General features: G+C 36.1%; 2 protein-coding genes and 1 long non-coding RNA gene across 4 annotated transcripts; 1 reads left to right on the top strand and 2 right to left on the bottom strand.

Moving 5' to 3' along the window:
• The first annotated feature begins 20,873 nt into the window (after positions 1-20,873).
• On the top strand, positions 20,874-23,984 carry LOC115953008. Its single transcript, XR_004083615.1, has 3 exons — positions 20,874-21,204; positions 23,455-23,608; positions 23,729-23,984. It is a non-coding gene; the product is annotated as an uncharacterized LOC115953008 (long non-coding RNA).
• On the bottom strand, positions 23,763-33,154 carry LOC115953006 (protein EMSY-LIKE 2-like). Of its 2 annotated transcripts, none has more exons than XM_031070414.1 (10): positions 32,822-33,153; positions 31,719-31,924; positions 31,514-31,623; positions 31,291-31,411; positions 30,853-31,080; positions 28,449-28,517; positions 25,167-25,412; positions 25,016-25,084; positions 24,879-24,942; positions 23,763-24,287 (listed from the first exon to the last, which is right to left on the bottom strand). In XM_031070414.1, exons 1-10 carry the CDS (start codon positions 32,847-32,849, stop codon positions 24,247-24,249), a joined length of 1,182 nt encoding a protein of 393 aa, XP_030926274.1. In that variant the 5' UTR covers positions 32,850-33,153; the 3' UTR covers positions 23,763-24,246. The 2 variants fall into 2 exon arrangements, with proteins under 2 accessions (XP_030926274.1, XP_030926273.1); XM_031070413.1 differs by having other exon boundaries at positions 23,775-24,290; positions 32,822-33,154.
• Positions 33,155-70,645: 37,491 nt separating this feature from the next.
• Positions 70,646-71,638, bottom strand: LOC115953402. Its single transcript, XM_031071039.1, has one exon. The coding sequence runs from the start codon at positions 71,588-71,590 to the stop codon at positions 71,009-71,011; it is 582 nt and encodes a 193-aa protein (XP_030926899.1). The 5' UTR covers positions 71,591-71,638; the 3' UTR covers positions 70,646-71,008.
• Positions 71,639-72,089: the final 451 nt, after the last annotated feature.

Here is a 72,089-nt window from a genome sequence, read left to right as displayed (position 1 = left end):
TCTTTGGAGGCCAGCTGTCCTTGAATTCATCTATATCCATATAAGATCTTGGATCTTATCAATTGGTATCAGAGCAGGTCTTTCTTGTGATTCCTACGTTCCACCATGTTTGAAACATGAGCTACCACCATTCTCAATGAAACCATAACTTTCCTCAAATCCACCACAAACCACCACACCAAAGACCTACAAGAAATTCATAAGATTACTAGCATTCACACCCGTACCCTGAATGAAATGAGCCAACAATTAGCTACAATATTGCAGAAGCTAAATGCTGCAGAAAATGTAGATCCCAACCATGAGAATTCACACACCCTTGAAGCTCTTAATAACCATAGTCTCGTCCCAAGCATGTCAAGGCCTGTGAAGCTAGATTTTCCCAAATTTTGTGGTGAGGAGCCAACTTCTTAGATTTACAAAGCCAATCAGTACTTCAAGTACTATAGGATATCAGAACATGAGAAGTTGATGATGGCATCCTTTCACATGGATGGAGAAGCCTTGGTTTGGTTTCAAGAAGGTGAAGATGCTGGAGTATTTGGTAATTGGGAGGCATTGGTACAAGCTTTGTTAATCAGATTTGGGTCTATAGCCTATGATGATCCCATGGAGGCTTTAACTAGGTTGAGGCAGACATCAACAGTGGCACTATACAAAGGGGAATTCGAGGTTTTATCCAATAGGATTAAGGGGTTATCTCCATAACACAAATTATGCTGTTTTCTGAGTGGCTTAAAGGATGAGGTGAGGCTGCCTGTGAGGATGTTGAACCCCTTACTCTCATTGTAGCATTTGGGTTGGCAAAAATCCAAGAAGAGTACTTGTTGGGATGCAAGAAGAGTTACAAGGGTTCACCTGAGCAGGTTAGGCCTTCCTTCCTTGGTTTACCAAGAATTACTACCCCAGTTGACACTAGGAACAAAATTCCAATTAAGAGGATTTCTCCTGCTCAAATGGAAGAAAGAAAAAAAAGGGGCCTTTGTTATAATTGTGATGATATTTGGGTACCTGGGCATAAATGTAAGAATGTTACTCTGTTTTTGCTGGAAGGAGTAGAGATGGATCAAGATTCTAGTTGTGGGGTACAACTTACTGAGATTGAAGATGGGGTTACCATTGCTAGGGTACAAGAAGAGGAGGTAGAAGCTGAAATTACTCTTTATGCCTTGGTTGATAGTCCTACTCTAGGAACAATGAGAGTTAAGGGAAGAATCATAACTATTTCCTTGGTAATTCTTGTGGATTCTAGAAGCACTTACAACTTCATTGATGCATCCTTAATTCCTGGTCTTCAAATTCCAGTTGATGTGTCATAGATTCTTGAAGTGAAGGTGGCCAACGTGGAGACCATCGAGACACAAGGATTGTGCAAGGATGTTTCTGTGTTCATACATGGTCAGATTTTCATGGTTCAACTGCATGTGTTGCCATTGGGAGGTTGTGACTTGGTTTTGGGGACTCAGTGGCTTGGTACCTTGGGAGTTATCAATTGGGATTTCAAACACGTTTCTATGGAATTTACTTATGGAGGCAAGCACGTGGTGTTGCAAGGAATTAAAACTCAACCAACAAGTCTTGAGATACAAGATGGGGTTCAATTCTTCAAAGAACCTACTAGGAAGGGATTGATTTTGCAAATAATAGCTCATGGTTCAACAGTAGAGCAATCTTCCCTCCCAGCTGAGATTGCTGCCTTGTTGCAAGAGTTCCATGGAGTTTTTGCTACACCAGTGGGCTTACCTCCTATGAGAGGCCATGAGCATCAAATTAATCTCAAGAAGGGGACTCAACCAATCTGCCAGAGACCATACAGGTACCCATACTACCAGAAAACTGAGATTGAAAAACTAATGAAGGAGTTGTTAGAAGTAGGTTTTATACAAAATAATCAAAGCCCTTTTGCTTCCCCTATCCTTTTAGTAAGAAAATCAGATGGTTCATGTCGTATGTGTATAGATTATAGGGCATTAAATCAGGCTACTAAAAAAGACAAATATACTATTCTTGTTATAAATGAACTCTTGGATGAATTACATGAGGCTTGCATTTTTTCCAAATTAGACTTGAGGTATGGATATCATTAAATCAGAATGAGAGAATAAGATATTCCTAAGACTGCTTTTAGGACTCATGAAGGGCACTATGAGTTTTTGGTTATGCCCTTTGGGTTAACAAATGCACCTTCTACCTTTCAAACCTTAATGAATCAGGTGTTTAAGCCATATCTTAGAAGATTTATTGTAGTTTTCTTTGATGACATTCTGGTGTATAGCAGAAGCATGATTGACCATGTGGAACATCTTAAAGCTATTATGGAAGTGTTGGCTAAGAATCAATTGTATGCTAAGATGTCCAAATGCATGTTTGCTTGTATGGAAGTGGAATATCTTGGACATATCATCTTTGGGGAAGGTGTAAAAACTGACCCTAAGAAGATTCAAGCTATGCAAGAATGGCCTATGCCTAAGGATGTTAAATCTCTGAGGGGATTCCTAGGCCTCACTAGCTATTACAGGAAATTTGTCAGAGGGTATGGTCACATTATAGCCCCCTTAATAGCACTTTTGAAGAAAAACTCTTTTTCTTGGAATCATGAAGCTAAGGAAGCCTTCCATCAACTCAAATTGGCTATGTCCAACCCTCCTGTGTTAGCCTTGCCTGATTTCTCTAAGACATTCACAGTGGAATGTGATGCTTCAGGACATGGCTTAGGTGCTGTTTTGATGCAGGAGCAAAGGCCCATTGCTTTTCACAGTCAAGCATTGAAAGGTTGAGCCCTTGCCTTATCCACTTATGAGAAAGAATTTTTAGCCTTAGTTACTGTAGTGAAGAAGTGAAGGCCCTATTTGGTTGGTAATGCATTTATCATCAAAACAGACTAGCAAAGTCTCAAGTATTTGCTACATTAGAAAATAGGCAAACCAATTCAACGAAAATGGTTGTCTAAGTTGTTAGGCTATGCTTTTGTTGTTGAGTACAAGAAGGGTACTGATAATGTGGAGGCAGATGCTTTGTCAAGGAGAGTGGAAGAGTCTGAGTCAGCTGAATCTTCAACTCAAGGGTGTCATGATTCTGTAGTTGGTAATGTTGTTATTGATTTAACCACTTCAGCTACAACTACCTTGGGAACTTTGTGCATCATTTCCTTCCTTGCTCCAACTTGGGTAGCTGAACTCAAGGTTAGTTATGCATCTGATCTAGCTATTCAATCAATTCTATCCATCTTTCAGGCTGGTGGTATACCCTCTAAGGGATTCTCCTTAGTTAATGGACCTACAAGTATTCTCAAGTCCTCAATCTTACAAAATGTCCATAATGGACCATTGGGGGGGAGGGGGGGGGGGTACTCAGGTTATTTGAAGACCTTACATCAAAGATTTGAAAAAGTACATCAAGGAGTGTGACATTTGTCAAAGGGTCAAGTATGAAAACTGTAAACCAACTGGATTGCTTCAGCCTTTACCTATTCCTTCCAAACCTTGGCTAGCTGTAAGCATGGACTTTATTGAGGGACTACCTAGATCTCAATTGAAGAATGTAATCTTGGTAGTAGTGGACAGGTTCACTAAGTATGTCCATTTCATTGCCTTGTCCCATCCTTATATTGCATTTAAGGTTGCATCTTTATATATGCAATTCATTTTCAAATTACATGGTATGCCTACTTCTGTGGTAAGTGACAGGGATCCAGTTTTCACCTCTCTTTTTTGGAGTGAATTAATGAAACTTCAAGGTGTGGAGTTAGCCATGTCTTCAGCTTACCATCCCCAAACAGATGGTCAAACTAAAATGGTAAACAGGAGTTTAGAGCAGTATTCAAGGGCTTTTGCAGCTGATAAGCCTTCTGCTTGGGTAGAATGGTTACCATTAGTTGAATTTTGGTTTAACACCAACTTTCACACCTTTACCAAGTTAACTCTTTTTGAAGCTTTATATGGTTATTCACCTCCAAGGTTGTTAGATTATATCCCTGGAACAACTCTGGTGGGAGCTGTTGATGAGCATTTAAAGTCTAGGCAGCAAGTTCTGTCATTGCGTAAGCAGAATTTACTGCTCACTCAGGAAGGAATGAAGTCTCAAGCAGATAAGCATAGATCTGAAAGGAGTTTTACAATGGGGGATTGGGTGTATCTGAGGTTGTAGCCCTATAAGCAGAGGTCCCTGAAGCATAACACACTTGGTAAGTTGTCTCCAAAGTTCTATGGTCCTTTCCAAGTCATACAAAAGGTTAGAGCAGTGGCGTACAAACTAGAATTACCCCCAGGTTCTCAAATTCATCCTGTTTTCTATGTTTCCTGTCTCAAGGCTAAGTTGGGACACTAGGTTACTCCTATCTCTTAACTTCATGCCGTTACATTAGAAGGTTCTCTCATTCTGGAAACTATGGCAGTCTTGAAGGATAGGTTTCTCCAGCTCAGGAATAGAGCAGTCACGCAAGTTTTGGTATAGTGGCAGGGGTGCACTCCAGATGATGCTACTTGGGAAGATTTATATCAACTCCAATAGCAATTTCCTCACCTTATGGGCAAGGTGCTTTGAGGAGGGGAGTATTGATACAAGGCCACTGAGTGAGTTGCTAAGTTGTACCAAGGGTGCTGAGTGAGTTAGTTAGTATTGTTGCTAGTCCAAGGGTAGTTAGTCGGTTACTGCACTGTTAATCATTGATTAGTTAGTTGATTGTTAGTAAATCATTGGTTGTAATCATTGATTAGTTGAGTACTCTGACAAGGCTTGTACATATATACTCGAGTATACTCACATGAGAAGACAAGCAATAATATAGAAGTTCTTGATTATCTTCTCTCTCCCTCATCCCCTTTCTTTGGAGGCTAGCTGTCCTTGAATTCAGCTATATTCATATAAGATCTTGGATCTTATCAAGTAATCTTGATTCTGCCCTTTATCCTATTACAAAAAATGGAAAAGAGTGTATCGTGATGTTAAGCCAACTACCACGGCTCCTTCAGATGTTCTGGGTGATCGCCGCCTTACTTTAGACTTGACTAACCTGAGTGGTAACAAAAAAAAAGCGTTTGGTAATCCGAAGTTCAAATGATAAAGAAAACTTTGAGGTGGTAGCTGGTTTCCAGCACCACCGGTCCTCATGAGTTGCCTTAGTTAGAACTATCGTTGGCTTGGGAACCTACAGACAGAAGATGAGCTCGTTGCCCTAGTCAACAACAAATATCCCATGATGGTTTTTTTAATGGAAACCAAGGTTGAAAAATATGTTTTGGAACGCATTGGCAAAAAGATTCAATATACTAATTTATTTGTTGTCCCACATCATAATACAGGTGGTGGTTTAGCTTTGTTTTGGAAAACTGATTTTAATGTGGATGTGCAGTCTTATTCTGATCGTCATATTGATGCTAGGAATGGCAACGGGTTGGGTTTAGGGTAGTTTTTTGATGCCCGAACCCAACCCGCGGGCCTTCCCCTGTTACCTAGACCTGGCCTGTTTAATAAACAGGTTTTTTTTTAGCCCCAAACCTGCCTCGGCGGGTCTCCGTGGGCCCTGCGAACCCTGTCTAGCCACTTTAGTTTTGGGCCTAATTCGTGGCCCAATCCAACCCAATTTTATTAAAAAAAAAAAAAACCCAAAAAGAAACACAAATCAATCAACATTGTGTTATCAGTCTTGCTGAAATGAGATTCTTAGACAGAAAATAAATAATAAATAAACACAAAAAATAGAAGAAACAAAAATCCATTTATGGAACAATTTTTACATTAACATAAACATTACATCAACTCCAATTCACATTCTTTGAAGTTATCTCAGGTGCTATAGTCAACTAAACCAACAAAAAATATACACATGCATTACATTCTATACATATTGAATCATTTGAATCCTCAAATAAATACCCAAAACCAAAAACTACTGAGAGAGGAAATGAACCAAAAAAAAAAAAATGAAGAACTTAGTCCCACTAAAGCTCCATCGGTGGTGGTTTCAGCCATCAATCCCACCCCTGGGCTTCACCTGACCTTAACACGACCAAGAGCTCCTCCGATCATCACATCTCTCTCCGATCTAACAATCCCGTGCTTCGATTTAACAACATGACCACATCTCTCTCTGATCTAACAATCCCATGACAATCCCGCGCTCCTCTGTGACAAATGGTAGCCACCACAAGATCTATGATCTTCCATGAGGGTGAGGGTGGGTTAGTGAGTGAATGAGAGTAAGGGTGAGGATGACTAGGTGAGACCATGAGGGGTGGATGAGATGAGAGTGGGAGTGAGAGTGAGAGTCAGTGATGGTAAGGTGAGAGAGGCGGCTGAGTTGAGAGAGAAATGTGTTTTAGGGTTAGGGTTTCGATATATATATAGGTAGGTTTTTTTGTAATTTTACATTTAGGCTAACCGGGTCAAGTCTGGGTCTGAGTTCGGGCGGGGTTTTGAAAAAACCTGGACCTGCTTCGTTTTTTTTTTTTTTTTTTTTTTTTTTTTTTAAACCCATACTCAACCCTATTCATTATCGGGCTGGGTAAAATCGACCCATTAGGGTCGGGTACTCGTGGGTCGGGTTGTTATTGCCATCCCTAATTGATGCTATTATTGACCATGGAGCTGATGACACCTGGTGGTTCACAAGTTTCTATGGTGACCTTGATAGCGCCAGTAGGGAAAACTCCTGGTCCATGCTCAGATTTCTTCATAATCGGTTTAATCTGCCTTGGTTGTGTATGTGTGACTTTAACAAAATTTTACTAGCTGATGAGAAATAGGGTTGGCTTGATTATTTGGAAAGACAAATGCAAGGTTTCAGGGATGCCTTCGACTTCTGCAGTTTGAGGGACATTGGTTTTAATGGGTATTTGTTTACTTGGTGTCATAGATGACCAGAGGATTAGAATGTATGGATTCGTCTTGATAGGGGAGTGGCATCGGTGGAGTGGATTTTAAAATTCCCTTCATCTTGGATTCATCATCTAGAAGCTTTCCATTCAGACCATTAGCCCATATTGTTGTGCACTGATTCCGAGTTCAAATTGTTAGGGACATATTTATGTAATTGGTTAATCTTTTGACAAAATACACTTTACTTGTAATTGGGTAGATCTAGGATAGGTTTAATACTTCAAGAAACAAGTGTTCAAGTTTACTATTGAAGCCATGTAAGTCTGACCAAGAAACAAGTGAAGGAAGTGCTGTTCATGAAAGCTCGACAGTAGTCTCAATAGAAAGACCTCTATCGAGATTTAATGTTGAAGTCAACAGAAGCTCGACAGAAGCTGTATTTATCGAGAATTACGAAATCAAGTTTTTCAGATCTAATTACACGCATATCCTTGAGTATTTGTGTAGGGTTTCTTTTCTCGCAACCTTAGACATATATCGGGATTATTTTAAGAGCCGTCACAAGGTGATGCAAGGTGTTGCAAAAGAATAATCCATGCATATTGTAACTGGAAGCAAAAATTGCTCTAGTTCATAATATTCTCTGTAGAAGCTAATGCGTGTTTACGCCAAGGGTTTTGTGACCAAGGAGCTTCCTGATCTTCATTGTTGGATGAACTGAAGAACTTTGTAGCCAACATCTTTCTCAAGTTGGTGTGTTAGTCACGTTCTGGGATACATGCATCATTGGTTAGTCACGTACTGGAAGTCGTGCATTGAATGGAGAGATTTCTGCTATAATACAAGTCTAATTGGGTATTAGGATTCCTTTTACTTGTAACCACTTGTTTTGATAATAGTGGATTTTCGGGAGTGGTGACCTTAAATTCACCTGGTGGGGTTTTGCCTCGATGGTTTTACCCATTCGTAAACAAATCACCTATGTCAAACTTATTTTCCGTTGCATTTAATTTAGTTGGTGATTTGTTTGTGCTACCACGCTATTGCATGTTAAATTGACTTAATTAATTAACTAGAATATTTAATTGATTAATTTACCAAAGAGGTCAATACATTTTTGGCCTATCAAGTGGTATCAGAGTGGACACACTTTGATTAGTTTTAATCTTTGCTGTGTGATCCATTGACCCTTGTTTGTCGTGGATAAAAGACAATATCTTATTATACCTCATTTATTTGATAGCACTAACTATGCATACTAGAAAGCACACATGAGAGTTTTCTTGTACCTTTAGATGAGAAGGTGTGGCAAGTTGTGAAGACTCGATGGACTAAGCCAAAGGAAGCACCGGTTGAATGGGATGATGCAAAGATCAAAGTGGCAAACTTCAACAGTAGAGCATTGAACGCTATATTCAGTGCTGTCACGAATGAGGAGTTCAAGAAAATATCCTCGATTGAAACTGTAAAGGAAGCATGGACCATCCTCTAGACAACCTATGAAGGGACTAAGGCTTTCAAGGATTCAAAGCTTCAAAGGCTCACTACTAGCTTTAAGGAGATAAAGGTGGAGGAGGATGAGTTATTTGATAAGTTCTATGCCAAGTTGAAGGACATAGTCAACTTAGCATTTAATCTTAGGGAAACTATTCTCGAATCCAAGGTTGTAAGAAAGGTGCTAAGGTCTTTGCCTGAGAGATTTCATGCCAAGATCACTGCCATTGAAGAATCAAAGGATATTGACTTTATTCCTTTGATAGAGCTGGTTGGCAATTTGCAAACCTATGAATTGGTTTTGACTAGAATTGGGAAAGGAAGCAAAATAAGAGCATGGCATTGAAGGCCAAAAGTAACAAGATTGAAGAGTCTTCAGATGATGAAGATTCCAAGATGAAATCCTATATCACTAGGCAGTTCAAGAAGTTGATGAAGAATGCCAATGCGAAAAGATTTGATAAGGATCGTAAGCAATCCAGTTCTTCTCAATTCAAAAGCCAAGATAGAGCAAAGAAAGATCTAAGGATGGCGGTCAATATACTGTTCCCTTCGAACCAAAGTACTTCAGATGTCAAGGTTTTAGACATATGAAATAAGAATGTCCAACATATCTTAAGTTAATTGGGAAAGGCAAGGCTCTTGCTGCTACCTTGAGTGACACCGAACCTGAGATTGAGTTAGATGACAGTGATGGCGAGAGAATTTTAAGTGCTTTCACCGCTATAGTTGATCCTGCTGAAAGGGTTACAGAATCAGAAGATGAAGAAGAGGACTTGGTGGTATCTAAGTTTGAGAAAATGGACGATCAAGATTACATCCATACAGCCTATGCAAAATTGTATAAGATTTCTGAGAAGTATGAAAAACTGTATAGGCTGGCCACCAAGAAGCTGAGTAATGTGGAGCTAGATTGAGAGGAGCTTTCTATAAAGGTTGATGAAGAAAATCAAACCATTGGAGCCTTGCGGTTTGAGAACAACTTCCTTGCTGAAAGGACAGAGAAGCTTGAAGCAGAACTGTTCTAAGTTAGAGCTCAATTGGAGAGGATTTCCAGTGCAAGGCTTGATGAGATGCTTAGCTTTCAAAAAGCTGCTTTTGATAAAACCGGTTTAGGGTATGATTTCTCTTCTCCTAATATTGCCTCCTCTAGTACAACTGTGTTTGTCTCACCTGCTAATAATATTAATTTTGAGAACAATGAATCTAAAACTGAAATAACTAGTGAGAACTTAGATAAAGGCAAATCTATTCTAGAAGCACCCGCTAAGGTTGAAAAGAAAGAGACTAGAAACTCTAGGACTAAGAAAGTAAATAACAAAAAGTCTCAACCAAAGAAGCCACATTTCTGTCATTACTGTGGAGCTTCTGGGCATACTCGTCCAAATTGTTACAAGTGGTTAGCCACTCAACAAAGCAATAGTATGCTCTCGTCCAGAAACCAGAATCAGTTTCCATCCTCTTTTACTCCTCTTGGAGATCTTCTTAAGGCCCTCATGTTCCTTTCGAACTTGAACAGTTTCAATTCTTCTCCCTCACCTCCGGATCAAAGGTTCGCACAAAGGAAAGGTTCTTTCAAGGTGTGGAAGGAAAACGGATCAAAGTGATTCAGTCAATTTTTTTTTTCTCTCTCCCATATGGTTATGCATTACTTGTTTGTTTTGCTTTCTTGTTTTGAGTTAGTTTAGTTTTATGCTTTGTGTGTTTCTTTATGTTTTTGTTTGGTTGTTTTTCAGTTTTACTTATTTTTGCTTTTCATAAAATTAAAAAAAAAAAATTGAAAAATCAGAAAAATACAAAAACAGTGTGTGTTTATGTATATTGGTACTTGTGTACCTTGGATGGCCATTGAAACAAAGTTTTCTAAACTTTGTATTTTTTGTAACTTAGATGAGCATTTCAATGCACAACAAAGCAAGTGACCTTTGTGGCTCATGTTTGTGATGAGTACGATTAAGTAGTCTTTTATACTTAACACTCATATCACTCTTTTTGACTGGAAGGACTAGAAAATCCTAAGAGAAAGGCATAAATAGCCATCTTACCACTAAAGCCCGCCAATCATGTATAACATCTGTGTGCTTCAGCATAGCAAAATTGTGATGTTTTGGCTTACATAATTGGGTATGTCTTCTCTCTCTGATATGCCCATGCATGCTATGCTTAAAATGAAAAATATGCAAAGAAAAATAAAAGCAAAAAGAATCAAAATGCTTTTAAATATGGTTGCAAGTGTGTTTTTAGGAGATGTGAGAGTTATATGATGTACCTCAAATGTGATAGTCCCCAACAAGCAGTATGATTGTGTGTAAGCGTATTTGATTTTCTCATATCTTATATTGTCATAATATGAGACACTTATGCACTCTTGCTATGTTTCACACACAACACGTAAACTCTTTGGTACTTTTGATATATGTGTAGGTATAATGTGATTTGGTTATCACAAGAAATACACGTGTTAATATATGCTCACTAAACTGTCTTAACTTATTTTTGAAATATAAAATTGGTTAAACTTGTTTAGTGTGTGTGTGTGTGTTTTGGATCTATGAATGCTTTGCATATATGTTGAGAGATGTTTTGAAAGCTTAATATGTTGATTGGATCTATGTTTGAGTAGCTTGCTTGTTGCATTCATCTCTTTGTATTTTTCCCTTCTTTGAAAAACTCATTTTCCTCAAGATCGACAGCTTCTCGACAGATTCTCTTTTATCGAGCCCTTCTTTCTTATTTTCTCGATAGATCTTAATGGAATTTTGATCCATTGAGACTTCTGGGTTTCTTCTCAACAGATTCTGGATAGCTTCTTCGATCCATTGAGCCAAAATTTCTGATCCTTTTGTTTGGACAATAGATTCTTGACAGACTCGATCCATCGAAGTGTTTTTGCCATTGACAAATCCTTGACAGCACCTCGACAGATTCATTTTTGTCAAGATTTAGTGCTCGACAGATACTTTGATCCATCGAGCTGCGATTTCTATTTAAGGGCTGAGCGCGAATCAGATATCATTTCTTACTTCTCTCTCTCGACAGAAACTCTGTTTCTCTCCCTCCAAACACTCTTTTCTCACTCAAATCTCCTACCCACTGCATTTTCGGCCTATATCAAGTTTAGATCACTTGGTAAGCTTCCTAAATCCCTTCATTTTCATGCATTCATGCATTTTTAACCTAGGTTTTAGGGTTTTTGAAATTTTTGGGGTTTTTAAGATTTTTGTGAAATTGTTGGGTTGAGTGTTTTTGTTTTGATATTATATGTTCATGCATTGCATTTTAACAATGTTTCATGCATTTAGATGTGTGTTTGATATTGTTGAATGTGTGTTGGTAGGTTTGGATTGGGTTTTTACCCATGATGCAATTTAAATTTTGCACGTCATATGTTCATGCATACGTCTTTCCTTTCTTTTCTATCTCTTTGTTATTTGGTTGTGATTGTGTTCTCTCTCTCTCTAGGATAGACTGCATATGGCACCCAAAGCGCATAAATCTACTTTGGCTCAGAACCCTCTTGGTTTAGGGTCTTCTTCTTCTGATCCTATTTTCCCTTTTCATGTTCAGTTCCGTGATGAGAAGGCCCGAAAGTACTTCTTGGAGAACTTTTAGAAATGTGGCGTTCATCCGGAGCGCCATGTTATTTTGTTAGACTTTTTCGACACTCCTCTCCTCACCGTCATTTGGACTCGAGGCTGGGAATCTCTACTTGAGAGTCCCTTGAGGTGTCCCATCGTGTTTATATAGGAGTTCTACTCCAATATACACAGTATCGATACCTCTGTACCTCGGTTTGTCACTACATTTCAAGGTACACGTATCGTAGTTACCCCGGATCTTATATCTGAGGTACTACAGGTTTCGAGGGTAGCATATCCTGACTACCCCGGCAGTGAGCAACTTAGGACTATGTCCAGATATGAGCTTTTGTCTCACTTTTGTGAGACACCTTCCATATGGGGTGGGAAGCAAAACACCCTATGCTCAAGATTTACAAAAGGTTTGAGATTCCTTAATATGGTGATGACATTTACTCTTACTCCTTTGTCTTACTATAATTCTATCACAGAGCCATGTGCTCGTTTTCTTTTGTCTCTTCTTGAGGACCTCTCTATAGACTTTCCCTTTCACTTCATCACATTTGTCATCGATGTCTATCAGGATACGGTGACCCGTGATAAGCTCATCTTTTCTTCAGCTATCACACGGACCCTTCGCCATTTCTTCATCCCCATTCCTGATTCTCCTTATTTCACCATTATAGGTGCCATCAGCGCCGGTTCTGTTTGGCGGAGCGAGGCCCAGCTTCGACCGAAGTGGCCATGGATGGAGTCGATCGATCATGTAGATTCTGTAGCTCCTTCTTCTTTGGCAGCTGGTGTGACCTTAGAGGCCATCATGGCACAGCTTCAGCGCATGGATGCTCACCTTGACTCTCTTACCAATGAGATGTGTCAGGTGAACACTTGTGTCGGTCGTATAGCACGATGACAGGGTCACCTTGGTGGTTTCGCTCCCTTTCCATCTCCTTCTCTAGAGGCTTCGGTAGATGAGGATAGTAATGATGGTGATGATGAGGATGCTAGCTCTTCCAGTGATGATGAGATGACGACCTTTTGGTGACTTACCCTTTGTCATTCGTGACAAAAAAGGGGAGTAGTTTTGGCATGAGAGTAGTCTTGTATTTAGGGGGAGAGTTATCATAGGATATTTTTTTGTTAGGGGGAATGTGTATACTTTTTGAGGGATGCAGTGAGGCTCTTATGTATTTTTTCTTTCTTTCTTGTTACATTAGCCTTATGTATACTAGTCTTGTGACCATTCATTGACATACATTGTATTTATCTTTTCACATATATATGATGATGATGTATGTTTCTTCACCTATCTCTTCATGTGTTGTTTATTTTCTATCTTTATACACGTGTTTCTTTATGTATGCAATCCTTATTTTTGTTTCACACATGATGCCTTGATGAGTTTTGTTTAAAATGTTTTAGAAAGACAGGTTGTAAAAGTTTTCCATGCCATGAACTCTCTTCTTGCAAAGTTTTTTAAGAGTTTGTGTTAGGTTTAGATTTGTCTGTAATTCAACAAGTGATTATGAGTTTAGTGATTTAAAACTTCTCTCATGATTCATTTGTTTGTTGTGGTTTTGTCACGGATTGCCAAATGGGGAGATTGTTAGGGACATATTTATGTAATTGGCTAATCCTTTGACAAAATGCAATTTACTTGTAATTGGGTAGATCTATGATGAGTTTAGTACTTCAAGAAACAAGTGTTCAAGTTTAGTATTGAAGCCATGCAAGTTTGACCAAGAAACAAGTGAAGGAAGTGGTGTTCATGAAAGCTCGGCAGCAGTCTCGACAGAAAGACTTCTATCAAGATTTAATGTTGAAGCTCGACATAAGCTGCATTTGTCGAGAATTACGAAATCAGGTTTTCCAAATCTGATTGCACGCATATCCTTGAGTATTTGTGTAGTGTTTCTTTTCTCATAACCCTAGACATATATAAGGATTATTTTAAGAGTCGTCACAAGGTGATGCAAGGTGTTGCAAAAGAATAATCCATGCATATTGTGACTGGAAGCAGAAATTGCTCTAGTTCATCATATTCTCTATAGAAGTTACTGCGTTTTATGCCGAGGGTTTTGTGACCAAAGAGCTTCCTGATCTTCATTGCTGGATGAACTGAAGAATTTTGTGTGAAAGACCTCGAAAGTGTCTCTAAAAAAAAGGAGATTTTTTGAGTGCTTTTTAGGGCACCTCTCTTTTTGGGTAAGTGGCGTGGAGTCGCCACTTATTTATTTATTTATTTTTATATAAAAAAAATAAGAAAAAAAATAAATACATGACTGAATTGTTCTCTTCATTGATTGAATAGAAAATTACCTATTTGAAAAATTAAAAATTACTTAGCTTTGGGTCCTAGTTACAAACTACCAAATAATTACATGGCCTTTTGTCCTATTTACATCCTACCCAAAATAAAATAAAGACAAGGCTAGATCTACTTACCCAAAGACCTAAATTCGGAGGCTAGGTTACGAAATAATAAGGTGTTAGGCACCCATTTCACCAAGACAAAGTCTAGTCTTCTAGACTCTTGTGACTTATGTACCTTTTTATGCATGTCATGAATGATGTGTTGAACATGTGAATCAAAAATTAAATCATACAAATTTATTTATGAATGAAGTCTCTTCTTTTGAAAAGAATCAAATCAGTTTTGGTTGGTAAAAAAAATTGATTTTGATTTGTCAAAATACCAAATCTGTTTTGTAGTATGAAGAAAAAAGTGGTTTTTAGAGATAAAAATTTAGATATGTGTTTATTACATAAAATAAAGTCTTTTGATTTGAAAAGTATTATATCTGTTTTTTAAGAACTAAAAAAAAAGTTTTTTTTGGTTTGTAAAAGATCAGATCTGTTTTATGATAATAAGAAAGATGGTTTTTTTGATAATAGAAAAATCAAATCTGTTTTTATGTTGTAAAAGAATGAAAAAGATTTTTTTAAGAAGAGAGTTTCACTCATAATTTAGAATTAGAGTATTTTATTTATGTGAGTATTTTAAATCAATAGTGAAACTATTTATTTATTTAAGGATTTTAATGATGCAAACGAAGAAAAGTTTAGATTTATATTTCAGTAAATTGGACGCTACAACCTACAGATTTTTCTGTGCTTAGCATCTAAAATTTTTATGTGTATATATATATATATATATACATGCTCCAATGCGATAAGTAGCTGGAAGTTGTGGATTTTAGGCGTGAGGTCTAAGGTCAACTTTCTGCACAGTTGGTTGTTTAAGGAACTGTGCCCGAATTGATAGAATTGGGGGAAAAAAAAAATGAAGAAGAAGGAAACTGTAAAGTAAGAGTAGTACACGTCCATGTCATTCCTTGAGTGACATAGTACTACACTACTCCTAGGTACTAGCTTTATCTTGTAAGGCATAAGTGGTGGCAGAAAAGATATATATATATATATATAATCTTTTCATTTATTTCAAAATCTGCATATGTTAAAAAAAAATTAGATCTGTATCTAAGAAAGATACAAATCAGTTTTTAACTTAAGAAAGAAAAAAAAAAAAATCAGATCTGCATCCAATAAAGATGCAGATCCATTTTTATTGGAAGAAAAACTCAGATCTACATCTAAGAAAGATGCAGATCCCTTTTTTGATTAAGAAAAATTTTAGATCTTCATCTAATAAAGATGCAGATCTATTTTTATTTCAAGAAAAAGAATTATTCACATGTAGATTATTGACATTCAAGAAAGAGATTATAACAATTACATAAAAAAAAAAAATGCTTTAAACAAAACAATGATGAACCATTCATGTTATGGATAAAAACATTCATTAACATAAAAAGAAGCATAAAAAAAGATAGGGTGATTGAAAACAACCTCTTGCATGAGCACTCCTCGTTCTTGAGAGGATGTTTTAGGGTTCAAAGAAACTTATTCAGTTATCTTTGAAACCTAAAAACCCTAATTTTTGCAGCAAATCTCAGATAGGATCAGCAAATATCAGCAATTTGAGAGCCTCAAAATGTATGCCTCTTAGAGAGTAAAGAAAAATGTGTTGAATTATGAGATTCAGTCTTTATTTATAGAGGCCAAAAGACTCTAAAAAATAGCCCCGAAGTGTAGAATGCAAATCGGGACTCATCTTTCTACGAAAAGATCGAAAAGGGTGTGCCTCATCGTCACCTGAAGGCCGTTGGGCCAAAGCCCAAAAGGAGGAAATTTGGCCCTTTTAAAGTGCCGTTCGGCACTCCAAAAGTGCCAAATGATGTCCTTGGATGCCGAACACACTTTCGTGTTCGGGTGCGTTTTGGACTCTCCTTTTAGGGTTTTTTGATCTGGTCCTCGCACCTAGACGTGTTTTCATCCTTAGTCTATGATTTTTATCTCTTTTCTGGATAATTCAGGCTTTTTAAGAACAATTATCTTGTAGATAAATACCCTAAAATAAATCTTGATAAAGTTCAGATTATCCACAATTTTATTGTTATCCAATTATCTCTTTTATTCCTATGCATGTATCCCTATTTTAGACATTAATTATCAACCAATCACAAAATTGTTTAATTAATTTTAATTGTTTAACCAATTAGAATTAATTTAAATTAATCGTGTGTGGTTAACTCTACCTAGACCCAATGCATGCTGACCATGCAAACTTGATCATGCAATATCTTTCGATTCGTTGGTTCGATTTAGAAACTGAACATACCATCGTGATTGTTAGAATCTCAAGATCATTTTTATGATATGCAATAAATGAATTAATGCATGGAATGCAAGAACAAACTGATGCATGTAATGCAATCCTAATTTTTGGGGTACGTTGATGGTCATTCAAGTCATTTTCCTTGATTAAATCATGAGTGCAAAATTGAGTGTTTACACTTTGCAGCCAACATCTTTTTCGAGTTGGTGTGTTAATCATGTATTGGGATCCGTGCATCATTGGTTAGTCACGTACTGAGAGTCGTGCATTGAACGGAGAGATTGCCGTTACAATACAAATCCAATTGGGCATTGGGGTAAGGGTTCAACTGTAGGTTGGTATCAGGTACTGGGATTATTTTTACTTGTAACTGCTTGTTTTGATAATAGTGGATTCTCGGGAGTGGTGACATTAAATTCACCTGGTGGGGTTTTGTCTCTGTAGTTTTCCCCATTTGTAAACAAATCACCTGTGTCAAACTTATTTTTCATTGCATTTAACTTAGTTGGTGATTTGTTTGTGCTACCACGCTATTGCACGTTAAATTAACTTGATTAATTAACTTGGATAATTAATTGATTTATTTACCAAAGGGGTCAATACATTTTTGTCCTATCATAAACGTTTCTATAAAAAAGGGCGTCTGTTTCGGTTTGAAGCTATGTGGCTTAAGGATGATTCATATGAAGGGAGGGGATGGGTTTGGCTTCATCTTCAGTTTGGGATTTTTTTAGCAAGCTCTCCACTTGTCAGGAAATTTAAAGATTTGGAACTGTACCACTTTTGGGCATGTTCGCAATACTCCTACCAAGAAGCTCAAGGAGTTGCACAGTGTAGAAGAATCGGATTGCTATAGAAACAACCCAAGCCGAATCTATGTGTTAAGGGATGAGATTTAGAAACTCAAGTCGAAAGAGGAAGCAATGTGAAAGCAAAGATCTCGCAATGTGTGGTTGAAGGAGGGTGACAGTAACACTAGATATTTCCATTGTATAGCTAATCAAAGAAATGACCGCAATCTTATATTGGTTTTGGAGGATGAGTTTGGTACCTAGGTGGAAGATGAAGGTCAAATGGGTAGAGTGGTGGAAGGTTATTTCGAAAGTATCTTTACTAGTTTAAATCCTTCCGGGTTTGATGATATCTTGGACGGATTGCAATCTGCCACTGTGGATGCTTCTCCGTTGAAGTTAGACCGAGAATTTCAGGCTTAGGAAGTTCACACCGTCCTCAAGCAAATGGCTCTTCTCACAGCTCCTAGCTCAGATGGTATGTCGCATATCTTTTATAAAACTTTCTGGAATATTGTGGGTGAGGATGTGACTGCTGTTGTTCTTAATGCTTTAAACATAGGTATTATCCCTGAATCTATTAATACCACTTTCATATGCCTTATACCTAAGATTAAAAATCCGAAGAAAGTTTCAGATTTTAGGCCAATTAGCCTCTGCAATGTGATTTACAAATTGATTGCTAAGGTTGTGGTTAATCGATTGAAGAAGTTTTTAGCTCATACTATCCACAATTCCTTGAGTGTCTTCCTATCTGGTAGGCTCATTACTGATAATGTATTGGTGGCCTTTGAAATCCTCCACTATCTTAAGAGAAAGACACAAGGGAAGTTGGGCCTTATGGCACTCAAGTTGGATATGAGTAAAGCCTATGACAACGTGGAATGGACTTTCTTGGAGAAAGTTATGCAACAGTTGGGTTTGGAGGAGAGGATGGTTAAAATTATTATGTCTTGTATTTAATATGTCTCCTATTCTGTACTTCTTAATGGACAATCGGTAGGGAACATCAAACCAAGCCGAGGGCTTCGTCAGGGTGATCCTTCATCTCCCTATTTATTTTTATAATGTGCCAGGGGTTTGCAATGTTTGTTACAAAAAGCTAAGGTTAATGGTTCTATAAAAGGTGTAGCTATATGTCGAAATGGGCCCAGGATTTCTCATCTTTTTTATTTTTTATTTTTACAAATGACAATGTATTGTTTTGCCAGGCTACAGAAGTGGAGTGTCAGAAGGTTCTTGATATTTTAGCTATCTATGAGTGTGGTTCGGGGCAAAAAATAAATAGGGACAAGACAAATATATTTTTTAGTTCTAATACTTCTCCTCAGGTTCAGACTAGTATCCAGCAGCTGTTAGGAGTTTTAGCTATCTGTCAGTATGAGAAATATTTGGGGTTGCTAGCTCTAGTGGGTCGAGCCAAAAAACAATCCTTTATTTACCTCAAAGAAAGGGTGTGGAGGAAGCTACAAGGTTGGAAATAAAAATTACTTTCTCAAGCTGGGAGAGAGGTGTTAATCAAGTCTGTCATTCAAGTTATTCCAACTTATACCATGAGTTGCTTTAAACTTCCAAAAGGGTTGATCAAGGATTTGGAGATTCTTATATGTAAGTTTTGGTGGGGGTACGGTGGAGATAGTAGAAAGGTGCATTGGGTTAAATGGGAAAAACTTTGTGAGGCTAAGGAGGTGGGGGGTTTGGGTTTCAAGGAAATTGAAAAATTCAATGACGCTTTGCTTGCCAAACAAGTGTGGCGTATGAATGATCAATAATCCAGATTCCCTATGCCACAGGGTGTTCAAAGCTAGATTTTTTTCCAGAAAGTTCCATCCTTGAGGTAAAGGACTCTAACTGTGGTTCCTATGCTTGGAAGAGCATACTCAGTGCTCGTGATGTAATTCGGAAGGGCATAGTTTGGTGTATTGGCAATGGGCAATCGGTGAGGATTAAACAGGATAAGTGGCTGCCAAATCCATCCAGCAGAACCCCCATTTCGGCTTTCCCAGAATTGCCCCAAGATGCTAAGGTTAGTGCTTTCATCAATTCTGAAACTGGGGAATGGAAAAAGGAGGTTGTTCAGTCAAACTTTCTGCCACATGAAGCTGCAGCTATTCTGGGCATCCCTATCAGCAGTAGAGCCCCCTTGACCGAATCATTTGGGCACTCACTCCATCAGGTATGTTCTCTATAAGCATTGCTTACAAAATGCTTGCTTCGTGTGCATCAAATGAGCTTGTAGGTAGCTCCAACCCGGCCCCAACCAAGAAGTTTTGGAGAGGTATTTGGCAGCTACGAATGCCAAAAAAAAATTCAGCACTTCATCTGGAGAGCTTGTCACAATGCGTTACCTACCATCACCAATCTTTGTCGCCGCCAAATTACCGATTCAATAGTGTGTGAATTGTGCAATAGTCATGAGAAGGACAGGATGAATGCTACCTGGTCTTGCAGGGAGATTGCCTGCTTATGGAACTTGTTCACATGGTTCCACCAAGTGGTCGCCTCCCCTCCATCAGATTTCACTGACCTGTTTTCCAGATTTTTGCAGGTACAAGATGACTTCAGCTCTGAAATTTTTTCTATCACAGCTTGGTTGATTTGGAACCGGAGAAACGCTCAGCATTTTGGCCATCTAGTTCACCCTGGCGAGAAGCTTATTGCAGGAATTCGTAACTGCCTAGGAGTTTGAACTAGCCCTTCCCTTTCCTCTCGTGCTGTAGCAATGGCGTCCTCTAGAAGCCGATCATTTCAAGTTGAACTTTGATGCAGCGGTATTCAACTCGCTGAATTTGGTAGGCATTGGCGACATTGCTCGTGATTGGCATGGTGTCGTGATTGGAGCTCTGTCCATGCCCATTCCTCTTACTCAATCAGTGAATGAAGTGGAGGCAATAGCTTGTCGCAAAGCAATTCAGTTTGCCAAAGAACTTGGACTTCAAAATGTTACTTTTGAAGGCGATTCGTCGGTGGTGATCAACGCTCTTTCACAAGGGCCTGGTTGTTTTTCTTCATATAGGAATGTCATTGATGACATCCTTGTTCTAGTTGCTGATTTTCCAGTTTTATGAATTCAGTCATGTTAAAAGACTTTGTAATGTGGTGGCTGATGTTCTTGCCAAAAAGGCAAAAGATTTGCTGGGGGTTCGGGTTTGGTTGGGAGACCTTCCTGAAGACATTTATCCCCTCGTCCTGTTAGACGTTCATTGATTTGGTTTTCGTTTCAATAAAGCCCGAGGCATATTGTCTGGTTTCTCAAAAAAAAGAAAAGAAGAAGACGATTTTGATTGCCCAACTTACGACCTGAGAGACAATAGTTTCAACTTTCAACAAACCATTTGGTTAACAACGGGTCTATGACCCCTATTCATCTAATCTAATCAGCCCAAGTGACAAGTCGACGCCGTACTTGACTCAACCCAACCTGTAGACAATCTTAGCTGTGGGTCCCCCCACCAAAACAAAACCAAAAAAAAAGAAAAAAAAAGAAAAAAAAAAGGGTTGGGCTGATAAGATTTCTTAAAAAGAAAGTCATTCTCATCATCAACATCATCATTATATGCCTTGACCCTTTTCTAGCGCAACCTGATCCTCACCCTCCACTGCACCTCAACGCCAATTCCATCTCTCTCTCTCTCGCTCAAATTGTCAGAATTGCTAGTAATTCGGAAATCCTTTGCCTTTACACTTACAAACCACAAGATGGGCTCAAACTCCACGCACGGATCTTCAAGCAAAAAAGCGACATCGTGATAGTGCTACTGCTAGTCCACCCGTACTCGGTGATGGCCTAATAAGAGGTTCTCTCACAATGTTGTTGCTGTCTGCAACTGGGTCTCGCATTTTGTTGGTAAGTTCTCTCTGCAGCTCCTTTTTTCCTTTATTATTATTTTTTGTTCATTATGTCTTTCTGGGTGTTTTATATATATATATATATATATATTTGATTGCTTTTGATTTGATGTTTTTGAGTTGGTTGATATTTTTTAATATTTGATATTGGTATATGATCGTCTCGTTGATTTGCTGGCTTGATTCCAATTACTGGATCCATATATTTATCTAATTTGAGTGCTGGTGATTCTTTTGAGGTGTTCTTTTCATTGATAATCATTGATTTGAGTGCTTAATTGGAGGAAATTTTCATTGAGACCCAAGTTTGTTGCATGTGAAATAATCATATTGTTCTTTTTTATTTGATTCGAAAATGGGTGCAACTGCAGATCAATTCAATTGTGAGTCAATTTGGCAGTTTTAGCAGCTTTTTTTTTTTTTTTTTCTTTTCTTTTCAATTTGATCATCTATTATTCTGGCCCAGGGCCCTGAAGAAACAGATCTAAATCTTTATTACTCCATAGATAATATTTAACTCTATGGCCAAATCTCTATTAATCCCTAGCATTATTGGGTGGAATTTGGCTTGGGTTTAGTTCTCCTGTGCAGTAGACCCATCAGGATATGGACGCGTGTCATAATTCTTACGGATTCAATGCATAAGAGCAATGGACCCAATCTTTTTCCTTGTTAGAAATATTAGAGAATTTTGAGTTGGCCTAAAGGTCATTAATGAGAACCATTTTCCTTTTCAGCATATGCCAGAGCATGTTTTAATTTTTCTATATGGAAATTCATAGTTGAAAACATAAAATCACCATGTGTACTCTAGTTAAGTTTTATTTTATATGAGTTACTTATCAAAAAAGTTTTATTTTATATGAGTTGAACTTCAATTGAGAAAAAGGGTGAGCTCCTTGGACTAGGTTGGTGTAGGTGGGAAAATTTGGAAGACATGATGGAATTGCAACAAAGACTTCTATTTTGACCAAATTGTAAAGGACCATCTGGCAGAACCAATATCCTGCTAAAGAAGAAGACCTTAGACCAACCGAAACCACTCGGAGGGGGTGGCCAAGGAGGCTTTGATGATTAAGTTTGAAAACCAATGGAGAAAGTGAAAAATTGGAAGAGCTACAATGCCTAGAGCTTGTTAATTAGGCATACATGTTCTAGTGAGTGAGGGGGCATTTATACAGCATTTGGAGAATTTTTTGGGTGAGAAATTTAACCTAAGACTTGCTAGCATAGACCTACCAGCTAGCTGTTCCCTTAGATCGACTGAAGGGAGAGTGTCAAGATTGCAAGTGGATGTGACAAGTTTAATAGCATTAAATATGATAATCAGATTTCTGTCATTGAGTTCAGCCACTAATTTTGGCTATAGGCTTCTGCTAGTTCGGCCATATAGTTCAGCCAGTTCAACCACTGAATTTGGCCATAGAGTTCGTGTACATTTTTGGGTTGCAGGATTGAACCCATATTAGGATATTTTATCTAGTGTTGGGAAGTAAAGGTTGGTAGTTTCTGGTAATTATATCGGATCTTTCTTCTAGGTGTATCTTTTAGGAAAACTTAATGGATGAACACTGCTAAAGGTAAAGGGTATGTCAAAAGTGCTTGTCTATGTTTCTAAAGTAGGACATTCAGAAGGTTTTGCTCAGGTAGAACTAGAAATCTTAATTCTTTGAAATGCTTTGTTGCTTGTGAGAACGTACCAATGTCACATAGGTACTCTCATTCTAGTCATCCTTGTCAACACGGTTGAACTTTGAAGTAACTACTAACTAATGCAGCTATAATTTAGTTCATAAACACACTTCCAAGATTGATATTTGATAATTGTTCATTTGACCTGTTTTATGTACACAGACATGATTTAGATTGGGGTTCCTACAACATTTATTCAGGAAGGTTACCAAATTAGTAACTTTATAAAACATAACTTGCAAAATTTCAAAAGGTTTTTGTGAACTGGAAAACTCTTTAGTGGGAATATTTTTACCATGTTCCCCCAATTTCATCTGTCATTGAATTCGGCAGCAGGGTTATTTGACGTTCCTGTGTTTTCTGTTTTAATATTTCCTTTTGTTTTGGGGGGGTGTTTGTGTTGTGGGGGTGAATCTCTCTCTCTCAGAGGCGATTTTTTTTTTTTGAGATACTTATTGAATTCTTGCCTGTTTTGGTAAAAAAAATGGCACGTGATGGACTAATTTCGCATATTTCATGGAAAATATGCTCAATACTTTATACATTTCATTTTCAGGACTCTGGTGGATAGTTTGCTCAATACTTTGTACATTCCATGTGTAATTTCAGATGGTGGATCTGATCATGCAGGACTCCCGCAGCCTGACTGGTTAAACATGTGCTTAATGTTTGGATACCATTGCAAAAATCAATATAAGAACCTTGATGAGGTAAGCTATTATCTGTAACAATGATTTCTTCAGCTATTCATACCAGCCATCAATTGGATTTTTGAGTTAAAATGAAAATTGAATGCACTCATTGAGTTGTTTATCTGTTTTTGTTCGCAGGGTTTAAAATTTTAAATTTGCAGCTATCACCACAGAAGGCCAAATATTTTGCATGTCCTGGATATTTGAAATAGAGATTTCTGGGGAGTCAATTTCAGTACAACCTTTAACATCAAAGACAGCCATTATTACCAACAAAATCTCTAGATCTTATACTTACATGTTGTTCACTGCCCCTAATACTATTTTACAACCGAGTCCATGCCGGTGCAAATTTCACTTGATGAATGAAAAAATCAATGCTTTCTTTCGAGTTTCTGACATCCAAAATACCAAAGCAGGTACTATTTTTCCAAGCGGGTCTTGCATTGAAGTGGAGATACGATCTTGGAGGCAAAAACCCAAAAAATTATACAGAATGAGATGCTGTCAACATCACCAACTTGCTGCTCATCTAATTCCTAAACTCAACCGTCATTTCATATTTGCTCATTACCTTGAAAACAACCAATCCTCAAACAGCCCAGCCTTGCAGTTGGTACCCAATAGGTTCCACCGTAATGCTGGTTTCTCCATTATCATCCTAAAGATTGCCCATTCAAGAGTGGCTGCCCTCCATCTGCTTTGAAGCAAAAACAAAATAGATTCACATATTCATATTCACAAGAACAAGGAAAGAAATAACAAAGAAAGATGGGGGTCTGAAGCCCTTCAAATGTATGCCATGGGAATATAATATATATGCACCTATTCTTGACAGCCACAAATGTAAGGTTGCTCTTAAACTAATTGCTAAAACCTTAATGACTTGATCATTACTTTATCTGGGTAATCTATCTACAAATTATCAGCCCTTAGATGGGGTTTGGTGCCCCTTCCTCTATATCCGCAGTCTCCCTCTATTTGGCCTAATGTCTAAAGTTTTTAACTATTCTCAAAAAAATGCTTCAAGTTTGTTTCTGTTCATTTATGATCCAATGAGCACAAAAGTTTGAAGGCAAAGCATATAACTAGTACAGCAATTGGCTACATTCGTTTATGATCCAATAAGTACAGCCCTCATCCAAAACCAAGAAGACCCTAAGATTTTCAAGTACACTAATTAAATAATCCACACAAAAAAATTGTACACGTACAACAATTGGCAATATTCAGCTCAAATGAAATAAATGATGCAATCTGTAATATTATGTACACATGTATTTATTACCACTTTCACCATCAGATGCATAAGCAAGCCTGGCAATTGCATCAATGAGTGCCTGTTCATGATCCTGCATAGATGATGTATACAAGAATCAAAATTTGCAAGAGAGAGAGAGAGAGAGAATGCATCACGTATCTTACTTTAAGCATTTTCTTTGCCTTTTCAAGCTCAGAAGGATCTGGCTGACTAGCACTGAAAACCCTCTCCACCTGTTGAGATTAAAATGAGAAGGATATCAATAAATAACATAATTTTACAAGAATTGGCTTAGTTTTGTTTTGTCATACATACCTCCTTTACCAATGTATCAGTGTTAAGCAATTCTATATCATCATAAACTTTCTTTCCAATACCATTTTGTGATGGTAAAAATTCTTTTCTAGATTGAACCCTCATGGGTCCTCTCCCTCTTCCAGCACCTGGAACAACACCACCACGGCTCAAGGCTTTCTTAAACCCACGGGCTTGCCCACTGTGACCCCCTTGATGCAATATGCCTAGATCCTCACCATCCCATCGAATATCCTTGGGAGAGATCTGTAATAAGTAGGCTATCAATATAGATCTGTTTGAGATTGAGAGAACCTTCACAATCTAGGAGAGAAAGTTGTCCAATCCATGAAAAGTCAACAAAACAGAAAGGGTTGGAGATATTAAATGGATGACCTATCCTAGAACAAAAATACTTGGAGCTAAAAGAGGAAAAGAAGAAAAGTCAATGCAAACGGCTTAAAGCAAGTTTTCACCAAATGAGCTTAAAAAATCAAACCACAAGCTTAACCTAAAGTTTCTTTGCATAGCATTTGAAACTGAAGATTATACCATCGGTGCTTCAAATTATCCCTAACAAGTACAATGTACATGATCTTAAGCCAAAGGGTATAGCCCATTTAACTGGTCCTTTGCATAATATCCTACACCTCTTTAGCCTTCCATACAAAGGCCTTGGGCCAAAAGCTTCTGCAGATGAAATCAGTTTTACATTATGTAAGAGCACACAGTGCCCAAGAGGAGTGGATAGTTTTTGGAATTTAATGGTGCATATTTAGATAAGGCAAAAGAAATATATCTAATACAGAACTGGCTGCTGTTTCTGTAACTTCTTCAATTTAGACAACCCCAAATGCACCAAACACCATCACAGAGATATGAAGTGTTTTGAGAACTTATCGTCACCAAAAAGGTTAATAAAATTGATACATGGACTGCATTTAAAGAATTAATATTAGTAGAAAACCAAATCTGGAAAAAAAATTTAAGTAGTTCAAGGTTTGAGAATTTATGTCCAAGCCCAAAAGAATCTGAATAGGCTAGGATCAAAACTGTTCAATTGATTCTGGATTACGGCATTACAGACTACATAGGGTCAATTCAACCTAAGTTTTGCCAAACTAGCCTAGCCTGCTTACACCTGTACCAATACATCAGCATTCACATGAGCACACACAAGACATGCACACAAATGAAGATAACCTCAAGTGCCTGGTTTGCTACTACACTGTCAATACATATCTAAATTCAAAACTAGTTCATATCCACAAATAGTTTGTATGAAGTTACTGAATTAAACAGTGTTCTGATCGTAATCCCATAGCAGCCAACTTGTGCCAGTCCCAGTCCACTACCACTCAACCTCCATCGTAAACCTAACCGAAAGACATAACCCCAATCCTCAACACCACCCCTCAACAAAGCTCAAACCAAGTCCAGCCATAACAAGTTACAACCCTACTGCCATCAGTAAAAACTAAACAAAAAACGAACAAAAAAAATCACCACCAACCAAGACTCAAACCACCAACACCTAGCTGCCATGAAGCAACCACCATGAGCTTGAAGTTCAATCCACATATCTAGAAACCATCAGGTGGCATTGCTCAAGCACCAAGGGACCCTTCTAGCTGTTGTTCCAGCGTGTCATGAGGCACACCACTCAACAACACCCATTGGTGACTCCAATCACTGATCATGAATTTCCCAGTGGTGTCCCCCACTCTACCAAGTGCCAATGTCACACTCTTGTAGGGAACCGCCTTCTTTTTTGCCATCAAGTTGTTCTACTATGTCATCATTCCACTCGAGATTGATTGAGAATAATTCCACCTTATCGATGGAAGCTAAGAGCTATGTTTTGTTTAAATGTTGGTTAGTTGAAGAATAGTGTGAAGCAGGATTTTTTTTCAAGGTACAAGGAACTATTTGATAGTGAAGCATAGGTCAGTCCAGACACATGGTGCTTCATCAACTCAAAGTCTCAAACCATTAAAAACAGAATCAGGTAGCTTATCTGGATTATTCAGGCTACATGAGAGTTGGCCAATAAACCAAGTTTCAACCCATCAAGGCCCACATCCTAGCAGCCCATTGCCTCTAGAAAGGCCCTGAGCTTGAAATAGTCAGGTCAGCCCAGATTCTAGTCATAATTTAAGTTTATTATACTTCCCCAATGCCTATCAACAGAAATACCTACCCTAATCTATTTAGGATGATTTTCTAGATTGAAGAAAGAATCTAAGACAAGGGAGCAGAAAATCAGTGGCAGAATTTGAAGAAGACAAGATGAATGCTTGTATAATTTCTAGTTCAAAGTCCCAATCGATCATGGAACAAACTCTAGAAAGTCTATTGAAGGCCATTCTAGAATTATCTGCAAAGATCAAGTCAATGACTCTTCCTTCCAAAGGATGACATGTGCTAATGAAATTACTGCTTCCAGCTTCCCACATATGACAGTTTGTAATAAGATCTTGGAGCTGAAGGAACATCAAGTAAAGAACCTAATGTTGAAGTGGAGGTCAAGTGGCAACAGATATTACTATGACACTAGAGCAGCAAGAAGAGCATACCGCATTGTAGACAGCGGGATGGAATACCTGAACCATGTGTAGTAGATTTAACATAGCCTATTGAAGCATCAATATTTCTTACCCCTCATACAAAGGAAGATTTCCCATTTCTTGATGAAATTTCAGCAAGAAAGCAAAGAATTAGAGGGTATACAAGTTGAGAAAAGTGATTTTGATGCATTTGCTACTATTACTAATCAGTCATATATGGTGCATGGAGTGGGGAAACTTGATAAAGGGAAAAGATTTGATACAATGGTGATTTCAGTTGATCGAGATAAGGCCATATCATTTGCAGCACTGGTTCCATCAATTGATTTTATCATTCCAGACAAATTTAATGATATAGTACATGAAATTTAATCATACAATGAAACAAAACGTTTCTTTGTTCTTAGAGTTGCCAAAGATGCTTCGTGGGTTGGTACAAGTATCAAGTGCAAGAGTTCTCATCCTTCACACTTTAAAACGAAAGAAGAAGTCGTCTCCAACCAAGGAATAATGATGTGGGAAGCACGGAGACAAAATATTTTAATTTAGTTTTGGAATTCAATTGTATTTTATTTAAGATTTATTACATATTAAAATTTTTTAAAAAGATATCTTAGGATTTAGAACTTTAGGAAAAAAGAAAACAGATAGAAAACAAACAAGTGAATGTTTTAACACCCCCCCCCCCCCCAAACATTAAAAAAAAAAAAAAAAAGATTAAGGCCATGAGACTTACCTCTTTGAGATCAACCCACTCCCAGGTCTCATTAGCTGTATTAATATCATATACCAAAGCATGCCGGCCCTGTTATTAACAAGAATCTAGTGAGCATGGATGAAGAATATGATAGATAAGGAAATATTTAAAATAAAATTAATTTCAATATGCTAGCCATTTTATTCCCATGAAGTGAGAGGGGCAGTGCTGGTGAAAGTGTGAGGCGCACTTAAGTGCAAAGACCTCAAATCATGTGCTTAATTGAAGCAAATCACACATTTTTAAAGAATAATATAGTAAATTTGAAAGTAATTATTAATCTATAATATGATAATCAAATGATCAACTAATCATACAAAATTTAAATGTATAATTTTATTACATTCTATCGTGCTTCACATAATCTACACAAACATCATATTTTATATAAGTGATCAGAATGAAGCACATGGTTGAATCAAATATACTTAAAAGGCAAAGACCAAAAAGCACTAGAATGGTAAGTAATAAGTAGTGATTATATGCCTAAGCAATGCAATGCCAACCTAAATTATATAATCCTCCTCCTCCTCACTAAGCATAGGACCATCATCATTTTCATAACAAAATTTGTAACTTGCATCATCTTTCTCTTCTAAGTTAACAACCTCTTCCTCATTAGGAGTATGCTATGAACTTGAAGTCTAGAACTAAAGTACTAAACCCTTCTGAACTCACTCATGTTAGATCTTTCTTCTTCAACTCCAGCAGCTCTGCCAACATTACCCCATTTCAAGTAATCATCATTAAACATAAGACCATCTTCAGCACATTCATCTGGACTCCTGCTAGTGTTGTGTGGTCCCTTTGATATTTTTACTCTTCTAAAATTTATAATGAGGGGTTGACTTATGTATAGTGTATCACAACACAATATTACGTGTAAAAAATGGCCCATATCAATAGTATTAAAATCTAACTATTAACTATAATATGTAATTTATATTATTTTTAAATAAAAGCACGCTTTAGGAACATTTTCTAAAACATGCTTCACTTTAGGTACAAAAAGTGCTTCACCTTTGGCACTTTGCTCTTTAACTGTGCTTTTACCACCACTAGAGACGGCAAAGGATTATAGTGAAATAAGCCAATGAGCTTTAGCTCAAATCACTCCTCCTAACTCCTATCTTCTTTATAAGAGTAAGGAGGAGGATGAGGTTGTGGATTAAAAACCCACCATGTGTAACTTACCAATATAAAAAGGATTGTAGTTAAATAATCTTAGCACTAATTAAATAATTGTAGGCTATTTACCAGCAGGAAAGCATGAGGACAAAAGATGACATTATTCATATTTGACAACAAATTACCATAAAAAAAATAATGCAAATAGAGTAGGCAAAAATTGATAAAACATGCAAATGGGAAACCAAACCTAAACATAATGCAGATAGAGTAGGAAAAAAATTGATAAAACATGCAAATGGGAAACCAAAACATAAACATATTACCCCTTAACTGTTTAAGAACAATGAATTATATCTATATCCTAATAATTAGATTACTAACATACAATGCAACTTCTCCCTGATGCTGGCCAGATAACACATGGTCTTCATTCATCCTTAGGAAAGAAGGGACCTCATTGAGAGCACCAAACCCATGCATTGACTTTGGTGCGAGGATCAAGGAGTCTAGCATACACCAAATTGAGGATGATTTACAAGTCTTCATCCCTTAGTGCACAAGCTCCCATCAACCTAAAGTGAGTGCACCTGCTCTCTAAGCTCCCCAAGGGGGTCAACTGTTTTTACCATATTTACATGGTAAGGCTGACACTCTTTTTAAGTTGCTCACAGAAGCATAAACACGAAGGCAACGATTTCTCTATCAAAATCGCTCTTCATCTCATTCATTCTCTAAAAATAAAACACCCTCGAGGAAAACATGGTTTCATGACATCATGAGAGATCCAATTGTTGGTACCAAGTCACTACTCTTAGCCTGCTTTCACCTAGAGGTTTTCTCAGACTCACTCTTCTCTCATGGTCTGACTCTCAATCAATCCATCCAACTTCTGGTGCACCTCCTCCTTCAAGAACCTTAACCCCAAAATAATCAGGGAATATTTTTTTTTTTTGATAAGTAAAATAACCAGGGAATATACTTAGTTTTAAACAATTTTTTTGTTTTTGTTTTTGTTTTTTTGTTGTTTTTTTTTTAATGTTACACATGCACCCAGCGGCTTTGACCTAGTTTTTTAAACAAGTTATGGTTGCAGAGGCAGGTGCATAAAAGATCAAATAATAACCAATAAACTGAAATAGTCTTTCAAGCATTGAAACAAGTTTTCTCATATTATATCCTCACTTACTACATAGCCTTTCAAAATCTTATAATTACCTCACCATTCAGACGGGTTTAAAAACTTTGAACATACCTCAGTAGAGTTGTAATCTGTTATGACAGCCTCATAGAAATTGTTGTCATCAGGCCATCTTGTCCACACTTTCCTTCCAATTAATGGTTCAAATGTTGTAGCGTCAGCAGGTTCATTTGCCACAATGGCACCGGAAGAGCTGCGATTTGCGAAATGTCTACTTCCGGCAGGACCTGAGGAAGGGTACTGCATAGGCTTCATTGAGGGTAACACAGACAACGGCTGACCCTGAAAAGGGAATTGGAATGCAAGATAAGCAACAAAATCCAGGTCAAAGGTAAAACATATTGTATCACTTCTATTGTGAGTGATAAATGCCTATAATTAGGCTTTTGGCACTAGATCCAAAAGTGGCTCCTTTTTTTGCAGCTAGCAATAATGACTGCATGAATGGAGCTACTGGTAGAGCACTTAAAGGCAGTGATGCAAAAAAGGTACCAATTGGGATGTCTTCTGTTTCTTGCGAGATGCTGAGACAGTAGGACTGGGTACAAGATCATGACCAAAATGAGACGTGTTAAGTCTGGCAGGTTGCTGCCCACCTGACTGTCTCCACTCCCTGAAAGCATCGTTCAACAGAAAACATTAAATTTCAAAAGCATTAACTACTAGAAGTTTTATCACTTATTTTAATTGTAATGGTTTCATCAAACAGTCAAACCTTATCTTAAGAATAATATCATCAGCATTAACCTTGGTCAGAAGTTCCCTGTGCTCGTCATCTGATACTCTCAACTCTTTCCGAAGTTCGGTTATCATTTCTTCTTTCTCCTGATGGATAAACATAAAATGGCGCAACCAAATTATCCAGCTAGAAAATAAAAAGATTAAAGGATAATAAATGTGAAATAAAGAAAAGTAAATACCCAAGTAATGGCATTGGACTGAGCTTTAAAAGCACGCAGGACTGAATAGTATGCTTCTTGTTCAAGGTGATGAATTTCGGCCTCCATGTCACTATGCATCCTAAGGAATGGGACAGAACCTACAGCAGACCTTCCATTTCCTGTAACATGGCTACCTCTTGGAACTCTGTTTTGGTGAGATGGGGGAGGAAGATCATCATCGGTATCTGCAAAATTTTCATTGGGAACATACATAATCTTAAGATTGAATAAAAATTTTGTTCCTTGATAATTTATTTCAAACAGATGCACGTGTGCGCAAGCACAAGTGCACGTACACACACTTATGTGCATGTGCGACACCCACACTTGTTGGCATGGCATAGAGAACCAAAACACTTATCGCTAATGCTACATACATATATGGGTAGTGAACTTCAGGCTTATTGTTTGTAGGTTTGTTCCAAATGTCCTCATTGAATGTACAAACATCTTAAAATTTCTTCCTTTTTCCTAGGTTTCTTTCTTTGGTTTTGAGGGGTTGGGAGGGTTTAAGTGGTTTTTTCTAGTTTTATAACAACAATAAATGGTAGATGTAGATGGTATTTGTAGTAAAATGGAGCAGACCCAGAAGCTTTTTTTGTGGGATAATCCCATATTTATACAATCCCCAGTATCTAGTGATGTGTTCAGCCACAAGCAGCTATCAAAGTTCATTCTTTTCTAACCTAAAACCCTTAAACATCAATCAATCTTTATTCAAGAAACATATTGTAGTGCTGAATTCTTAAAGATCCGACATATCATCTAGTTCCATGCCATGCCCACTATCTCAGCTCTAGAATTCAAAAGCACGAAAATACAATAAATCCCTAATCAATTATCAATCCGCCACAGAAAAATATAAATACCCAAATGAAAGCTGTAACCCTAATTGCTTAAACAAAAAACGAAAAATTTGGCAATGCCCTGACCAAAGCTCATTGCTTATAATGCGAAACAAAACCCTAACCCACAAAGCGAATCAGCGAAATTTCCATTGAAAATTGAAAAAAGACAACGCATTTCCATATTTAACATAACAAAAAAAAGAAAAAGAAAAAGAAATGGAATAAAAGGCTCACCGCTGCTATCGGAAAATTCATAGTCCATAAGAAGAATGTCCGAGCGGAATTTTCTATTGGGGGGGCCTAAAGGAAAAACCAAGAAAACCAAAGCAGGGTTTCACAGCGACTATGTCGAAGATGAAGAAGCTGAAGCTGAAGCTGAAGCTGAGAGCCAGTGAAGAACGTACAAGAGGGCTGGGTTGGAGAGAGAAATATATATATATATATAGGGCACGAATGAAGAGGGAAGAGAGTTGAAAGGTTTAGGTATATATAGTTGCGTTCGATTTGGAGTTATATAGGATTTGGATTTTATTAAGGAACCACCAGTTGTTTCCCACAGACCACCTCAGCAGTTTCTTTTGTGTACCGACCACCTTGGTTTTTTAGAATTGTTCCTTCAAAATGTGTAGTACGTACTTTTGGTTCAAGACTTTGTTTAAGGTTACTCTAAATCTAAAGTGTGTAAATCCAGTGTTTAGGCCCGGAATATACGCATGTCAATTTTAACGATTTGGAGTTTTGAGAAAATGATGGAGGATTTTGGCTAAAGTAAACTTTTTTTTTTAAGATGTAATTTTGTTTTAGGTTTGATTTGGGAGTTCATAAGAGAATGAAATGGAATGATCATAAAAGAATAAAAATGAATGAAATAGAGTGTAATGTATTTAAGTAAGAGAAATGAATGAAATTAAATAACCTTAATTGAATGTTTTCAAATAAAGAAAGGACTTTTACATTAAAAAAAAATTATATATATATATATATATATATATTTCAATGTTTTTTAACTTGTAAATATATCTTTTGGGCTTGTTGGATTGGGCCATTTTTGGCTTAACTTATTTTAACTTAGGCCTTCAAACCAAACACTTACGCAATTTTTATATATCTATTGGGCATTTTGGCCAGACAAGTCTAGTTTTATTCTTTCCCATATATTTAAAACAAAAAATAAACACACATAAGGCTGGGCTAGAAAAGAAAAATGCATACCACTTGTCCATTTATAAAAACAAACACCCATACAACAAGAAGCTATAGTCTAGGCAATAAGCCAGTAGCCCAAAAACACAATTGAAAAAAAAAACTATAGCTTTGGCAGTAAGCCAGTAACCCTGAAACACAATAAAAAAAATAATTTCTTACTACTTCTTAAACCTGCCAAATTAATATCTCAAAAACACAATCAATCTTTCACCTCAACCACATAACAAGCAACAAATCATAGCTTGACAACAAATAATACTACAATATTTCTACCAATATATGTATTTAGTAAGGTAATAACCAACACAGTAAACCACCAAATTAGCATGGGCGCTAGGTAGTAAGAGCATCCACATCCGGATCTTATATCTCATCTTATTTTACCATCCCAAAAACCTACTTTATCAATTATACAATACCATTTTACAATACACCCAACATCCCAACTTTTATTTTCCTATTCTACTCATTAAAATAATATTTTTACACAATAAAATAATATATCCCATAATTACCATCATTTACAATAAAACACATTATTTATTCTTTCTCTCTCTTTATTTCTGTTCAACAACCACAATCACCACCACCGACACACTACACACTTGACACCGCCACCGCCACCACCAGTAACAACCCATAATTTACCGTCACCACCCAAAAAAAAAAAAAAAAAAAAAAAAACACACCCAGGCAACAAACCCACCCTGCCACCCACTGACCCAAAAAAACCACAATCACCACCATCGACGCACTACCCCTAACATCGCCACCGCCACCACCAGCAACAACCCATAATTTACCGTCAACACCCAAAAAAAAAAAAAAAAAAAAACCCAGGTAGCAAACCCACCCTGCCACCCACTGACCCAAAACCCACTCCGACGGAGCCATAGACACCCACCCCACCGTCAACCCACCAGCCACAAATACTTCCACCACCTCCACCGTCGGCCCACCAGCCATAACCACAAACCCCAGTAGCTGAACCAAAAAAAAAGAAAAACACAATCCAATGGCAACACAGCACAGCCAAATCCAGCCAAATCAAAATTAAAACCAAAATCAAAATCAACATCCAAAATCAAACCCATCTGTTCTCACCAAACCCAAACCCATCTGTTCTCATCCCAAACTCGTCATCATCATCATCATCTTCAACCCAAACGCCAAACGCCAAACATCACCCAAACGCCAGCAGCGATGGCGAGAGAGAGAGGGTCGCCTGTCGCCGTCTGGATTCATCCCAAACCCATCATCATCATCATCATCTTCGACCCAAATGCCAAACACCACCCAAACGCCAACCCAAACACCACCCCAACGCCACCCAAAAGCCACCCAAATTCGACCTTAACGCCGAAAACCCACGACCTCCACGCTTCCACCACAGCTTTTCTGATCGAGCCTCCACGCCGTTGCCCCCATTTCGTTGAAGAAGAGAGAGCAGGAAGAAAGAGAGAGAAAAGAAACAAAAAAAATGAGAGAGGAGAGAGAAATTTACCGGGATAAATGAGAGAAGAGAGAGAAATGAGAGTATTAAAAAATTATTTTTTTTATACCATTCAGCTACAGTACCATCTTACATTTGAGATGGTACTGTAGCTAAATCCCAAATTTAAGAATGGCATATTGCATATAGCCTTCCCATTGTTGAGTAGTTTTGGGGCTTAAATGCCAAATGTTCCTAACATTTGGCATATACAAGCCCCACTGCTGATGCTCTAAGCTAGCTAAAATATTACTAGAAGTATTTATAATTAGTTACAACTATCAAATACCTAAAGTATTTCCACAATAGCTTTTCCAAAGGATATTCTATAAGAGCATTCACATCAACAGATGTATAATAGAAAAAGTTGCAAATTTACATATTTTTCTTCAAAATACCCCACATCAGCCTTTTTAAAACATTGTAGCTTATATCCTAATATTTTTATTGATTTATCATTATTTCATCTCTCTCTCTCTCTCTCTCTCTCTCTCAAATAAACCCAGCCACCACCACCACAAGTCACAACCCAGATCATCCTATCACAAAACCCAAATCAAACCGACCAGTAGCTCAAACCCGTCAACTCAAACCCAAAATCAAATCCAATCGAGAGCACAAAAGAAGAAGAAGAAGAAGCAGGGACAGAGAACAACCCAAATCAAACCCAACGAAGATCCTAAATCAAAAACATCACTGCCCACCCAACACTGTAACCCGAAGAAGAAGAGGAAGCACAGAGAAAGAGAGAGAGAGAGAGAGAGAGAGAGAGAGAGTTTTGATATAGGCAGGAGAAGAAGGAGTGGTAGAGAATGATAGAAAGCTAAAAGGAGAAGTTTTTTATTTGAGAAGAGAGAGAGAGAGCTTTGATTAGGGTAGGAGATATAATAATAAAAAAAGGATAAAAAATAATTATTTAAAGAAAATAGAGTGTATAATAAATAATCTGATATGAGTGTTTTTGTAAAGTAGTTGTGTAAAATAGAAAAAAAAAAAAAAAAAGAAGTGGATTTTATGCATTCGATTGTGAGAAGAGGAAGAACATGGGTTGGGAACTTGGGAGAGAGAGACAGATTTTGAGAAGAGAGAGAAAAAATCAAATAAAGAAATGAGAGAGAGAGAGAGAGAGAAAAGTCGAATAAAATAGTATTTTTTAGTTTGGCATTTGTGTCCGTACCGTTGCAAATTCCATTGCAAATTTGCAACGGTACGGACACAAATGTTAAAAATTTGGCACATATAGGACATCTGATGGGAGGTTTTTTTTTGTGTTTGGTGTGCCAAATATTTGGCATTTGGCACATCTGCTGTGGGTGCTCTAATTGTGGTACTTTTGCTTGAGCTAGAACTTACTAGTAGTGGTTGAGACAGAGCTTAAAAAATAGGAATTAAGACAATAGATTAAATTTTGTTTGAATATATGAAACATTTAATAAAGCTTAATACACAAGAAGATTTTAGAAGTTAAACATATTACTTGAGACATAAAATTCCTCATTTAATGTGTCTATCTCATCCATTGATTTGCAAAGAGAAATTAGGACCGAGGCTTAAAGCCAATTTTGTGCATATATAAGGGTTTGAACCATGAGAGGAGGGAATGGACTCCAAAATGGGTCAAGTATGCGTCATTCTCTACTAAATGTTGATTTAGAAGCAACAATGGAAACAAGTACAAGCAATACATTCCAAGCCATTTTGGACGACATTTGATACCTATTTGAAATGTTCTTCCACTATTCCAATATGTCAAAATTCACAACTTTTCTACCTTCACATTTTTCAGCCATATATTTTTCAATCTCATTGCTACATAACCTACACCCTTCAAATTGCTCAACTTCCAAGAAATGCTTATATTGAGAGTCAACCATCGTATATGGATCCACTTGTGTCCCCTCACTCCCAATTGGTACTTGCACATTTGGTGAATTAACAGAAGAATAATAATCATATATACAGTCAATTCAAATTACTCCTTAACTTAGCAATCACCTCTTGAGCCACTTTTTCCCCATAAATTTCTGAAACAAAAAACTTGGAAAACCTCATTTTCTTTCGCTAATCACGCACCACAATAACATACAAAAGATGTTGATTTTTATCCCCTTTCCCCCAATACTTATCAATTATAGTTTGCATGTTTTTGGCTATATTTTTCAAAAGTTGGTTTGGGGATTTAATTAAGTTAGCAATTTTCTATTGAATAGCAAAGATCCCATTAAGTTAACAATATACTCACAAATGTCCTAAAATTTTGGAAATCACTCTCACTTCGAGATTTCAAACCATCACTTTCTTCCTTGTTCTAAAAGTATGCCGAATAACTTGCATCCTTAAAGTCCATTTGTGGGAACACTTTTTCAAAATTTTCAACAAATTTTGACTTGGAATCAATACTAATTTATTCATAAAACTCTTAAAAGTTTTATTTCTGTTTGGTGAGGACTTCACATATCGCACAACTTCACGCTCCTTAGTAATAGATGTATCAAGTTCTTTCAAACCCCACCCCCACAAAATGAGATTTAGGATATGAGCACAACACCTCAATGTGTCAGAACTCATATTCTAAAACAATCACATTATAATCTTTAGTTACTGTTTGCAAAAATCTAATGTTGCCACTATTTGAGCTAGTATTATCCGCTGTCAAAGTGAGCATGCTATCAATAAGCCAATCACTCAAAGACATTTCAACCTTTCTACCTATAGTCTCCATCTTAAGGTCTTCAACTTGACAAAAATTCAAAAATTCTCTTATGTAAATTTCCAAGCATCATCAATAAAATGAAATGTAAGACACATAATTTAAGTTTTGAATTGAAGTCCATTTGTTCATAATAAGGCACACTCTATAACCCCTCAAGGCTTCCTTTAACTTCTCTCTCTCAACATTATAAATGTCAATCATATCTCTAGCCATAGTTTGATGAAATGAGATATCCTTATGGAACTTAGGTTGTAAGGCAACCACAAGTCTCTTAAACCCTTAAGCTTCAACAAGTCACAAGTCATAAGTCTCTTAAACTATTAACCTTCAACAAACCTAAAAGGCAAATTATCTATTATAATTATCTCCGCAAGTGCCTTTCTAAAAGCCTTAATAGTAAAGGTTGTTGACATAAGTTGAAACCCTTCTTCTCCATAATTTTGGGTTCAAAAGCCAAGGTTTTCTGCCCTTTAGTGTCTCTATAAGAGTACTTGGGACAGTTTGGCTCATGAGCCAACAAATTACTGTACCTTGCTCCTTACTATCAGAAATATAGGAGTTCTCGCAATACTTACAAATAGTCGTAGTATGATCCTCTTCATCCTTTACTTTATCAAAATGATCCTAAGCTACAATTTTTTTTTCCTAGCACTACCTATGCTGACAGCTTTTTTACTCACCTTGGTATCTTAGTAAGGCTATGCTCCTACCACGACATCAAGAAGAGTATGTGGGGGAAGACATGTTGTCATAGATGATATGTATGAACTTGATGAGTGTAAGGGGGGTGGGCTGTGCTAGTGGTGTTGGGTTGTCTCCTGTTGCACAAAACCCAAGTTTTCTGGATAAGGGAGTCGGGACCGGCTCAGCTTCAGTTTAAGTTGGTCCGGCTTGTGCGCAAACTAGGCCAAATCTGCCAGGGACGTGTTCACGGTAGGCGAAACTATTTCAGACAAATCGTGGTAGGCAGACATAATAATAAATAAAATAAACAGAAAATATCTAGCCACTTTAATGGGGAATTGACCAAATAGCCCTTAAAATCAATTACAATAACAATACTATTTGTTTTCTTTTTTACGGAAGAGAAAAAGGCATAATAGAGGACATCAAATGTTCATAAGCATGGGTTAGTCGGAATATTAAAGGAAATCGACTGGAAATTCAATCCGCAGGAGCAGAACCACAAAAGGGAGAACGTTCCTCCTCAAAGCAGTCAATCTCTCAAGAAAAGAGTCCTGCCGTAGAGGTTAACCGTCCTGAGGGAAACGGATCTGAGTGGTTTTCTGCATAGATGCTCTCGAGTTTTCTCAAAGAGGGCCAGATTTCATGAGGGAGAGAAGGGACTAATCTACTGGTGCATGCCCAACTTTCTAATTCTCACTACTTCTTTCTTTCTTCTCACTTCGTTTTCTTTACTATTTCTTTTAAGTTTTCTATTTCTTAGTCAAAGTTCCCGTTGGTCCTCCTTCCCCTGTTCATGGCAAGACCCTCCTTTTATAGTACCTGCCGTGACCCGATTTTACCGTTTTAACCCTTAACTCCCTTTGTCTGGTATGGGTGTACTGGCCGACCATCATTGTTCCATCTGTGTGTCGCCCTCCCATCGCCAGACAAGGAAGAGTATTTTGTTTGCTAGTCTGCCATGGCACCCTTTCCTGCTACGGTTTGGGTTATTTCTCTCTCCCTATCCCTCATGGCATGCACCTAATGGTTCCAACTCAGCTTGCCTCTTTTGGGTAGTAAGCCATCCCAGCAGGACACCTCCCCAAAAGAGCCTGAGTCAGAACCATAAAAATAGATTTTCCCCCCTCCCCACCACCAAACCATACCCTCTGATCCTTTGACCCCCCGACCTCACCATGCTCTGTATTGGCTGGGTACAGGCTGGTGGTGCCTGGGCCTTGCGCGTGCCTTCATTCCATATGTGTCCAAAACTTGCTTGCTACCCATTCGTCTGCTGTGGTCTGAAGGCTCGCTGTCTGTGTTTTTTGACCTCTTATGAGGGCTGTTTTTTGTTTTCTCGCTCCTCTCAGGAGCTGGGCTTTATTTGATGATGGGTCTTACATTTCTTTGGCCCATTCCTTGGTTTCCTTTATTTCTTGCAATGTTGTTCTGTTATTCCTGCTGTAATAATTTAATCATGTTGGGCCTCTTTTAGGCTAGCCATTTATTCCTTCTCTCAGTGGCTTGGCATGGCCACTGGTTTGCTTTCATTTATGAGTTCCTATGTCCCTTTTGGCTTTCCTTTGAGCATTCTCGGCCTGTTTGCTTTCTTTGGGATTCCTTGGCCCTTTTGCTAATTCTACATTCCCATGGGCTTTTTACTAACTTCATTGGGCTTCCCTGGCCCAATAACCTTATTCTCATCCTTGGGGTTTATGGGCCTACCATAAACCCCTTACTTTCTTAGTTTGCATTACTTTGGGTCTACGGTGGCCCTTTCTCGCTTTTCTATTTCATATACTGTCCATGTGATGCTATTTCTCTCTTTCCGGGCCTCTTTGAGCCCACTTGCCTCTTCAAGACCCATTTGTTTATTTCTTGGGCCTGTGATCCATTATTTCTGCCGCTTGGGCCTAATAGTTTTGCTGTCTGCTTTGTCAATTCTTTATTGCCCTTGTTATTAGGCTTTCTTTCTTTCCACCTGGATTCTCACAAATGGCCCTCAACAATGAGGTTATACACAATGCAAAACTAGATGTGCTCTTTAAAGTGAATGGAGGAGCAATTTGATGTACTATCAAAGTAACTTGAACCTTAGATATTGGAAATTGACCTTAAAACCACCATCCAATTTTGAGTTATGTGGAGGAGTAGAAGGGTTTTGATATTGACGAGTATATTGAAGCGAAATATACTATACTTTCAATTATACTTTGTACCATAAATTTTGGGTTTCCAATAGTAAATAGCAAATTGACGTCTGTAAAGTGATGGGCTGTGCTAGTAGTGTTAGGCTGCTTCTTGCTGCACTAGGCCCAAGTTTTCTAGATAAGGGAGTTGAGACCGGTCCAACTGCAACTCAATTTGGTCCTGTTTGTGCGCAAACTATGCTTGATTTGCTAGGAACGTGCTTGCGGCAGGCAGAGTTGTTTTAGGTAAGTTGTGGCAAACAAACATAATAATGAAGAAAAAAAAAATTGGCTACTTAGTAAGAAATGACCAAATGATCCCCAGGCACAATCATAGTAATAATAATCACTTTTACAAAAAAAAAAAAAAAAAAAAAAAAAAAAAAAAAGAAGAAAAAAACAAAAGGGAGCAAATAGTAATATGTATGGGTTAATCAGAAGATGAAGAAATCAACTTAAATATGGTCCATAGAAGCAAAACCAGAGAGGAAAGAACGTTCCTTCTCAATGCAATTAATCTCTCAGGAAAATCTTGTCGTGGAGATTAACTACCTTGAGGGAAACGGTCATGAATGGTTGATGTACAAGGGCTCCTTTTGGTTTTTGAGAGAGAGCAGGATTTCGTGAGGGAGAGAGGGAATCAATCTACCGGTGCATACCTGCCGTTCTATTTCTCTCTCTATTTTCTTTCTGGTTGTTTTCTTTCTTTCCCTCCCGCTCGTTTCTTTTCTATTTCTTGGTATCTCTTTTCGAATTCCTATTTCTTAGTTATGGTTCCCGTTGTTGCTTTGTTTTTTGTTCACGACAAGGTTCTCTTTTTATAGTGCCTGTCGTGATCGGATTTTACTGTTTTAACCCTTAACCTCCTTTGTTTGATTTGGGTGTACTGGCCGACCACCACTAGTTCATCTGTGTGCCACCCCTTCCATCACCAGACAAAGAAGGATATTTTGTTTGTTTGTCTGCCATGACACCCTTTCCTGCTACAGTCTGGGTTCTTTCTCTCTCCCTATCCCTTATGGCATGCACCTAGTGGTTCCAACTCAGCTTGCTTCTTTTGGGTAGTAAGTCATCCCAGTAAGACACTTCCCTGAAAGAACCTGAGCCGGAACCTCAAAAATAGATTTTTTCTCTCTCCTCACCACCAAACCCTGCCTTCTGAATCTTTGACCCATGACCTCACCATGCACTGTATTAGTTGGGTATAGGCTGGTGGTGCCTGGGCCTTGCGCGTGCCTCCCTTTCATGTGTGTCCAAAATTTGCCTGCTGGTCATTCACCTGCCGTGGCCTGAAGGCTTGCCTGCATAGTCTGCCGTCCGTTCCTTTTGACCTTTTATGTGAGCTGCTTTTTGATTTCCCGCTCCCTTTAGGAGCTAGGCTTTATTTGATACTGGGTTTTACATTTCTTTCGGCCTATTTCTTGATTACTCTCATTTCCTACCATATTACTCTGTCACTCCTGCTGTAATGACTCAATTCTGCTGGGTCTATTTAGGCCAGCTGTTTACTCTTTCCCTCAGTGGCTTGGTATGACCATTGGTTTTCCTACTTATGGGCTCCTGTGTCCTTTTTGTCTTTCTCTTGGGCATCCTTGGCCCACTTGCTTTCTTTGGGCTTCCTTGACCCTTTTATTAACTCTATATTCCAATGGGTTTTTACTAACTTCATTGGGCTTCCCTGGCCCAATTACCTTATTTTCATCATTGGGATTCATAGGCCTGCCATTAACCCCTTACTTTCTTTGTTTGCATTACTTTGGGCCTATAGTGGCCCTTTCTCACTTTTCTACATTATATACTGCTCATGGGTATGCTATTTCTCTCTTTCTGGGCTTCTTTAAGCCCACTTGCCTCTTTAAGGCCTATTTGTTTATTTCATGGGCCTATGATCCATTATTCCTGCCACTTGGGCCTAATGGTTTTGCCATCTATTTGCCAATTCTTTGCTGCCTTTGTCGTTGGGCTTTCTTCTTTCCACTTGGATTCTCACAAATGACATTCAACAATGTCAAGGTACAAAGTGTAACAATGGTCATAGTTTATGGTGCAAAATGTGCATTCGAAAAATTTAAGATCCGAAGTGTAATATGGAGTATAGTTTAAGATAATAAAGTGTAATTTCTCATTCTCTTCTAAAACAAGAGAAATTCTCTTTCTATAAATACTCTTTAGAAGAAGGTGATGATTAGTGGTCATCAATAAAAATTCTTTTGAGAGTTTTTTTTTTATTTTTTTTTTATTTTTATTTTTATTTTTAAATAAATCTTTTTTGACTACTAGCCGAGAGTTTTTGTTGAACTTAGATTTTGTGAAAAATTGTATTTATTGTGTGTTACAGATTATACTCTTACATGCCTACATTGCATAAGACAGCCAATTAGGCAACATATAATCTCCCCAAATTTGCCACAAATATTAAGGGATCCAACATTTATAGCATACTACTGCACATAGCTCAATTCATTTTGTCCCCAAACTTTTTTTTTTGGGAATAAATATAATGCCAATGTATTCATATTCCAAGCCACTTATTAGAGAGATAACACTTTGTGGAGACTTCAATTGAGAGTTTGATATAAGACATATAGATGCCATTTAACCAAAAAGTTTAAGCCAATAGGTATAAGTCCAACTATGCTATATTAATAACTTTTCTTACTAGTATCCAATGTGAAAGTTCACTACTTTACTAACCACACCACTTACACAGTCACATGTGAATTTTCTAACAAATCTCTCCTTTCTCGTGTGAGTATTTTACCAAGTAACTTGTGGTACTATGGCTGGTCTCTTCTTTGAATAGAAGCATTCTTCTTAAGAATCCAAGTGTCATGCATTATCATCACTTGTATTGTATTGAATTGATGTCTGGTCATTTTGCCTGTCAGGGCGTTTTTTGTATTGGGTCCAGTTATCATCAATGTTCATATAACAAGATTAAAAAAAAAAAAAAAAAATTAATGACTTCCATAGTGACGCAATGGTACTATACTTTAGTATAGGAAACTTACTATCTCTAGTCAAAGTATGCTCATAATATATTCCACATCTAAGATGGCTGTGGGCGTTTTGTCACGTAAGATGACAATATAATTTTTCCTAGTTGCTGAATTCCATGTTCTTACTGAGCCCTCATTGTTTAATTCTGTTATAACAAATAGATCCTTCGAGGAGCACGGCACTAAAGTATTGACAAGGAACCCATCGGATTTAAAAATTAAGCTGACAAGCCAGCTAAGTGTAGGTGGGTCAAAAAATTCACATGCTATAGTGGATCTTCTTTAACCATTTCTAAACGTCTGAGCTGACTCACACCACAGTGGATGAGTTAACAACTTATCAAGATTGAAATTTGGCGGAATTGAGCTAGGGAGCGGCAAAAAAAAAAAATGCTAAGGAATCAAAAAAAAAAAAAAAATTTGAAAAATTGGATCTATGTCCAATGGATCCCACCTAACAAGAAAAAGTATTTTGTTTTGGCTTGACCCATAATCATATATGAGATAGCGGACGGTATAAATTCAATAACACTTTTCTCCCAAGATCTGTTGCACGAAAGGGATAATATGTGATGGAGATCAAGGCACCGCTTCGAAGGATCTCGTTCAAGTACCAATTGGGCCGGCTACGAGAGCACGAGCAAAGAAGTTCAAGAATGTACTCAACGGACTCATCTAAGAGTTATGGGCTCAAGCAAATTCATGGAGGCCCATTGAGCATGATCCACGTGGGCAACAAAAAATCGTCAACTTGATTCAAGTTCTAGAAGGATTCGGTCAAGGCTAAGAATTTGCATGAAATATTTTGGGTCTATGTAAAAAACGTTATTCTGGGTTTATGTGATTTATTTCCTTATTTTTAGGTGCATTTAATGCTTTTTAGGTCAAACTTTATTCCTAATACGGTTAGGTATCAATTAGGAGTTATTTTAGAATATATTTTCTTGTCTGTTAAGTTTTAAGGAGCCCTTAAATAGTCATCTAAGTCTGTAAACGTTTTTAAGATATTATTGATAAAACTTGTGAGATTTATTCTCTTTGGTTCTTTGAAGATCTACTAGAACTTATTGGGAATTCCCGTGGTGTTCATCTCGACTTATCAAACGGAGTTTCCACTACCGTTTGTGGCGTCTTCCTTATACCGAGGTTCTTGTTTGTCATAAACAACGAGTCGAGGTCTCCCATTTGAATCTGTCCATAGAACGATCTTGGGTTTCCTTTTGTTGTTGGGTCTCGTTATTCTTGACGGGGTTCACTGTTAGAATTATGTGCCCTCAAAAACAATACTGTGCATTTTTATTTGATGATAAAATTCTATTTTCACATTCATAATTTTTATAGGTATATTTTATTGTTTAAATGTGGCATGTGATGTCACATCTGTAGGAAAAATCATGTTAATGGTTAAGGAACTAAAGACAGGGAGTAATGATTTTTCATATATTATTAAATTGTTCTAGGCTGTGGATATTAATTGAATATTACCATTGAAGCCTACACTTGTTGTGCTGCTATATGATAGGATGATTTACTCCATCATTGAAGTAGTGACTTTAAGCAAACAAGTGGGTGTAATGTAACAAGTACATACACTGAATTGGATCCGATCAAGAACACCTTATGGAGTGATCATTGTTATTTAAAAGGTTGTTCTATCACAATTTTTCTATTGTCCTCAAACATGAGGGGTTTGTGTATATTTATTTATTATGCACATAACTTTGACAATGTCAACTGGTGATGCCAATTTTAAAGGCTATATACAGACACGTTGGGTTATGTATGTAATGAGTAAAATATATAAATGCTCAACAATGAATCCACCAGTCTCTAAAGAAGATAGTATATTCAGTTGATTTTCATATTGAAGTTGGACTCAAAACAAAACCGGCCGGTGACATTTTTCAAAAATGTTTTTTCATATATATAATATTGTATATATATATATATATATATATATTTAAAGAGTTTTTATAAATATTTTTGGAGTCCAATAGAAATTATGAAATCAAGAAATTAAGGGTCACATAAGCTAGGGACATGACAATGATATTTATCTAGTCCTAGTGGCTTGTGGGAATATAGTATGGTGGAAGGACATAGATATAAAATTGTATGAAATGGGACCTCATTTGTAATTCTCTAATCTTCAGGGGTCAATTGCAATGTGTTGATGGACATTATTGCAATATGTAGAAGTTCAGATATTTTCTTGATATGATTGAGAAAATTAAGAAATAATTTTGGAAAGAGTTTCAAGATAAGTCAATAACGTTCAAAAGTTATTGATAAAAAAATCCTACGACTGAAGATTAGGATCCCACGTCCAATCTCTCTCTAGGGTTTTAGAAGTCTACTATAAAATAAGATTTTATAATATCATATTTTGTGGTTGGCCATCAGAACTACTGTGTGATACTGCAGTCTTCTGAAAACTCAAAAGAAATAGAGAGAGAGACGTGAATACCTTGGGAGGCAACACGCTTGGGTTGCTAAGGGAGGTACGCAATTTTGTTCTATTTAGAATTCATGGTTGTGTGGTACAACGATCTTTAAATGAAAAATATGATTTTTGTTTTATATTGTTTCCGCAAAAGCTTTCATTCACATCAATATGGAACTTAGAATTGTCAATTATATCCTTTATGGCAATGGCAAACCAATTCGGGGAATTTATGGAACAAGTATTCAATTAGTTCGGACTTGTTTATTGTTGAATTGGAAACAAGACGAAAAAGGTTTTTCTGTTGAAGAGGCCCACGCTTCTTTTGTTGAAGTAAATACAAATGGTATGAGTCGAGATTTCCTGCGAATCGATTTAGTGAAATCCCATATTTCGTATATCAGAAAAAGGAAAGATCCATCAGGTTCAAGATTGATCTTTGATAAGAGGCTAGACTGCACCAGTATCAATTCATTTTATTCTATTTCTTCCAAGGCAGGGATTCAACAATCACTTAGCCAAAATCAAGTAATTATTTGTACGTTGTTGAAGAGGAATAAGGAATGCCAATCTTTTATAATTTTGTTATCATCTAATTGTTTTCAAATGGGTCCATTCAACGATGTAAAATATTACAATGATGTAATAAAAAAAGAATCAATGAAAAGAGATAGTCTAATTCCAATTAGGAATTCCTTGGGACCTTTAGGATTAGGAAGAACCCCTCAAATTGCGCATTTTTATTCATTTTACCATTTAATAACTTATAATTAGATCTCAGTAACTAAATATTTACAACTTGACAATTTCAAACAGACTTTTCAAGTGCTTAAATATTATTTAATGGATGAAAATGGTAGAGTTTCTATTTATAATAATCCCGATCCATGCGGTAACATCGTTTTGAATCCATTCAATTTGAATTGGAATTTTCTCCATCATAATTATTGTGAAGAAGCGTCTAGAATAATTAGCCTTGGGCAGTTTATTTGTGAAAATTTATGTATAGCCAAAAGCAGACCACACTTAAAATCGGGTCAAGTTCTAATTGTTCAAATTGACTTTGTAGTAATAAGATCAGCTAAAGCTTATTTGGCCACTCCGGGAGCAACCGTTCATGGCCATTATGGAGAAATCCTTTGCGAAGGAGATACATTAGTTACATTTATATATGAAAAATCGAGATCTAGGGATCGAACTAATCCATTAACGCAAATAGTTCATGGGAGAAAATTGAGTTATTTGGGCCCTGGAGGATCGATAGGTCGAACTACTAGTTTTTGGATACAAGATATCCATCCTAGTCACTATGGGCGCATTTGCCCAATTGACACGTCTGAAGGAATCAATGTTGGACTTATTGGATTCTTAGCAATTCATGCGAGAATTGGCCATTGGGGGTTCCTAGAAAGCCCATTTTATGAAATCTCTGAGAGATCAAAAAAAGTGTGGATGCTTTATTTATCACCAAGTCGAGATGAATACTCTATTGTAGCATTAGGAAATTCTTTGGGGCTGAATTGAGGTATTCAAGAAGAGCAGGTTGTTCCGGTTAGATACCATCAAGAATTCCTGGCCGTTGAATTAATAGAAGGAGAAATGGAGTATTGGAACAATTGAACCTTTTGTGCCATTTATAACAGAGAAGATATTTGGAAATGGTATTATCCATGTAAAAGTACACCAAATTCTGCTCTGAGGTTGATCTATATATGACCTCAGTAATTTAAGTATTTAACTTTTTGGTGAAGTTTTGATAGGAGTAGCAGACTTAAATCATGCCTACAAAGGCAAAAGAGAATCTTATTCTTTATTTTCAGAAATGGGTGTAGGATTAGAATCATTAGATTACTCTCACTAGTGATTTGGCAAGAAATTGAATTTAAATTAAGAATTTTTATGGTGATCTAAATAATATAACGAGCCCTTTGTCTTGCTGGAACATAAAAATTAAGAGGGAATCAAAAAGAGAGGAAATAGTCACTTAACGATTTCATCATGAAATGGCTACCCAAATCAACCATCAATCAATCAAAGTTCTATATATATATATATAACCGAAACCTTTGAAACTCTCACAATTTTTCACGTCAGTACAATATTTAAATGTCTCTGAAGTTCTCACAAATTTTCACGTCAACACAATATTTAAATAAAATTATCATTTTATTTATATAAAACTGAAACTTCTAAAACTCTCACAATTTTCCACGCTAGCACAATATTTAAATAAAATTATTTTTGTTTAGTCCAAACTTAACAAGGAGTGAAACTCTATCTCTCTAACAAGTCCAACTTAAACTTAAACTCGTCATTATCATTTTTTTAAACAAAATTATTTTTGTTTAATCCAAACTTAACAAGGAGTAAAACTCTATCTCTTTAACAATTTTATTGATGTGGCCAATAAAATAATATTAAAAAATTTATTTGGCATTTAATGAAAAAAATTTATCTAACAGGTGATTTACAAACATGAAAAGGAACTAAATTGTGACTACATGTACTCCTGCGTCTCTACCTAATCTAACCAAGAAAAACAAGAATCCTTATTCTACTAGAACAAGGTATAATAATGGCAGTATATAATATGGGCTATAGTTCCTGACTGAGTCAATAGTGTTTTGAAAGAAACCCTAAACTTAAACTCAAATATTGATAATTTATCTCCAAAAATTGCTAGGTTAATCATGAATACTATAAAAGCAAAGCAAACCCCAATATTTTTTTTTAAAGCCGAGTAGAGGTATGAACTCTTCTTTTATTATTTTCTTCTTCTCTACTTTGTAAAATATATATATATATATATATTTTATAGTTTTTTTTATGTATTTTTTTAAAATTAATTTTCATACATGAACCACCAAACTCTCTTTAACCGTTTTTTACAAGATAAATAAGCTTGCAATAATTGAAATTATTCTTTCGAATGTAACCCATCTTTCTCTTATATTTCTCTATTGTTTAGTCATGTATATTTTGTTTTATTTCAATAATTTTTAAGTAGTGAATCATCTAATTCTTTAATATTGTTTGGTCTTTCAGAAGTTTTAATATTTGAATTTTTGAATTATTTTTTTGCAGTATCTGAAACTGTCTGACAAATTTTTTTATAAGCCATCATACGTTCAAGCAATGGCTTCTTCATCAAATTGTAACACAAATTGAAGTCATACAAAAACAAATCATGCAATGATGTAGTTTTTTAAATTTTTTATAAAATTATTTTAGTCTACCTCACAAATAGGTAGGTTTCAATGCATAGCACGAGTTAGCGATTGATTATATATAAAAGCAAAGACCTCATGCGGGAATACATTAGGTTATGCCATGTGGCACATTCCTCAAAGTTCTCTTTATTTAATTTTTTACTTCAACAAATTTTGCATTTATATTAAAGTATTAATTTATTGAATTAGCCAATAGAGTAAATGTATATGTTAATTATCTATTGTTGTGCATTAATTATTTATATTAAATGAATTTATATGATTATTTTTATGAACTCTATATAGAAAATAATTTTTAGTTGGAATAATAACAATAAATTTAGAATATGACATTCTTACTCATGTTTAGTTGCTTTGACAATCATAAAAAAAATAAAAATTGTGAATTCACTAAAATTAATCTTAATCCTTTAAATTTGCTAGCTCCTTTGTGTGTGCGCGCGCGCGTATGTGTGTGTGGAACTAATATTGTAGTATGTATTCTATGTAATTAGAAATATTACTAATATAATAAATATGTTTATTTTGTTATTTTAATTGTTTTAAGCATAATGAAATTTTAATATCATTTTTCTAAGTTTTTATATGAGAAAAATTGGCTTTTTTATGTGAGAAACAATTGATTTAAAATATGGCATTTTTACTCAAATTTAGTTGTTTTTGCAACAATTGAAACCATGTCAAACAAACAGGGGAAAATATTTTTAGTAACACACAATCAAGAATGTAAAATATAATAATTGTAAAATATATGCATTTTTTAGTAGGCATGAAACATGTCTATTTATATTAGCTACTCTATTATGCAATTTTCAATTTGTAAAAACACACACATATATAATGGTCAAATCAATTAGGGGTGGGAATTTGAATCCTGAATATTTCTATTGGAAATTGAGATACCAATCAGTTAAGTTACAAGATTTTTGGTACAACTTATCGAAATATTAGAGAAAACTAATAATAAGTTGCACCACCACATATCGTGCGATAACTTAACTCATTCTAAATAATATTTCTATCTTAGAATTTGAATCATAAGAAAATCATCATCAATACCGGTAAGTGTTTTAAATATGTTCACTGATAGCTCATATTCCCTTTTGCCATAATTTGGCTTCTTTTACATTAGATGATGATAAATCCAATTGCAATGAAATTTTTTTGTTTTTTCGCTTACATCAATTTGCAATGAACTGTTTAACTGTTCAGAATGGACTTTTTTTTAGGTTTGTATCCAGCATTTATGTCTAGCAACTGATTATCTATTTTTCAAAATAAGTTCTTATTCCAATACTCCATTTAATTTTCCATTTTCCTTTGTAATTTAAGAGCTCACGTACATTCATGGCAGATCTAGTAGTTTTTTTTTTTTTTTTGCTGAATAGTTAACTCATCCATTATGGTGTGATTGAAATAGTAGTGTCACTCAGTTATGTTTAGCTGAGTTAACTACAGTTAGTTCACTAAACAAAGGAGTTAACCAAGAAAGCCTTGAAGAATAAGTAATTATTGTGCTTGATTCAATTTCACGTGCTTAGGCACATGAGTCTGATATAGTTTAATCCCTATTTGTGGATTAATTGCAATGAAGTCAGGAACAGTAATAGTCAATTCAGCATCACATGATCAGCGGCTTCCAAGTCCCAACATTAGTAAAGAATTAAGAATATGGTATTCAAAAAAACCAGTCATGATTAATATGTAAGTGCTAAGGAATCTAATCTTGGGAGATTTTTCTCAACCTGCTACCCTATTTTTCTCGAGTCTCACCCCAAAAGTTGATATGTAAATCCAGATTCGCATTTACATATGAATTCCTTTTTGTCATTCAAGTCTATCAATCATTAAATCTTTGGCTTTAAGTGAACAGTTTTTAGTAGAACTTTGTTTTGATCTCCCTAATTTAAGTGACCGAGTTATTCCAAAATTATTGGTTCACTCACTCAATCGTAAATCAAACGAATGAATAAATAACTCAAGCCGCGTAATAATATAATTGTTTAAGTTTTAGAAAACCAAACTAACATGCTCTACTCTACGGGAAGAAAGAATTTTATTATTACAAGTTTACAACAAATTTCACAATGTTTTAAAATGACAAATTGTGATTAATACAACACGACATTCACATAAAATTATCATTTACGTCACTTTTATTGTATTTCAATTACAACTTGTTATAACGTCAATAATTGTAAAAAAAAAAAAAAAAAAAAAAACTAATTAACAACTTGTTAAGATTGAATTTTATAATAAAATCAAGATGAAAACCACATTTTCGTCCCTACATTTTCAGATGATTCCCACTTTGGTTCCTAAACTTTATTTTCACCGCTTTTAGTCCCTAAAATAAATAAAAAAAGGCGATCTCGTTTTTGTCCCTACCGTGATCTCACGAATGGAAATAGTCTACGTGGCAAACAGAGTGTATTGTTGGCACACTAAATGCTGATGTTAGCATTAAAATAATAATATAATATTTTATTTAACATTTTAAAAATGCCACGTCAACATCTAAATTTAAAAAAAAAATTTATTAATTTTAACTAAATAAACAGAATTAAAAACAAAAAATCACATGAATTGAGATCTAAGTGTGTCTTGAACAAAACACACAAATTCAAACCTACTTCAAGACCCAGATCTAACCCAAAAAATTATTTGTTAATCAATTATTTTTTCCTAGTGCGATCCTCGTTCGACAACCTGTCGATGATCCACATCGCGATGACGCTAGACGAGACCTACCGACGTGGCTCCATCACCAGAGTATTCTTTGTCCTCCAACACGCCTCCTGTCTAGAAAACATCGTCTTCCACTTCATCGCCTCTCGCCTATACAACCACATTAACAACCTCCACCACGTCATCACTTCAACGTTTCCGTACCTAAGTTTCCACCTCTACCTCTTTGACTCCAACTTAGTCAAAGGCAAGATCTCCTACTCCATTCAATGCGCTCTCGATCAACCTCTCAACTACGCCCGGATCTACCTAGTGGATCTAGTTCCCTTTGCCGTTCGCCGTATCATCTACTTTGATTCTGGTCTCATCGTCGTAGATGACATGGCTAAACTCTGGAACATCAATTTAGGTAACAATGAGAGAGAGAGAGAGAGAGAGAGAGAGAGAGATTTTTGGGTTTGTGTTAATTTTTTGGGTTTTGAAAATTTTGGGTGCTCAGAGTTTAGCTAGAGGGATGGAGAGTAGGAAGAACAGTGTTGTTTCGGTTGTAAAGTTTGTTGTTCAAAAGTGGGTTTGTTCAAAAAACTGATTTGGTTTTTATTTTTCTACTCAATCTGGTTTTTTCTCTCATCTCACATTATATTTTTTTTTTAAATCTTTTTTTAAACCAATCTATGGTATTTCTAGGTTTTGGCTAATCGTGTGTGTTTGATATTACAAGCTGTCTCTTATGTGTGTTTGAATCTGTGTGTTTTAGAATTTAGCTACCGTTTTTTTTTTCTTCTTTTCTTACTTTTGTGTTCTTCAATCAGATTAAAAAATAATTGATTAAGATCAAATGATTCTAAAGTCCACCAGATGTTTTTGGGTTTTGAATTTTCTGGGTTTTTGTTCTTATCTGTTCTTCCTCAAGATAAAGTTAGATCTCAATTTATATGATTTTTGGTTTTTATTTCTGTTTTTTCCTTTTTTTCATTTAGTTAAAATTCATAAATTAATTTTTTGTTTTTAAAAGATGATGTGGCATTTTAAAAATGTTAAATAAAATATTATATTATTATTTTAATGCTGACGTCAGCATTTAGTGTGTCAGCGATGCACTTTGTTTGCCACGTGGACTATTTCCGTTTGTGAGATGACAGTAGGGACAAAAATGAGATCGCTTTTTTAATTTTAGGGACTAAAAGCGGTGAAAATAAAGTTTAGGGACCAAAATGGGAATTGTCTGAAAATGTAGGAACAAAAATGTGGTTTTCATCTAAAATCAATTAGCTTTATTATAGGAATCGAGCTGAGTCACTTTCAATTTAAAAAGGATTTGAGGCCAATTTGAAGCCTCTTTAATGAGTGCACAAAAACACCGGTTAATAAAAAAAATAATAAATAATTGTGGAATTTATTATATGCTTATTAAAAAAAAGAAAAATTCAACATTTGATGAATTTGTGGTTAGCATATTCAAAGAAAGCTACAGGTTTTCACAGACCACGTGAAGGAGACGTGTTTTTCCACACTCCATATAAAGTACTTCCCCTCTTAGTCTCTTCCACTTTTGACAATCAGTGTTACAAGTTCTTACTTTCACTTCAGCCAACCTCATGAAGATCAGTTGCAGAACTTTGGCTGCCTTTTTAGCTTTGATTCTAATTGAAATCCTCATGTGCCCTTCGTTATGTCAAAGCCATGAAAGCCTTCCAAAAGATAGAAGCCAATCAAGGAAGTTGCTAGTTTCTACGGCTTCTGTATCAACAAGTGTAGACAAGTTAAATGGAGCCATGAAAGAGCCCAAGAAAGCTGTGGAGCCAAGCTTAAAGAAAGCACCGCCAAGTGTCCCAAATCCTACCCAGAATAAGTAGCTATAAACGGATAAAAGCAATTTTCTTCGGTTCAAATTCTCAGTTTGAATATCCTTTTTGGTCCTGAAAACCTTTATCTATTACTAGTTCTTATTTTGTGCTTCTTATGTATCTATAGGTTTCATTCTATTGCCGTAGGGGGCCTTATAAGATGTATGTAGGTAAAGTGTACATGATAAATAGAACTAGAAGTTTTGGAAATTGCTTGTGTATGGATCAACGAAATTAAGAGCCGAAATTTGATCAAGCAAATGCCTAATATTTTATTTTATTTTATTTTTGGCAATTCAGTGAATGTTTTTCCATCTTTATTTCTTTTATTTAATTTCACCGTTTTGTTGCTGACAATCACTTCAAATGTTTTGGGACTAAGGTTTTATTTTTTCTTACTGAGGTAACCAAACTTGGAAGCTTGCAACTATTCCTTTCAGAAGATGAATAATTGATATTGCAATTTCAAGAACCATTTTCTTTCCCTCCTTTCCTGGCAATGTCTTAATCTGGAAAGAGTTGCTCACTTCAAATTTGGCTGAGTTACCTGAAGTATAAACTCCACAGTTCATTGAAACTTAGGTTTAACCATGAAACAAAAGAAAAACAAAGTGATTTTTTTTTTTTTTTTATATCTTTTTTTCTCTTAGGGGTGTAAAATGTTGGGTTAAGATAGCTTGACCTGGTTAATTAATTCAATTATCCAAATTGATTAATTAAGTTCAATTGCATGCAAGTTGTGGAGTTATCAACAAATCACCAAATAAACTAATATGCAACAGAAAATAAATTAACACAGTGATTTGTTGACAAATGGGAAAAACCTCGCAAGGCAAAAACCTCACCGAGTGATTTTAAGGTCACCACTCTCAACAATTCATTAATCAACAATCAAGTGTTTATAAGTATAAAGAATCTTACCAACTATCCTTGGCATATCCTGAAATATCAACCTACAGTTGAATATTTGCTCCAATACCCAATTGGACTTGATCTTGTAATAACCTTCTTTCCTTTGATGCACAAATCTCCAATTTGTGACTAACCTTTTTGCACGAATCCCAAATACGTGACTAACTCCACCAACTTTAACAGATGTTATTAGCTGCAAAGTTCTTCACTTCATTAACAATGAAGTTTTGGAAGTATTCTGTTACAAAACCTTATAGCGTACAACGCAATAGTTTCACATAGAGAAAATAAGTCTCTTGGTCTCTTTATCCTTTTGTGATGGCCTTTAAAATAAGCTTTATATATGTCTAGGGTTATGAGAAAAGAAACCCTAAACAAATATGCAAGACTTGGCCAAATTTCAGATATGGAAATTCTGAAATCGTAATTCTCGATAGATTGAGCTGCTATCAAGCTATTTATCGAGCTTTACATTAAGTCTCGATAGCAGGCATTTGTCGACTATCTGTCAAGACTTAATGAACAACTTTTCTTCATTTGTTTCTTCAACCAATCTTCATGTCTTTAATACTTGATTTGAACAATATGTTTCTTGAAATACTAAACCTATCTTAGATTTACCCAATTACAAGTAAAGTGCATTTTGTCATAAGATTAGTCAATTACAACAAAATATGACCCTAACATAAAACACTCTCCATTTGAAATAGATCCACTTTATGGTAGATATTAAACACTATAAATCTATAGATGTATCGTATCATTTAAAATTGTAGAATGATGCGGTAGTTTGTACATTGTTAAATCCAAAAAACGCGAAGATGGTAAAATAAAGAGGATCAAAGTGTAAATGGTTTTCGGTGAAATAAAGAGGATTAGAGGGTAGATGGTTCTTTGAAATTTAGCCTTGAATTAAACCGATCAACATATGTCCAAAATTCCGTACATCTTAAGACTGTGGGCAGGCTAGCAATCACATGATCCGTTTGGGTAAGGTTATGTTGATGCAATCTTGGCTTACATATCTTGTCTCATGCTTGAATCAGTAAGACATATGCTTCTGCTGCAATCACCAGGAGCTGTAAGTAAGACAGATGGAAAGTGAGGAATGCACGTTGGGTTGTCAACTTGTATGTTGTTGGATAGTTTTTAGTAATGCACCTTTTAGGTAAAAGGTAGCCTTTCCAGCCCAAAAGTTTATTGCTTCCAACCCTCCAAGTGCTATACAGGGAAAATATGATAGGGAGAGGCAACTATTTGCTACACCTTGTTTACAAGTACAAGATTTTCTAGGTTCTTTGCAGAAAATGCATTCAGGACCATTGCCAGATCCAGTAGGATACCCCCAATTGTTGTAAAAGCAATCAATTTTTTTTTTAGCAAGGTCATGAACTTTTTGATGGGATAAATGACATGAACTTGATTATGATTATCATTATTGCGGATTGAGAGTAGTATAATTTACCATTGTTAGAGGATAGAGCTCAATCATAGTCTAGGCCTAAGCCCAATCTTTAATGTACAAGTCAAGAATATTACTTGTACTACAAGTCAATTAACCTTGTATGGTTAGTTTAGGGTTTAACTTCTCATAAATACCCCATATTGGGTTCATTGTAACTGTAGCATTGAGATTATAGTGAATATATAGTCAACAAGGCTTTCTTTACTGGATGTAGGTCGTTAGGTTGAACCACGTAAATTTCACATTCTTTCTCTTCTCTCTATACTTTCCTTCTCTATACTTTCATAAAATCCAACAGTTATGAAGGCCCAACTAGATAATGATGAGATATGTGGAAAGTTTTCATGACTGGAAATAAACATGACTGTGTATCATAAAATATGCTTAAATTTTTTTTTTTTTTTTTTTTGAGAGTGAAAATATGCTTAAATTAGGTGAAGTAAAGGGGATTGAATAAAGACAACTTTGTGTTAAAATTATGAGTGATGCTAGAATTTCTATAAATTTTACTACATGAGGCATACAAATTGATGTGTAATAAAAAAAAAAGTACTATAAACATTCATTCATTAGGTTGTTGAAGTTTACTAATCACATTTATTGTTAAATCAATTTGTAAATATTTTGCAACAAAATATGCACTATTTTTCAGCATTTTCCTAAAATTATATGGACCAAATTAGTATTTGATGATGCCTCTATTTCGAATAAATAATCATTTGTGGGCTTTGGTTTGTTCAATTGATAAAGTTCATTAATTGTCCTCGAATAAAGGATTGCGTTTGTATATAATAAAGAATTAATAGTTATTCTCTTATTCAATTATTAACAATATTTTTGTTGTATAAAATATTGGCATATTGAATCAGGTCTACTTGATGTAGCCTATCATAATAGGTGTAATATTGAACCATGATGGAAGTGAGATGCAAGTTAACACAGCTCTGATTATGGAAGAAAGTAGGACTAGTCTTTTTGTCGGTCCATGTTTAAAGATAGAATGATAACCAAGATGAAGATGTTGATAGACAAGGAATTACATAGTTTTTTTTTTTTTTTTAGAATGAAGGAATTACATAGTTCATTTTATTAAAAGGGTATTTGAAAATTTTTAAATATTGAACTATAAGATCACTTTTTATTTTTATTTTATATTATGTAAGTGTTTTTTCTTCTAGAGGTTTTTCTCTGCCCTAGTTGCTGCCGCTTAGTGCAAAGCCTGGATAGTGGAATTTTCTTATCTTCCTTTGGAATGATATTTCCTTCCCTTTGGTAACACGTTTACTAGTAGGGCTAGTGGGTTTTTTCTTTTCTTTTTCACTTCGTGCACTCTTTTTTTTTTTTCTTTTTTCTTTTTTTTTTCCTCTTCGTGTGTTTCATAACAGGTTACCATGGAACGTATACTAGATGGCTGGAGCAGATTCTCCCTATCAGAGAAGGAAGGGGACCGGGTTAGGTTGAATAAGAAACAACAACCTGTTGGCAGTAACGAGGTGATGTTGGCAGCGAAGTTCCTAAACTGCAAGGTACTCAATGTGGATGCGATTGGTCAAACTTTTAGAGCAGGGTGGAAGACTTGCAAAAGCTTCGATATCTGATAAGTTGGAGACCACTTGTTCCTTTTTATTTTTGAATTGGCGAACAATGCAGAGAGGGTGCTTTCCAACGAATCATGGAGCTTTGACAAACACTGGTGTTATTTCGTCGTTTGGAAGGGTCATGCTTTGTGCAGAGCATGAATTTCACCACAATCAAATTTTGGGTGCAGTTGCATGGTTTGCCAGTGAACAGATTAGACTTTCCCATGGCCATCCAAATTGGTAAGACTATTGGGGCAGTCTCATGCCATGGTCATGAGGCAGAGATGATAGCATGGGATTTTTTAAGGGCTAAGTGGAGGTCGATGTCTCAAAGCTGCTCTGTAGAGGAAGAAGAGTGGTTTTGGATGATGATGAGGAAGTTTGGGTGTCATTTAGCTATGAGAAGTTGTCGAATTTTTGTTATTGGTGTGGTATGGTTTGCCATGACAACAAGGATAGTGATATTTGGTTATCTAGCAAAGGGACGCTCTTGATTGAGTCACAGGAGTTTGGGGCTTGGATGCGAGCAAGTCCATTTAATTTAGGCCGTAAAACTTTTTGTTTTGTCCCAAGATTAGAAGTCTTTCTAGCAAAGGGTCCAGTCCAGGAGCACCAAGGAACCTAGTGCTAAACCACCTATTCCACCACTCACGAGGAAACCTTTACAATGGACATAGTTCAAAATTTGGAAGTTACGGATTTGGTGGAAACTCCTCTGCCTAGTTGCCCTTCCTTAAATTGAGTCACAGGAGTTTGGGGCTTGGATGCGAGCAAGTCCATTTAATTTAGGCCGTAAAACTTTTTGTTTTGTCCCAAGATTAGAAGTCTTTCTAGCAAAGGGTCCAGTCCAGGAGCACCGTGAAGAGGAACCTAGTGCTAAACCACCTCCGCCACCACCCTCCTCCACCACTCACGAGGAAACCTTTACAATGGACATAGTTCAAAATTTGGAAGTTACGGATTTGGTGGAAACTCCTCTGCCTAGTTGCCCTTCCTTAAATCTCGGCCTTATACTAGGAAAAAAATAATGAGGTCGTAACTCCCTCTCCCCATACGGAAAACACATCTTTTGAATTTCAAATTCATGAGATTGATATGGACATAAATAAGTTTGATGGAGTGATAGCTGTAAATCAGGATACTATAAATCAGGAGGTTGATTCCCATCCCAAAACAGCCTTTAAAAATCTTACAGTTGGCGAAAATTGTGGAGAGATTGATCAAGAAATTTTAGGAATCTTGGCCATGGCTGACCCAACATTATTTTCTTCCACAACTACCTAAAATAACCCTACTTCGAGGAAGTGGAAATAGCTTGCACGTTAGGTCCATTTGGGAGACTCTTCCATGCAAAACACACCAGCTATGAAACGGTCTGGTAATGAGTGTGGTTGGGGGCAACCTGAAGAGCCATGCAAGAAAATACACCTTCTGAGAGAGATGTATTCCTCTAATTCAATGGTAGAGGCTGCAAGACAGCCCCGCCAAGACCAATGAGTTGCTTAGTGTGGAACTGTCATGGGCTTGGGAACCTACGTATAGAAAAGGAGCTTGATGTTTTAGTCCGGGCAAAAAATCCCTCTGTCATGTTTTTAGCCGAGACATGGACAGATGAAGCAAGGCTAAAAGATATTAAGTGGAAATTGGAATTTGATCACGTGTTTGTTGTGCCCCGTGTAAATCAGGGAGGAGGATTAGCATTGTTTTGGAAAAATTCTATTGATGTCACTGTGGAGACTTTTTCTAAAAATCACATTGACTCAATTATAAACAAAGGAAAGGAGGATGCATGGAGATTCACAGGATTTTATGGGGAACCAGCAAAACATTTGTGGCATGAATCTTGGTCGAAGCTAAGACAATTAAATTCTCGTTTTAACCTACCTTGGCTTTGTGCAGGAGACTTTGATGAGATTTTGAGGAGAAATGAAAAGCATGGGGGAAATATGTGATCACAATCCCAAATTGCAACTTTTCCGAGATGTTATTGACGAATGTGGATTTCTTGATCTTGGTTTTGTAGGACCTCAATATACATGGAGCAAGCATTATGTAGCGAGACATTCAGTGTGGTAAAGACTTGATCGAGGGCTAGTCAACTATGAGTGGCTCGCAAGATTTGTAGGGGCACGAGTTCATCACCTCCACTCAGATTCCTCTGATCATCGTTTAATCTTGATCATTCCCACAGGTTTGGAGGTGGTTCAAAAGAAGAAAATTTTCAGATTTGAGGAGATGTGGCTCTCCGACAAAGGTTGCTCTGATACAATAGAAGCTGTGTGGCTATCTAGTGATTTTGATCACACAAACCATCGGGTCCTTAAAAAACTTGAGAAGTGTGGAGTTGAACTCACTAAGTGGAGTCGTGAGAATTTCGGTAATGTGAGGAATGAGTTGGAGAAAAAGAGAAGACAACTAGCTAAGGCCGAAATGGTTGCAATGAATTCTGGGCTGATCATTCGGGTGAGGGGTTGAAGGATGAGATTGAAATTCTTTTGGATAAGGAAAACCGGATGTGTTGCAATGTTCTAAAACTCTATGGGCAGTACAAGGAGACCGTAATACACGGTTTTTTCATAGTAAAGCAACCAACAGGTATCGAAAAAATTTCATCCATAAGCTTAGAAATACAGACGGGCAATGGAGTGCAAATAATGAGGAAGTGGCAGACATCCTTATCCAATATTATAAAGAACTCTTTACCTCAGCCAATCGCACATTTCCTAAAGAAGTTTTGTTGACCATTAATACTTGGGTTAGTGCATAAATGAACAATAGACTCTCAGCAGACTTTAAGGCATGGGAAATCCATGAAGCAGTGAAACAAATGGCCCCTCTTAAGGCACCCGGTCCGGATAGAATGCTACCAATCTTTTTCCAAAACTTTTGGCCGCTAGTTGGTGATGAGGTAATAGCTTCTATCTTAATATTCCTTAATACAACCACTTTCTTGTGTCATTTGAACCACACATTCATCTCCCTAATTCCCAAAGTAAAAAACCCAGAGTTAGTTTCTGAATTTAGACCTATAAGCCTTTGTAACGTCTTGTATAAGATTTTTTCTAAAGTATTGGCTAATAGGTTGAAGAAAGTCTTACCTACTCTAATTATGGAACACCAAAGTGCCTTTACAAAGAGTCGCCTTATTTCTGATAACATTTTGGTTGCTTTTGAGAGTCTTCATAGCATGTAGAATCACAAATCTAATAAGAAGGGTTATATGGTAGTGAAGTTAGATATGAGCAAAGCGTATGATAGAGTGGAATGGTCTTTCTTGGAAGCAGTTATGAGATGGATGGGTTTTACAGAAAGGTGGATCCAACTGATGATGATGGGTGTAAAAACGGTATCCTATTCCATATTGGTGAATGGTGAGCCCAAAGGCATGATCAAGCCAACCCGAGGAATTAGACAAGGAGATCCTCTCTCTCCTTTCCTATTTTTGTTGTGTACTAAAGGTCTGCATGGCCTCATCTCACAAGCAGACAAGGAGAACTACATGGCTATTCACTTTGCAAAAATGGTCCTAAACTAACCCATCTTTTCTTTGCAGATGATAGCTTGTTATTTTGCAGGTCTACTCCATAGGAATGTGAGAAAGTTTTGGAACTTTTGGATTCTTATAGCAAGTACTCGGGGCAGCACATCAATAAAAATAAAACCACCATTTTCTTTAGCAAGTCCACCACTCCGGAGAGAAAGCAATACATCAAGAATGCATTAGGAGTTCTTGAAATTCGAAGCTATGAAAAGTATTTGGGGTTGCCCTCTTTGATTGGTAGAAGGAAAAAAGGTAGTTTCGAATATATCAAGGAAAGAGTATTGAGGAAGCTTCAAGGGTGGGGGGAAAAGTTGCTTTCTTCGGCCGGGAGGGAAGTCCTCATTAAAGCCATTGTTCAAGCCATCACCGCCTACACTATGAGTTGCTTTAAACTTCCTGTGGGATTATGCAATGAGCTTGACGGCCTTATTCAAAAATTTTGGTGGGGACAAAGAGGAGATAGACAGAAGATCCATTTGGTAAAGTGGAGTACTATGTGTAAACTGAAAGGGGAAGGAGGTATGGGATTCAAAGACTTGGCAATGTTTAATGATGCTCTCCTAGCTAAACAAGCTTGGCGGCTTCTTCACAATAAAAACTCACTTTTCTATCGGTTTTCAAAGCGAAGTTCTTCCTGGATTGTTCTATTTTGGAGGCCCCAGATTCTGCCAAAGGGTCACATGCTTGGCATAGCATATTGAAGGATAGGGAGGTCTTGAAAAAAGGAGTACGATGGAGGGTGGGTAAAGGGAAGGATATCAGCATTTGGAGTGATGCTTGGCTCCCCTCTATTTCTACCCTTAAGGTCAGTAACCCGATAGGGATTGAATTTCTAGAAGTGAAGGCTAATTCTCTAATTAATGTCCACACGCGAAACTGGGATGTGGACTTGCTACAAGCTTTGTTCAAGCCTGAAGAGGTGCAGTTGAATCGGGGCATTTCATTAGGTGATGCTTTAGCCCGTGATAAAGTGGTCTGGGCCCACACTCAATCAGGTTCCTATATGGTGAAATCAGGATATTATTCTGTCAAAAGAGAAGGAGCAATCGGGCTGTGATATCAATACTCCTACCCCATCACAGAAGCTCTGGAAGATTATTTGGAATCTTTCGGTCCCCCCAAAAGTCTGAAACTTTATGTGGAGGGCTACCAAGAATGCCATTCTAGTTTAAACCAATTTAGTCAAACGGCAAGTGCTTCATGAAGCAACTTGTGATCATTGTCAGTCACATTCAGAATACATGTTGCATGTGTTGTGGCTATGTCCTTGTTTGACCGAGGTATGGGAATTTGATATTGTTTGGGGTTCAGAAACACAGAATGTTTGATTGATTTTCAAAAGCTAATATTACACGTCGAAGAAGCGGGGCTCAATTTAGAATTGTTTTCCATGATTGTCTGGCTCCTTTGGTAGCGGAGAAACCAGATCAGAGTAAGCACTTCAACCATTCCATTCGGTTAGATTGTTACCCGAGCTCAGCAACAGTTGCAAGACTTCTATCGGGTGCAACCAGTGAAGCGAAAACCTGTAAATTCCAATCTCCACTCAGCAGTAACTTAGACTCCTCAACATGCTCCCTCCCTAAAGATTAATTATGACAGGGCTGTTTTCTAGGGATTCTAATAATGCAGGCATAGGGGCTGTGGTCTGAGATTGTGAGGGTAGAGTGCTTGCATCCCTAGCAAAGAAGATTCCTCTTCCTTAGACTGTGGCAGACGTGGAGGCAGCAGTTGCGAGATGAGCTATTCTGTTTGCTAAAGATCTTAACCTCAGCTCTATTATACTGGAGGGAGATTCAGAGATCATCACTCGAGCCTTACTAGTAGAGGATCAATCCCTAGCTTCTTATGGTAATATCATTGAGGAGATCAGATTCCATGCAAACTCTTTTCCCAATTTTAGAGTTTCTCATGTTAAAAGAAAAGGGAATTCTGTAGCTTATAACATAGTTAGACATGTTAGCGGTTTAGTGGTTTGGATGGAGGAGGTTCCTTCCCACATTTTACCTGTACTTTTAGCTGATGCTGGCTAATTTTTTTGTTCAATAATAGCTGATTCAGTTTGATTCTCAAAAAAAAAAAAAAAAAAAAAAAAAAAGTTTTTTCTTTTGTATCCTTTTATAAATGCTTTAATTAGAGAAAGGGAAGAAATGCATATTTTTATGGGCTAGATGAGATATATCTGATAAGGTCCAAATCAATTGTGGGCTTAGCATGTCTCTGAGTACCGAAACAAGTTTACTTCACTAATCAAACAAAGAGAAAATATAGTAGAAAGAAAATGGTGAATCGTGACTGATTTGGATTGGGCTCAAAATTGTAGTGACAAAGCCCAGATAATAGTGAATGACACCTTTTAATGAATTTGGGGATATCAATTAGCAAATTCCCAGTTGATCCACAAGATTATTTTGGTCTGAACTTTAATCCATAGTAAGATGCTATTTCTTTTCTTGATCCGAACTCCTAAGCTAGCGTGGGCCCTATAATCCCTGCATTTTGAAATTCTGCGTGGTGAAACTGTGGCGGATCTTCTACTGTGTGTAGAATCAGAAGCTTTTGGTTAAATCTAGACATGTGTTAAAGTTAAGGCTGAAGACTGACAAATGATAATGTACAAAAAGGGTTTGAACCAGCAATTGCTGCTATAGTGTTCTTGTGTTTCTTTTCTGTATAATTCTACATTTACTATGCTAGTAATTCTAATAATTAATCTGTTCATCAAAAAAAAAAAAAAAAATCTAATAATTAATCTATGAAAGACAAGTGCAGCAGTGCTTCAACTCCTATCCTTGCAGAGTTCCAGTTAACTCAGGAATTTGTCCTAAAAAATTCTACTACCACGTAGAATATTACAATTTTTATTATAATTTCATATGATAAATTGTGGGTGGTAGATTTATATAAAAGTGATAGACAACTAGTTACAGTTTATCACATAAGAAAGTTGTGGTGTTTTATGTTGTACTAAAATTTTACTCCTTTGCCATTGGGAGGCCAAAAAAAAAAAAAAAAAAGATTATTGAGAATTTTTATTTATTTATATATTCTACATCCTTAATATGTATAGTATAAATAAGTACTATAAAACAATTAAAATGTATTTTAAACACTTTATATTCTAATATGTGCACTACGTATATTTATTAAATCTAACAAATGTGCTAATATTGATAATTTGTTTTTTGATATTTTTAACTTATGTTTGGTTAACAATCATTTAGGCAGTAGACTTGTACAAAAAATAAATAATAATAGCATCTTTATATATATTTTTCCTTTATTAATTAATTATTTGAGATAATTGTTGGCTCCGCCATTTGTTGTAGCTACCATTAAGCGAAGTACATTGATGAGTATCACTTGTGGCCCAAGCTTTCCCTAACATATTTGAGGCAATTGTAACTATGTGTTCATTATCTATATTATTTATAAGAGGATTTTCCTCCTCAGACTGGACTTTTATAAGGTTTAGAAATGCCCCTAAACCTTATACTTAATAGGAGAAAAATTTAAGGATAACCCAGTAAAAATATATTTTTAACTCTACTTAAAATGTTTACAAAATATGACATTCTCCTACTAATTCATGTCTTCAAAACAAACTTATCCATTTTTTTTTTTAAAGAGGGAAATTATGACACTAGACACACACACACAAAAACCTAATCGCATGTGCAAAACACATGTGATGAGGCTAGTAATTTTATAAATGTATTATTAATTTAAGTAATTGGTATATACAACTTATCACTAGTTGCAACCATCCCCAAATGTGGTCCTGCCACTAAGGGGTGTTTGGTTTGTGTTTTCAAATAACAATTTTTAGTTTTTAAACAATATTACACGTATTTTTACACACTTTTTCACTTACACGTATTTCTACAAATGTTTTCCACAAGAGCCACACCCATCCATACATATATAAATACTAAATAGTACACTATGTGTCTACTTAACCAATCAAATGTTTGAAGAATCACTAATTTCGCTTTTTTTCAATCACTAACTTTATAACAAAATTTTATTATAACTTTTTTATTTGAGAAACACACACACACACACACACACACACACACACACACACACACGTATATAGGGGAAGAGTGATGAGATAAGGGAATACACTCACATGCCAACACCAAAATTGCATGCGGTAGTTAATGTCACGGAGCAAGTGATAAACCTCTTCTTAATATCACACCTTACCGATGTGGGATGACTTGACAACACTGAGTAACTTTTTTTATTTGAGAAACACACACACACACACACACACACACACAATTTTATTATAACATGATTACAATACACACACACATAACAAACCCTCCGTATTTCCTAATTATTTAAATATATAAAGTTATGTTATATTTATACTATACACGTATACATTCACACAAATAACTTTATAACAAAAATAAATAAATAAATAAATAAATAATACATGCAATCAGTATCAAACACACATTCACACAAATAATATATAAATTTATAATAAAAAGAGATATTCATATATTTACAATTCACAAACACTCACTATTTACTCTTGAAGTTAGAGATACCATTAGTCAGATAGAGAAAAGAGATTCATGAGACAAAGATATATGATTTATGTTATTGGTTAGTTTTGGGATGGACTAATTCGTATTGTTTATTTTTGGGCTGAATTGATCTATGTTAGAGTGTGCAAGATTTAAGTTAGGGTTTGCAAAAATATTTTTAAAGGTAAATTAAACTAATAAAATAATATTTTATACATATACAATTTTCTAATCAAGTCAGGGGGTTCAACTGAACCCCCTGTAGCATTAGTAACGCTGCCGCTGATGAAGATGGGCTTGGATGAAAATTTATTCATCAGCTTGGATGAGAATTTAACCATCTGCCCCTCTCCTCCCTACACATAAGGGTTTTTTTTTTTTTTTTTTTCTTCGCTTATAAACTATTAATTTTTTTAATGTAATGAGAGCTTTAAAGTAAATTTATGCAAATTACTTTTTTTTTTTTTTTTTTTTCATTTTTCTTCTCAGTTAAACAAAATAATTTTTCATCTATCTATCCCCAACCCAACCAAACATATAAGAGGGAATTTTTTTTTTCCTATCCCTCGGCCCACAATTTTTTATTTTGGCACTTTTCCACCTCCAACCAATAAATGCTTAAAGCCTGAGGAGTTACCAATTCACCCAAATGATGCCGTGGTACGAGGGAAGTTGTTTGACAAGTATCACTTATGGTTCAAGCCTTCCCTGACTTACTCTAATATAAGAATAAAATTCTAGTGAACAACAATAAATGAACAAATAAATTAAAGATTGGTGAATTCACGATTTCAGCGTAAAAATTGATTTGTGTGTAATAGTCATTTCTCAAAATAAAATTCCAAGAAGTTCCGGGTATTCACTTTTATGTAAAGGCAGTCCATAAATAAGGAAACAAGGAGAACAAAGGAATGGTTCTTCTGGTCTCGCTCTCTCTCTCTCTCTCTCTCTCTGTGTCAAACAAAAGCAGCTAAAGAAGTTTTGGAATAAAGAAAGAAAGAAAAACACAAAGAGATATAAAGGAAGCATCATTAAGTTCCTCAAAAAAAAAAAAAAAAAAAAAAAGGAAGCATCATTAATTATGCTTCAAGGCCCACCATTTTTTTTTTTTTTTTAAATACTCCTACGGACTCAAAAGTTTGCTTGACTAGTCTTAGGCTCTTAGCCTCTAGGCTCTAGCTACCGAGCTAGTATATGGTGTACCCGATATAGATGTTGGGTCACTCACACATTAGCGGATTCCACAGTGTATGGAGCCTGTCTGTGTGCGAGAGATTCGGCATAAATGCCGGGTACAAGTGTGGGACCTGCTAGAGTGTGAGTGACCTGACATATATGCCAAGTATAAGATATAATTTTGGCTAACTATCTCATCCACAAGCTTCATCAATTTTTCAATTTATGTCTTCGTCAAGCAGTGAGCAGATGTTACATTTTTTTTTTTTTTTAATTTTAATTTTTGGGATGAATGATGTTACATTACATCAATTGGGTGAACCAAATTTGCATCTGTGATCACATTGTATTCTGCAACTTAATTATACTAATTAGGTCCTATACCAGCAGCATCAACTGTCAATCTTTCTATGTATTAGAAAACTACAGTTTCTTGGAATTGAATATTGGAAAATCTGGACCGTTTGGTACATGTGTTTAAACACATGTTTTTAATTTTTAAATAATATTACATATATTTTTACACATTTTTTTACTTACACGTATTTTCAAAAAATACAAATAACGTTATTAGAACAATATTACCAAACAGCCTTTCTATTTCACAACCGATGAAAAAAGGTAACTTATTAAGCACAGAAAGCGAGATCCTTATTCCTAATTTAGTAGTGTAGTAAGTGAAAATCAATGATAAAGATCATAGGATACGGTACTCAACTATTTGTGCCGTTGTACATACGTGCATTGGGATGCATGTGACATCATTAACGTTTCGTCAAGTCCATGTGCTTCTTCTTTGCATGAGATTCATCAAGATTTTCCCTTTTATAAAAATTGCTTAATATACCGTATTAAAACTAGAACCTATAACGTTTTGGTTTTTTTTTTTTTTTTTTTTTTTTTTAGAGAATATTTTAATTTATGGCGTCCGCTACTGATGATAACTCTTTATTATCAGATTAAGACACTAATCAGTTTTATTGGTGTAGGCGGGGATTGAACCCTAGATCTCTTATACAATCATTAGAGATTTTACCAGTTAAGCTAACTAGAACCCACTTTTGGAAACATTTTCTCGAGAATTGAAAAAACTGTCAATACTTTTTCAATTTCTAAGAAAATATTTCTAAAAATGAGTGGCTTAATGTGTGCCTAAGGACACTCATTAGTAAAATCTTATATATATATATTTATTCGATTTCTAAATGTTTTACGTTTGGAAGAAGGATAGGGATGCTGTCGCTTTGCTGTGACTTTGTACAATACATATATTTTAAGTCGGGCACATTTTGGATGACTTAAAATATATGTGAGACGTGCCAGTCTAAAAATAAGCTTTTTACCTCACTTTCTTATTTCCAATTTTAATACAATTCTTCTGCGGAAGCAATTAATCATATGCTTGGTTACTGAGCTTTCTACTGCACCTTCTACACCTTGACACAACTGGAAGTGGGTGGAGTCCTCAATATTTTACGGAAATTTAATCATAGTTACGTCTTGGATAAGGTAGATCACTTGGTCAAAAAAGTCTATGTTATTACCGACTTTATAATACACTTTGTCATAATTTACATACATGTGAAGTGATGATTTGATTATTTTTCGTCACTAGATTTTACGTGAAGTGATGATTTGATTATTTTTCGTCACTAGATTTTATATGTAAGTAATGTAATCTAATTATAAATTAACAATTGATCGTGAAAAAGTGTCTCCAAAGTAAATTCTAAAATTACTTGCTGAATTTCTTGAAACCTCCTATCATTATTCATTGATTACATAGCTTTGTACCGACATTTTTGAGATTTTCTTTTTGTACCAGATGGGTTTTTGAGTGTTATCATTATCTTAATTTTTTTTTTATTATGCAAGAAAAAAAGATATTAAAAAAATTATTACTAAGAAGGGTTTTTAATTTTATACCATATAATCATTTTTTTTTCATATTACCTTTTAGAAAATGCTAAACATACAAATTTTTTTATAATTTTTTTTCAAACTGTTGATATAGTAAGTTATTATTAATAAATGAAAAATGAAGTTAGAAATAGAATCAAATGAAATTAGTGAAAATTTATCATAATAAAATTTGTAAAATTATTATAAAATAGTTTTTGCTTATAAAATTACTTGTTTTTAATTTTTTTATGTTAAAATATGGACATTTTTGCATTAAGAGCAGATATTAATATAAAATGGTTTTTTTTTTTAATTTTTTTTATAGGATAAAATGGTTGATATAAATGTGTGTGAAAGGAAATTTGTGATTCCAGAAGGAATAAACAAAATAAAGAATCGAACAAAAGTCATTAATTTAAACGGCGCATTCATGCTGAATTATACAAAATGGCTCAAATACCAAAGACGAAAACATCAAACTGGGCTCCACATTGCCACCACGCCTATGTCTAGCAGGTAGGGAAAGTGAGAGAGACCACAAACCTACTCCGTATCTAAGTGATTGCCAACTATATCAAAAAAAATAAATACTTGGTCCAAAGCTTACAACACAAAAATCAATTAATCACCAATGCAATGAACTGTAGCAATCATATCTGCAGAGGTGACACGTACTCTAAAGATATTCACAATCAGCATGATCATGTTTACATTTTCGTATAAGATACTTATACTTTTAAATTAACGTGATGTGAAAGATTATAAATGTGATAATGATTACACTTTCGTATATGATATTTACATTTTTAACGTGATTTGGAAGAGTATAAACGTGGCACGATCACGAAAGCTTGTCAAATATTATTAGATGTGAAATAATTATTGACGCTGGTAATGAGAAATAATAATAACAAGAAGACCCAAATAAGAGGGAGTCCAATTAATAATATATAAGAACATAGTTTGCAAGAAAGTCATGGGCACAAATAGATATTTGGTCCTCCTTAATCTTCTTCATTTTATTTAATTTGTGTGTTAGGTCAGTCCACTGGAAACCCGGAAAACTACCAACTAGAAATTAAGTAAATCATTCCCAAAATTTATAATAAATTTGTTCCCACTTGTCACTCACCTAAACTAAACTACTCGGCAGTACTGTTACGGCGAAAGCCGCCGCCCTGGCTTGGTAGAAATCTTAAATTATTTTGGGTTCTTCTTAGCCTTAAGCCTATAACTGCCTGACCTATATTTAAAAAAAGAAAAAGAAAGTACAATAGAAGTTGTACCCATGTGGATGTGGTCTGGTGTAGTAGGTAGATCATGCAGTTTGTGTACACTCTCTAACAAATCCATCTTTTCAAAATGCAGTTTAGGAAAGTTACCAATTAACACTATATAAGTATAAAGAGAGCGAGAATTGATCAAATTTTCAGGAACTATATATTTAATTAAAGGATTAAGGGACTTCAAAATCAACAGTAGGATGCTCCCAATAATTATCATTGAAAGTTGCAACCATTTCAAAGAGAAGAATTGCACAAATCCCTACATCCAATCATGTACAATTCTCCATATACCCCATCATCCAAGTCAGAAGAACGATCCAGAAGAAGAAAATAAAAGTGAAAAAAAAAAAAAAAAAAAAACCCTGAATCCCAATTCCCACCCAAGTCACTGTACTTTTCCCACTCTATTAAAATTTTAACATGGAAGAATGGGAAAGTAGAAAATACATCCAAACACCATATTTTTATATATCTCTTGGACTCACATGCAATTCCATGCATCCAGCATTGATTTTAATTTCTTGGTGTGAATGAATCACAAATCACATGCTTCTAGCCATCATTTCTTGGAATCTCCTATAGGATTCCTGCTTCTCCAACTTGAACTTTTCGTGGCAGCTTGCAATGAACATCTCAGCTAGCTTATCAATCTCATTGATATCAGTCTCAGTCTTTGAATTGTCATGAACCTTTTCTTCAAGCCATTGGAGGTACCCAGAAAGCTGTGACTCTCCACAATCCTCACCTGCTTGGTCCGTTGAAAGCATAGAATTCCACGTGGAGTCATAGTACAAATGGGTCTCTTCTAAAACAGGAGCTGGTACAGGAACCACATGGGAAGAGCACCAATTATAGTGTAACCTAAATGACCCAAAGAATAACTTGTTCTTGTTCTTGTTGGACTTGTTGTGGGGGTATGTGAAATTGATGGGTTGGATTTCCTTGACAATCTCAATGACAATAGATTTGGCCTTGGAGAGAGCTCGAAAGGCACGGCACACGTGTGAAAATATGAGAGTGTGAATCAGGGTTTTGATCTTGTTGAAGCTTAGAGTAGAAGATGGTGGTTTCATTGAGAAAACTTGAAGAGGGTGGAGGGTTTTGGTATTGGATGGGCTAAACATTTTGGTATGTTTGTGGTGTGTGTAAAACTGTAGACTTATAGTATGGGTGAGCCTTGTCGAAATGGATATATAAAGAGCTTTGATTACCACTTTTACCCCTGGACTTTCTGTTTTTTTCTTATTATAAGATAGGACAACCAACTAACTTTTTTTTGGATTATGGGGTGTGGTCTTTTTCATTGTCGGGATGTGCAGTGGAGGACTTAAAATGTGAAAGATATTCAAACTTCAATCAAAAGGTCATATTGTTATTGTATGAGACCCGCTAAGATTTTTTGAACTTTGTGGCAATCATGTTATTTGAAAAGGTACAACAAGGTTGTTTTGGGAATTAAAATTAGCAATTCAATAGTGAGGTGAGATCTATGGGATATGTAGTCTGGCTCCAATACCAGTGGATTATTATATCTTATTATTAATTATTGACCCGTAAACGGCGATTAAGGCTTAATCTTCGACAAAATTACAAGCCCAAGGAATACTAAAATGGTAACTAGGT

The sequence above is a fragment of the Quercus lobata genome, chromosome 7, assembly GCF_001633185.2.
Source record: "Quercus lobata isolate SW786 chromosome 7, ValleyOak3.0 Primary Assembly, whole genome shotgun sequence".
In the NCBI taxonomy this organism is placed as follows: domain Eukaryota; kingdom Viridiplantae; phylum Streptophyta; class Magnoliopsida; order Fagales; family Fagaceae; genus Quercus; species Quercus lobata.
This window is presented reverse-complemented; position numbering and strand designations above follow the sequence as displayed.

Excerpts from the sequence above, each read along its gene's own strand:
- LOC115953006 (XM_031070413.1), bottom strand. The coding sequence starts at position 32,849 with ATGGACTATGAATTTTCCGATAGCAGCG. Across the intron at positions 31,925-32,821 it reads TGAATTTTCCGATAGCAGCG|ATACCGATGATGATCTTCCT; the intron begins GTGAGCCTTTTA and ends AAAATTTTGCAG. Across the intron at positions 31,081-31,290 it reads AACAGAAGACATCCCAATTG|GGTCAGCCGTTGTCTGTGTT; the intron begins GTACCTTTTTTG and ends TTCCCTTTTCAG.
- LOC115953402 (XM_031071039.1), bottom strand. The coding sequence starts at position 71,590 with ATGTTTAGCCCATCCAATACCAAAACCCTCCACCCTCTTCAAGTTTTC.